The following is a 71,918-nucleotide window of genomic DNA, read 5'->3' on the forward strand; positions in this document are numbered from 1 at the left end:
ACAACATGTGAAATTGATTGTCAGTCAGTGTTGCTACCTAAGTGGACAGTTTGATTTCACATAAGTGCGATTGACTTGGAGTTACATTGTGTTGTTTAAGTGTTCCCTTTATTTTTTTGAGCACTGTGTAATTTTGCTTATGTATTCTGTAAGGTTGTTGTTTTGATTGTGGCAAGGTAGAAGCATGACAACTAATGAAAGAAATACATTTAATGTACCCCCCTTTGGTCAGGCTATAATCATTGTAACCTAAATAAACAAAAGATAGGAAAATACAAACAATAATACAAATGTTTGATGTTGTGAGAAAAGGTTTATCAAAAAAATAGACAACATGGCTGTGAATGACAGTAGGATTCCACCACTTAGTTACATCAAAATGAGAATTGATGTCAGGAGAAATTTTCAAAAAATATGCCAGTCAATGGGGTACTTAAGTATAGAAAAAGGAAAATGGGTGAAGGATGAATAAGGACGAACCAGTAGTTGGATGTGGTGAGAATAAGAATACTGTAGATTGCCAAGATAGAGGTTGCCAACATAAAAAGGTAGAGTGTAATTAATGAAGTTGATATAAAATAGGATTAGTGGACATTGGGCAACAAGGACATGACTTCCTTTTTATCTTGGTATGCAGGCATAGCCTGAAAATGAAACGTTATCAGTCTTTTGTGTATTTCTTTCTGAGCAGCTTTTCTGGAGGTGCTTCCTTAATACAAATTAACAAGCTCCACTCTGTTCATTAGTTGATTTGTATCCTGCAGCCAGTTTGTCCTGATTGTATTCCAGCAACTTGACTTTAAATCAGTTATACCTGAAGGCTTTTGCCTCTTTAACCTGACATAGCACATTCCTGCTCTTGCAAAACCAACAGTCTGTTACAGGAGAAAATATTTTCACATTTAGTTCAAAGTACATTTTTAACAGGTTTTCATTGCAAATTTTGTGGCAGATGTCAAGAAAGTTAAACAGCTAATGTGCCCTATCATTCTCTCTCCCACTCCCCATTTTTCTTCATTTTCAGTTGTCTGGGTTCTTCTTTGTTGCTCATATCTAGTAACCCTAAAGTAAACCAATGTTAGGTATCTCTTATTTTGTGTCTTTAGTTTCACATGCCATTTCTCTGTAGAATGTTGTAGGCCCGCAATGGAATTAGCGATTGCCTATAAACCATTTTATATGCTCCCCCTTTTCACAAGTAGTGACATGGAAAACCAGCGTTTCCCCATTTAAATCCGTTTTCAATTTGCTTTTCTTACACCCGTATTTATCCATTTCATATGGCAGGAAAGGCCTTGTTTTTCAGAAGGAATAAAGGGGGGAGGGGAACCAACGACAGGCCACTTCAATAAGGAGTTTTCTTCACAGAACTTCCTAGTTTCATCTGTGAAAAATGCTGAGGACATGATTTTATACATCACGTGCTGCAGCGCCCACCGGAGTAGATTAAAACACTGCACTTTTCCCAAGTAATCAAGACGCGCTCCGCAAATGCATGCCGGGTGATGTAGTTTTTGGGGCTTTAAAGGGGCAGAACTGCCGCCTGGGTCTCTCACATGACAGCAAGGCGAATGCGGAAAAGAGTTGGCGAAGCGGAGTCAGAAGCCGTGCGAGAGAAGGAAGCGGGCGCGGGAATCCCCTTTAAGTTTTGCCTGCCTTTCCAACAAACGCGCTTTGGTGCTTCATCGGGTGCGGCTGTCTCGCTTTGGTGCACCATCGGGTGCAGAGCCTTTCCTTGTTTCTTTCTCAGAAAGCAAGGTAGGGCGGACGAGTCTTCTCTTGAGTTCTCACCGTCAATGTTCTTATGACTGAGAAAAAGCTTCTGGAAGTGGTATATTTGGTCCCCTCGACCCTAAATTAGAGGTGTGCTTGCACGGAAAGAGGTATTCTTGCAAACGGAAAACCAGGAAGCGACCCTTTCGTGAGTTCCCTGTTTACAGAAACTACAATTGGATGTGCGGAGTTGTTTCTCTCCCCCCCCCCCGTAAATAACTTGAATTGTAGTTTGTTTTTTTCTTCACTTGGTTGACCCCTCAGGAAAGGGAAGAAGAGACAACACCCGCTTCTTTTAATTGGGTTTGGTGACCAGTCATGGTGGGCCATCACGACCACATGTTCAAAGTCTTGATTATTGGTGATGCCACAGTTGGGAAGACCTCGTTAGTCCAGCGATATGCCAATGACAGTTTCAACAAGCACTACAAGTCTACCGTAGGAGGTGAGTTTTCTGGATTTTTCTCAGGGCTGCAGCAAGGAAATTACAGAAACACCTAAAATATTTGGAAAGGAGACTGTGGCCGGGAAAGGGTTTAATAATGTACAGGGTTGTTCTTGTGCACTAAGTTCTTCCCCAGTTGCAAAAATTTGTCTGATGAAAAGACTTGCATTGAAGCTTTACTGCAAGAGAAGTTACTGCTGAAGATATTACCTTATTTCTATAATTCCTGTTTATCTGAATGTTTGTTTTACAATACTTAGTTCCTCTTTGTTGTGGGTTTTCCATCCTTGATATGAAACCCTATTTTTCCTCAATTTGGAAATTACTATGTTGCTAAACTTATCATAGTGAAATGTGACCTTGCTTACTCATAGTCTTAGCAGTCAATTGTTAAATAATTAGTCTGCTTCATAAGCTGTGATTGTGCAGTGTTTTATTGCATAAAAGATAAACTAAACCAAATAGCCATTTTCTATGTTAAAATGGGCTATCTGCTGTGCTCTTCTAATTTCTTTTCTAATTGTCCTGAATTACATGTTTTCTTAAAATCTATAATTCAGATCAAAATATCTATTGCATATATAGAATCTTGGTGTATAATCTCAGTATGTACTTTTGTCAGTTCCACTTAATCCAGCATAAATTCTATTGTGAGGAGCAATATATATGCACACGTGATATATATGTATGTTTGTATTAAAATAGTATATTTTTAGTGAAACTAATAATGAAAAAAAACTACACCTTTAATGCTACATATGTAAATAGGACATCGGAATGTGGGTGCACACATTGAATGAAACAAGGCATTAACTATTTTTAAAGTTTGTTATTCAGGCATTATCAGTATCAGTGATTTGTGTGCAAGCTTTATTGCCAAGAATATGTGATGATTTATACCAAAGTTGCACAAGAGCTAGTTGTGAGATTTCTGAAAGTAGCTACCAAATTAGAATTTTTAATGTGGCTGAGTATTTATTTTTTAAAGTAGATGCAAATGAAATCAAATTTAGTTTGACCAGAATTATGTGCTGGTTAGTAACACACACGGAGCGTATTCCTTGGGAGACTACAGCTCAAAGTGAAATCTTTGCCCTGAAGATACTTTTAACACCCACTCCAATCAATGGTGTAATCATAGCTGCTGACAAACTTTTCTACAGTTACAGCAGCAGGCTAGAGAGGTGAGATCTGGCCTGCCTTAGGTACAAAGCCAGCTGCTGTGATCAGTGAAAAAAACAGTGACAAGCCATTTCTGAAATCTTGCCAAGAAAACTGGAGGGACATCACCACAATATACCAACACATTGTATGACACACATCAGTTTCTTTTCAGCTATTCTGGACTGTCCAGGCAGTCACCAGGAATCCACATTGAATTGAAGGCTAGCTAAATACATACAGTGCATACATATCCTTATATTCTGGCTTCTCTGCCTGTCATCCAACACATTTCACTTATAATTCATCTTTGGCCCAGATTAATATTTAAATCTCCCAAATTCCTTTCTTGAAAGTGATGTTTATGCCACAGAATTGCTGTACAAGAGGAATTGACGGAGATCAGTAAAAAGAGCTCCACTGAAGACATGATAAAGGGCCCAATTTCATTCTTGAAATAGATATTGATCAGTTAAAATGGGTATACTTTGCAAGTTGTGGGGTGGAGTTGTTCCCAAGACTGCCTTGAACTTGAAGTATTACATTTAAATAATAGTCTTTGCTCAGTTAAGTGTTGCTTCCCCTGCATTTTGGGGGGAAATGCAGGATGTTAATAGGCATCCTAAAAGTGTACTTCCTGCAGTTAAATATATTTGTTTTAATCTGAGAGAGGGAAAAGATCACAGAAATTTGTGACTCCAGTAGAGTTGGGTTTGTAGTTGGATTTGGAATTTTGAGAACATGTACCGACCGGTAATAGGTGCTCTTGCAAAACGGCGAATGATCCACTTACAAAATAGTTGCTATAAAATCTTATGAGTTCCAGTGCATTGATTGATTTAGTAAATTTGTGGGATGCACAATCTCATTCATGACTCTGGAAAGCCTACAGTTAAAATTGAATAAAGCCAGTAAAAAAAAAATTTTTTTTAAAAAAATTGCCAGAATACTCCCTCCCTATTCCTACAATATTGTGCTAATGTAAGCTTAAAAGTAGAATTAGTTCATCTGACTGACTGGATTACCTTGCAAGGCTGACATCAATCTTGAAAGTCCAAAAGTATTTCTCCCCTCTTCTTTCTTTTAGGCTCTGGAAAACCAGAGCGGGTCCCTTCCTATGCTTTCCCCTACCTGCTCACAGAGCTGCTTTCAACAATCCATTACCTAGGCTACAGCTCTTCAACCTAAGATCATTCCCACAGACCACTATAGACAGATAAGGATAGTAGAGAGGTGTGATAAAAGAATTCTTTACATTTATATTATGATCAGCACTGCCATGTAATATCAAAGAAGTTAACTGTGTAGCCCTCACACAGTCACAATAACAAAGTGTATACTAGCAGGATGGACATATTCCAGGTATATCCATCTAAGGAGTGTTGACTGATGGACCCCAGAATGAGAGCCTTTTCTCCCATGGCCCCTGCCATCAACCCCCCTGAGTTTGGATTGGTCCCTTCTCTCCGTTGGCCCTCTGTAAGGTCTTAAAAACTTGATTGTGGGCATGTGATAGAGCCGATCTCCTGGCTCTGTGGACAATTGGTTGGACTATGCCTGGCAGCTGTGTGTTTTATTTTAAAATATTGTTTATTTTATGTATCTTATTTTATTGCAACCCACTGAAATGATATGTGGGGATGACTTGGGAGGTGGGACAAAGAAACACAACCAAGGAAATGGTCAGATAAAACACAGCTGAGCCTTTAGAAGGACCGTGAGTGGGGCAAGAGGCTCAGTGGAGACCCTTCCTAATATCTTGAGCTTTAAAGGAGACAGAGTTGGGGAGAGATGTGCAGTACTTTCAGACTTCCAAGTTTCTGTTAATGAAGCTTTATAATAAACTAGAATTAGCTCATCTGATCATGTTCAGGGGTGGGATTCTACTGGTTCTGAACAGTTCTATAGAACCCCTAAGCAATCTCCTTTTGTTTTTTTCCACCCTTAGTACATTCTTGCCAGTATGCCTAGACTTCCTGTTTCTGGAGCTTCTGGGGCTTGATTTTCTTAAAGAAGAAGGGTTGTTTTAAGATTTTTACACTGCTGTTGGGGGGAAATACTTCCCTGGACAATCAGCACTTTGAAGAAATAATTGAATAATGAAGCAGAGCTATCAGAAAGCAGCTTTTAATGACAGGGAACCAAGATGAGTGATATTCAGCAAGGCTTCTTGGCTAGCTAGAAAGATTGACATTCAAACATGAGTTTACATACTCTGTGTATGGTTCTCGAGCTGCACAGTGGCAGAGAAAAAGGCAATTCAGAGGGTGATCAAGACTGCCCAAAACATCATTGGCTGCTCAGTCCCCTCTTTGGAAGAACTGTATAGGAATAGACGTAAGAGGAAGATACTTAATATATTGAATGACTCCTCTCATCCAGGACATCAGCTCTTTGAACTATTACCATTGAGAAGGAGATTTAGGGTATTAAGAACAAGGACGACCAGATTTAAGAACAGTTTTTATCCAAGTACAGTTTTGAGTTTGAATGCAGGGTCATAAGATTTTTGTGGAATTAAATGGCTGAGAGTAATGGGGTATTTACATTTTTAAATTGCATAGAGATGATTGTATGGTTGGTTGTGTTTAGTTTAATTTTTTTCTTTTTAGTGGTGTTTGTCCAGTTTTTACTTTGTGGAAGAGCACCTCATTTCGTTGCACCCGCTTGCGAGTGTAATGACAAATAAATTCTTATGTCTTATGTCTTATGTCTTTCTGAGTTTTGGTCTAAAACTGGTTTTTGGTGAAGGTTAATTCTGTGCTTGGTGATGTTTAATCCTGTGTTTATTGATGGGATAATTTTCCCTATTCAGCTTCAACAAGCAACAGCTACTTGAATTTTTTCCTGCCTCATGGTTTCTTTTTCTATCTGGGGAGGGGTGTCTTCCTTCACTGCTTTAGAGGTATCTGGCACTGTCCTTTTGGGATGTACTTCCAAGAGGCAGGATACAAGCTTGGCACTGATTTTTTTTACTGCCTTTCTGGGGGATGTGTGACCTTTCCTTAAATCTGGATGATTCCTTAGGATATCTTGTGAGATGAGTGAGACCAGCTGGTATCTTTAAGTGGTGCAAATGGATCTAAGGATTGCTTCTCTTGGGTGTGCTCTTTTTGGAGATCTTAAATGACCTCTCTGCTAAAGGGTTTCACTTTATGATCAAGAGTTGGCTGCTGATAGTTATCACTGCAATTTAACTATTTTAATCCTCCAAGATGCTCTGGCACCCTGCCTGATTTGTAACTCTGGCTTGCAGGTATTTTTAATCTAATGATTGATATTTAGGACAGCTTTTTGCAAGCAAAGAAGCTTTTTGTATTTTTGTACAGGTAATCCTTGACTTACAACAGTTCATTTGGTGGCCACTCAAAGTTACAGTTACACTGAAACAAGTGACTTATGACCATTTCTCACACTTATGACTGTTGCAGCATCCCCACTGTCATGAGAGGCCAGGAGAGGAGAAGTGCCCCTTGGCAAGAGTGATGTTGAGTTGGCCACACCCACCCAGTCACATGATCACCAAGCCACACCCACCAACTAAGTCCACAAAACCGGTTGTTAAAAAAATTGAATCCCACCCCTGATCATGTTCCCTATGTGGTCTAACTTGTAAGGCTGGCAGCTAGCTACAGCCACACAAAAGTGAGATGAGTATTTATATAAATCAAACACATAATACATATAAACTTTTACCACTATTTGGGAAAATAGTATAGATTTTCCCTAGGAACATTCAATGCGCTTGCTGAATCCTTCCTACCTACTTATTCATCTGTCTTTCCTTATCTAATTAGAGGTAGCACACTTCTGAAAAAAATGTGGTTCTGCACTAGAATGTTTTTAAATTTTACTTGTCTTATAAGACAAGTCACAAACATAATAAGTCACAGCTGATCTAAGTTTTTCTGGAAAGATTCGTGTGTTAATATTTAAATAGAAGACTTATTTAATCACTCATAGAAACAATGGTGCTTAAAGCAGATAAGATTGCATTGCTACACTTATTGTGTACTGATGGAGGAAGAATGTTGCAATGCCAAATAAGTTGTCTTGAGAAATGTGCAGCTTTTACCTCAAAATAAATCAGAAATATGTGCTGCTGCCAATAATTGGGGTCATTTTCAAATGTATTCCATTTAAAATCAGTGCCATTCAAACTATTTCTATATGGTGAATACATCCCTTTCTGTTAAAATTGCTTACTATACTCCAGCAATTTTAAGAACCAGATGGTTGTGCTGCAGTGAACAGTGCCCATATAGTTTAAAGCTCTCTTTGTGAAGAGGAAATACAGTTAGGGGCTGTTTGTTTTCACTGTTCTTCAGTATAATTTACAAAGGTTTTCCCCATGAACACAGAAGTGCTGTGGCTCATGCAATAGACAATGTATTTTAGAGTGTCTATACACAGAGGGTGATCAGCATTGATGCACAGTGTGAAAGAAAGTACTCTTAAGCAATAAGTGTCATTTGCTTTTTCCTCTCTCATGTTCTGTATTTGCTTTTAGTGGATTTTGCTCTGAAGGTGGTGCAATGGTCAGAGTCTGAGACAGTGAGGTTACAGCTATGGGACATTGCTGGTAAGTTTCAAGGAGTTATCTGCTTTTTGTTGTTGTTGCTTCTCAGCCTTTTTTAGAGTAACTGTACTTACCTTGCTTGTTCAGCTCTCTTAAACAACCTAACAATTAAACTATTCTATAGGAGGAAATCATATAATATTCCACTTAAATGTTTATGTCTTGTACCTCTTTTGAGGTCTCTGTAGGTGGCAGCACCTGACCAATTTTGACTGCTATGGAAGCTAAGTAGGCTTAGGTCGGGTTAGCATTTGGATGGGAGAACTGGATTGAATAGACTGTAGTCTAATTTGGGAGGTCAAATCCCAGAGAGAGAGTTTCATTTTCATTTGCAGGTTGTGTGTGCACATGCGTGCTTTTGAGTCAGTTTTGATTCCTGATGACTACCCACGCAAGTCCCTGAAAGAGTGACTGGTTCAGGGTCACCAGCTGGATTCATGCCTAAAAAGACATTTTTTTTATTGCATTTTATTTCCATGCGCACTTACTTGAAGTTAAATATGAGTAAACTTTTTGAAAAAGGCAAAGTCAAGAAATAGCTACAGTAAGGATTCCAGGAATGTTCTTTACAGCTAATTCTTGACTATTCAATTAACGATGGCTCAAAGTTATGATGGCCTCAGAGAAAGTGACTGACAACCCTTCCTCAAAGTTACAACCATTGCATCACCCCCACAATTGCTTGATTGATTCAGCTCACATTTACAAAGTTTGAAGCAGCTTGCATATAGATTACTGTGATTTCTTACCTTCCCAGGCAGCTTCTGACAAGCAGTCAATTGGGGAAGCCAGATTCGCTTAACAAGTGCTTAATGACCATAATAAAAATGTTCATAAAATCAGGTCCAATCAGGTGATGACTCAACGACTGAATCACTTAGTGACCAAAATTCCGATCCAGATTGTGGTTGTAAACTGTATTATTGTTCAAACAACAAAATCTATCCTTTTCTATCTACCATTGCCCCTGCCCTGTCCAATACTCTTCCCCCAGAAGTGAGGTGGGCCTCCATTCTCTTGGCCTTCTGTAAATATGTAAAACTATGGCTCTTTTCCCATGTTATATGTATGTTTGTTTATTCTACAGATAGTTAGAATTTCCTTTTTCTTGTATTAAAAATGGCCATCAAAGTATAGCTTTTGAGCCTAGAACAGGTGGAAGCAGCTAGAGCAATATGGCTGTTTCAAAAAGGTAAGTATACTTAGATAGTAGACCATCAGAAAATTCCAGAACTCTAGATAAACTCCAAAAATTGGGGGGGGGGGGGGACGACGACAAGCCACTTCTGCACAACTGGTGTGAAAATTTCATGCATGCATACATGTAGTTGTGAAGTGTCAAGCTTGATTTGAGAGTCTCTTCCTTTTGACAAGTTTGGTAGGTCTGTGAGAGGTTTCTAGTGGCCACTTGTGACCTTGAAGTTCAAGCATCTCTGCTTGGTGATCCAATGAGACAGACATATACTTAACATAAAAGTGTATTTTGAAGCAAATGCTTAGCCTAGGAATTGGTTTTGATTCTAGGTTTTGGGGGGAGGGGGGAATTGAAAGTCAAATGCCCTTGCCCAATATAAGAAATCGCAATCTTTTAATTTATTAAAAACCACTGTGATTTCTCAGTAGATCATAATCTGTCATTTCCCCAGCCTGGCAGGCATAATACTTATTCATTTAGCACATTATGCATTATGGGCCAATAAAAGCACATTTAATAGTATGAAAAGCCTCCATTTTTCTTCGGATTATCTCTGATTATATTTGGATTGATTGAGAAAAGTTTAATGTGAAATACTAAAGATAAAACCCTGAAACAGTTGAATCAGAAAATATTTGCTTTAAGATAATGATTCAATGTTTCTCATTTAACATGCAGGTCAGGAACGTTTCACATCAATGACTCGACTGTATTACAAGGAGGCAGCAGCTTGTGTCGTCATGTTTGATGTCACCAATTTTAGCACATTCACCAGTTGCCAGAAATGGAAACAAGATTTGGATAGCAAGGTGAAACTGCAAGATGGAAGTCCTATCCCTTGTCTGCTATTGGCTAATAAGGTAAACAAATACTGACTTACTAGAACTTGTGGATTACTATAAGAGACTGTAGGTATGCACTGTTACTTCATCATAGAATCATATAAGCTTTTGAGGAGATGGCATACAAATGGATGCATACATTTAGAAAGAGAGAGAGAGGTTACCATGTTTTTCTGTATATCACTGTGGTGTGTGTGTCTGTGTGTTTTTACTGTTCAGAGATAAAAAAAGAATATGTGGATCTCTGGAATGGATGAGTCAAGGAAGGGATTCCATCAGAAAAGGATTTCATTAAAAAAAAGCAACCACCTGTGGAGGATGCAGATGTGATGTGATGTTAGACTAAACACTAAAGGCTAAAGGAGTAATGTAAAAATTGTGGATGATTAAGTGACTCAGTGTCAGTTCTTAGCATCCACATAGATAGGTAAATTCTTGTGCAAAGCACTCCTGGGTCTGTAAAACTGGATTGCTCAAAGACTTGGCATTAAGTTGCTGCATGTATTGGGCAAGGGATAGGGCTACATCCTCTCAGTGGGATGCAGTTCCAGGGAAGGAAAGGTGGGGTAGAAATGATCTTCTAAGATGCTTCAGTTGTGACTGGGCAAGTGGACAGTAAGTTACGATTGCCAAGTTGGGAGTCCTGCTGAGTCCTGCTCATTGTGTTGCATGGCAGCATTTTTTTTCTGAACTTTTGAACTTCATCTCAGATCTGGGCTTTGTTGGAAATTCAGGCATTTTGTGTGTTTGAGCATTCCTGAGTTGGAATTTAACTGAGCAAGGGTTAGTGAAATAGATTTTATAACTAACAAAAAGAATGTTATGTACAGGAATACATCATAAGATTAGGCAAAGCTTAGCACTTACTAGCCACATGGTGTCATAATAAAAGCTATAAACAAACTGCTAAGGTAGGTGCTATCAAACAAGTTCAAATGCTATCTGAAAGAGGACTATTTTATGATCTGAAACATCAGAGTAGGCACACACTAAACCTTAAAGGGGAAGCTATTCCAGAAGAAAGGGACTAAAGCTCTAAAAATCAATCTCCAGGTCCCAGACCTCTTTTTTTTTTTTTTTTAAGTTTTCTTCCCTTATGTAGGTCAGGCAGATTCTACGTGAAGAGGTCGGCCCCACAGTTAAAGGCCCAAGTGATAAAGGACTGGATAGATGTTTACCCAGCATCTTGAATTGGCTTAGAAACCTATCAACAGCCAGAATAATTCGCCATAGATGTCATTCTTTTAAACTGGCTAATGCCAATTAGAAAATGAGGTGCTGGGTTCTATGCCAGTTAGTATAACTTGGGCTAAGAGAAGGTACTATAGCCTAATGTCTGGAGGGAGATCTGAATTGGGGATGTTCATGTTATAACCCAACTAAATTTCAGTTTGAATTTTTAAATCAACACAGGCAGAAAAGCATACATTCTATGAATTAAATCTTGAGCATTATATGTTAGAAAGAACTGGTAATATAAGTGTTTTATGTTCAAAATCCTTAAGTCAAAGATGCACACAGAAACATTCTGGTACTGTACAAATTTCCTGCTTAATTTTAGTTAAGTTTAATTTTCTTGCCAAATTAATATGACAGACTGCTTTAAGCAAATGTTTGGCTATTTTTCAAAACTCTAACTTAATTAGAGTTGATTATCCAACACTAAAAAAACCCAAAATACAATAGCTATTTATTGAATTACAGCTAAAAGAGAAATGCTCTCAGGGTTACATGTTTTCTTTATTCAGTTGAAATAATTTAGTACATTAATGGTGTTGTTTAATATGATTCTGGGATCATTGTATACCACGATAGAGCCACATTAGAGTGCTATTTTATATTCACAGAATATAAATTAAATCTGTCCACAACACATTGATTTCAATTTTGGGGGCGCAATTTTCTCTCTCCTTGACAAATTAGATAATTTCCCTTCTGATCACTAAAAAGAGGTAGATTTTCTTTAATTGCAGAATGGACATGAATACTTCACAGCTTACCTTGCTGGTGCAATGTTGAACTAAAGATGTGTTTTATAATTAAATGTATTTAATTAAATGTAATTATATCTTGCAATTTAACAATAGTGAGAGAGAAAAAACTGTGCTCAATAATTGTTTTCACAATGAGTTTTACATTGCTGAATTCTTTTTCAGAGTGATCTTTATCCATGGGCTATGACTAGAGAAGAAATTGACCAATTCAGCAAAGAGAATGGCTTTACTGGTTGGACTGAGACATCTGTCAAGGAAAACAAAAATGTAAATGAGTCAATGAGGTAGGGAAAATTGAATGTATAAATGTTTGTCAAAAGAAGTTGAGCATATTTTTCCTTTATGACTGTGTTAAGTAGTAGTATCAAGTAGTACTGCAGATATGTTTAATTTCTCCAAGTAGGATGTATTTCAGCTAAGATTGGAATGAGAACTAGCACAAAGATCAAGGTTAATTTATACTGAGATGACTGCCATTGCTATAGCCTATAGCTGGAGTGTAATGTCTAATCTCTAACAGTAAGAGGCAATAAATTGAAAAACAGCATAACACAAAAACAATAGTATATGCCTAGTCTTAATATTTATGCACTTGTTTTGAATGATTTTTAACTCTCATTGGTGTTCAGCAATCCTATCATTAGTCAGTGAGTATCCCAGAGTTATGGGATATCTGACCCGTAGTTCTGTTATTAAAGATGTTATATAAACAGTATAGTGCAGATTTCCAAAATTACACTTTTATTATTTACTCATATGGAAGAGATTCAGAATAGAGAGGTTACAAAAATAAATGGAGACTTACTCTTTTTTGAGATGCTATCAAATGATTGCTGCAAGTTTTGTGGGTAACTCAGTTTTCCCTCTTCCTAGGGTCCTTATTGAAAAAATGATGGTCGCAACTTGGCCAGGTGATAAAGACATGTCTGTTTCAGGCCACGGGGACTATATCAATCTGAAAGATGAATCCACATCCAACTGGGGTTGCTGCTAACTATATTTGCCTCTTCATCTGACCAGAAGTCTAAAGTGCCATTCAGACAAATCTATATACTTTTTAAAGCACTCACAAATTCTCTCCTTGCACTGTTGAGAAAATGAAAAGGCAATCCTCATTCTAGCAGGGACAATGGAAAATACTGTCTTAGGTACTTATGAACCACAGTGTACACTTTCCCCATTCCATTCAGCATTGCCTCATCAGCTTCCTCAAGGATGAAGGATCTTCGGCAGATTTCAGCTCCTGACAGTTAAAAGAAGATCTCCACTACTCTTGATCAAAAATACCACTGCAGGGAGTATGGGTATTGGGATCTTTCAAATATCCAAAAGCCTAGCCTGAGGAATCTTGTGTTTGACAGTTTATCCACTAAGTCTTCCTCTACTCACATTTAGCACAGACTTCTTTTCACAAGTCTTTTGTGGAAAGAGGCTTTGGACTGCCTTGTGACGCAGCTGCTGAATCCTCTTACTGCAGCTTTTCTTGAAGTGCCATTTTTGGCCCATGAGAAATCATTTGGTACTTTTGTCTTTTTCGCCAATAATGTTATGTCTAAACCTAGGAAAATTCTATGAACTCTGACCATTTTTGTCTCTGCTTTTATGTTAGGCATGCAGTTGTTAAGCTCTTTCTTGAAGTTATTGTATTAGAGAGCCAGCAGTGAAGAGAGGCTAAAGCCATAAACTTCATTGCACTGATACACCTTAACTTACACTGATACAACTTAATGCACCAGCCATATTTTTAGTCTTTATAACCCTTTCTCTTGCAGGATCTTATCTGCCTCTTTTCAGATTCTGATGAATTACTTGTCTTCAGCCATCCAACTTCTTAGTTAGATAGCCAGCATGGTAGGCTGTTTGAAAGGCCACCTACTGGTTTAGTGATCTGAGGAACAAAACAAAATAAAGAGCATAGCAGGACAAAAGCTAAAGTTAAAATATTTCCGGTGGCTTTTATTTTTATTTTTTTATATAAAAAGTAGTAGGAATTAACCCAATTTTGCTGGGATTATTAGCTGGCAGCCTTCTGTTTTTGGTGAACATACTTAGGTTTTTATAAATTGGTCAGTTCATAGTTCAAAGAGGCTGACATTGCAAAATTGTCATAAATATTGAAGCATTTGAATTTTTAATATTCATTTTTAAAATGGTCAGGGAAGTGCGGTGCTTAAGAGTAAAATATTCTGGGGAGGAAAAAGATCAAAAGTTATTGGGAGGACTGATTGCAAATTGATCTTTTGTTATCTGTAATGTTTCCATCTTGGCTGTGCTAACACAACAGCAAGGCCTGAAAAGCCTTAAAAAAGGTACTTTGTAAGGTTGAACCAGTCCTTCCAGAAGACTCCCAATGACTGTTTCAAGGGCTTTCCCATACTCCCTTTATGTGTGCATCCATCGGCATTTTATTTGCGGTCAATCTGAGCAAAGTTATGCACTAACAAATTGGGAAAGCTCTTGCACTTAAGAACTTAAATTCAGTTCTTTTAAACGGTTCTAAGCTGTGTAGTGGGTGGGTTCTATATCAGCTTCTCTATGTATCAGTGTGCATTTTCTAGAGATGATATCAATTCCAGGGGCCTTCTGTTACAACTGCAATGACATGATTTTTACATTTATATCCCTTTCTTAATAACAACCTCTTTACCTCTATCTTTTTAAAGCAATTTTGTACTGTATCAGAAACATGCTGTAGTGATCAGCAAATCAAATTGAACCACTTTTGAGAGTGGCTGAGTAGGTGAACTGCGCTCCCAAAATTTGCTTATTTTTGGGAATAGCATTACTCGGCCCTGTTTTGAACAGGGAAGGGCAAAAGAGCATAATATTCTTCCTACAACATACAAACAATACAAATGTTCTGCCTATTTGCGTTAACATATTGGGAAAAATTCAGCAAACAATTGTGTAGAAAATTTCTCTTCAACATCCATTGGAGAGAATCCTTATGAGACAATCATACTGTTTGTCTGAAAGACAGAAGTAGTTCTTATACCATTTTTGGGAAACAATATATGATGCAAAACTGAATGTATATCCAAATGTAATTGCTGTTAACTAATTGGTCTGAAGATATTCTAGCAGGTTGCACATGTTTTTTTCAAATAGGGTTTCTGGCACAGCATCATTTCCTTTTGATGACAGTAAAACATGGGAATTTAATGGATTACATCTTATGAATTAAACTCAGTTGCAGCTACTTTGACTGACCACAATGGGGAACTTTGTGGAAATGATATAAGATTGATTGATGCTGTGTTATAGTGAGAGGAACATGTATAGAGTTTTTTGTCTGGACTTTTGCACTGTGCTTTTTTTAATCACATGATTTTTCAATTTGCCCTTTTAGACAATAAATAAGCTTTTTAAAAATAAACAAAAATCTCAGATTGTTATTTGCACATATTTATTGGCTCATATATGTTATCTGAAAGCCTCAGTGGTTAGGGAACCAGCAAATTTGCTTTGAGCAATCATGAAAGGATCAACAGGAATGCAAGGTGCATAATTAAAAACAAAGCTACAAGATTTTAAAATAAAGCTTTGCAAAATAACTGATAGTTTGATTATTAATTCTGGTTTGGTCTGATCATAAATCATTTGCAACCCTCTTTTGTGCTAGTCTTATAGATAACATGTTACTTGTTTAAATGTTTTATGCTATATACTTAAAGCAATTGTTCAAAAACAGCACATACACTGCTTACACTTTGTTTAAAGAGCTTCTGTACAAGCTCTTTTGTTCGTTGCAAGTGAAGAGGAAAGCCTTCAAGAGATTAACTTCAATGATAATAACTCTTTTAATTTCTCTAAAGAAAAAATTAATTTTTGCATCAATGGGTAAAGCTTTAAGTGCACAAAAAGGCCTTTGAGTTGATAATGAAATCATTTTGTTCTTATACACTCATTGTGCCTTTTGTAGATTTATCTTCTATCTTTCAAGATTGCTTATACTATAAGCACTTTCTGTACATCTGATATTGCAGAATTAAAAGAAAATGAAATAAAACATTATATACTATCCTATGCCTTCTCTAAAAATGAAACTTTATTTCCCTTGATGATAATTTATCTATGGATAGATTCCATTGCCCATTAGTAAGACACAGTTGCTTTTTATATAAGGAGGTTACTTTCTATATAACGTGGAGGCAACAAGCTTCTGAGCTGGTATTGCAGTTGATTTGAGAGTGAGGAACAGTATCAGTTACAAAATCAGTTTTAGAATAACATCCATACTTCCACAGTTAATGAATATTTGGAAATATCCAAATGTTATTTGCTCACTTTTCCTGATTTATCTACATGATGTCACATGGAAAATAAATTTAGATATAGTAAAATTATGATCTAATCATTGTTTTCTCATTCCTTCTTACAAAATATATAGCATCCACTTGTGGGGACAGACAGACCAGGGGTTTATATACATGCTGCACAAAACATGTAATGGCTATTCTACATGTAACCTCTGAGAAAAATTGAGAAACTATCTTCCAGTAATTAAATTACCATAATCAAATACTTACAAGAAGACAGGTTCCGTGTGTGTGTTAAATAAAATTCTGCCCATACCTTAATGGCTCATGAAGGCAGTTAAAATATCCATATCCTGTCAAGCCCAAAATTGACATATGTGTAGCCATTTTATTTATTATATATTCCTTTTCTTTCTTTCTCTTTGCTGGTTATGGGGAGAAGGGTTTCGGGCTTCTCAACATTCTTAAGGTGGAAGGAGTGGAGATAAGAGTTGTTTAGGCTAGGTGTTGTTTCTTCCCATAGGAATGAAAGCTGACCCTGCTGAGACCTGGAGGTGGAGATGATGACACCAGATAACGTTGATTTACTTCTATTGGAGAATGTGACTTTTAGGGGTTGTTTCTAACTTCCAATATTATGTGGTGTAATTCCAGGTTGTGTCAGATCCGGAATTACAACAGACTGGGCGTTGGTTCTTACCTGATACGCCCTTTCTCGACGAGCCGCGAGGAGCATCCAGAGAGTGGGAGGTGCTGCAGAGACTTCTCCCACAGGCTGAGCTTTAATTGAGGAACGCTCCACCTCCTCCACGTGACTCCGTGCAGCGTTCCCCAGTTTTTGCGAGGACGAGAAGAAAAAAGCTATGTACTCATCCTAACTAACTAGTGGATCCTTGGCTGAAACAAGATTCCCCACCAGACGGAGAAATTAGGGTGGGGCTGGATGCTCCTCACGGCTCGTCGAGAAAGGGCGTATCAGGTAAGAACCAACGCCCATTCTCCCTCGAGCCGCTCGGAGCATCCAGAGAGTGGGACATACCAAAGCTTGGCAGTCCTACGGGAGGGACTCCGTCTGGGTTGGAAGCCCCTCCGGGTCGTCGATGACCCTCTGTAGGACTTGTCTGCCAAACGAGGCCTCCGCTGAGGCATATACGTCTATCTTGTAATGCCTAATGAAGGGAGACGGGGAAGCCCAGGTAGCTGCCCGGCATATGTCAGTGATTGGAGCCTGGGTGGCCCAAGCTGCCGAAGTAGCTGCACTCCTGGTGGAATGTGCTGTTATTCCACTGGGTGCAGGCAGGGATTGTGACAGGTAGCATCTGGAGATAGTTGCTCTGATCCAGCGACCGATGGTTGAAGGGGATACTTTGTGACCTAATGTCTTGGGCTGAAAGGAAAGGAATAGGGATTCCGACCTCCTCAAGGGTTGTGTGCGCTTAATGTAGATGCGCAGGGCCCGTCTCACATCTAGGGTGTGCCAAAGGATTTCCCTGTCCCTCGAGGGTCTGGGGCAAAAGTTGGGAAGAACTAGTTCCTGCGCCCTGTGGAAGGTTGAGTTGACCTTGGGTAGGAAGGTAGGGTCGGGTCGAAGGACCACCCGGTCGGCGTGAAAAACGCAGATGTCCTTTCTGACTGATAAGGCTGCGATTTCCGATTCTCGCCAGGCCGATGTAATGGCCACCAGAAACACCACCTTAAATGTTAAAAACTGAAGAGTGGACTCCCTTAGAGGTTCAAAAGGGTGCCTTGTGAGTGAAACAAGGACCTTATTGAGGTCCTGTGGTGGTCTCCCATGGAAAGAATGAGACACAAACGTGTGTACTCGGGATGGAAGCCCAGAATAATTTCTAATGCTTCCTTTTATTGAGAATTTTGTACATAGTAAGCATTCACATTGTGGATTACAATAATTAGATATAGTACATAGAATTGTTTATACTTGTCTGAGCTGCTTAATTGTTTCTGGTGTTTGCTTTTAATTTCCTTGTTTTATCTCAGTGACCTTTAGGCAGACATGTATGTATAAGGTCTTAGATTAATCATTACCCAATACTCAAGTCAAAGTTTTATTCCCACATCTCCCATTTTAGTTTTTTGATGATCGCGGATGCCTCGGTAGCTTTTCGCCATCTGCAACAGCAATTCTCCTTCCGTAGGCTTCACCTGACACATTCCTAAAAGTCCAGGGAGACATTGGATACAACAGCATACACAAAGAGAAAGTATAAAAAGCAATATCACTCCAGCGATTAGGTGACGAATCCATGAACCATCTGGCAACCAGGACCAAAGTGCAGACCACACGTCCAGTCCCTCGTCCTCCGATTGTAATGGATTCTCATTCAGGGTTTGTTCCATATGCTGTATAGTAGCTGTAATGTTTGGAGAATAATCAGAGATATACATGCAACAATGCGTATGAATCACAGCGCAAACTCCCCTTGCGCAGCCAAAATAGTGTCCACCGCATATCTGGTTTGCAGGACAAAGTCAAGGATTTTTCCTTGCTCTTTTTCAAGCAGCTTTAGCATTTTAATGGTGTCTTTAAACATAGTAACTGTCCAATTGTTTAAACGATGTAAATCTCTATAGTTCATCATGACTCCTAAAGGAGGAATAACTCCCCTTGATATCTGTGTCCAGTAGTCATGAGTCAAAACAGAGTTTACTTCCGTTGCGGAACGCGCATTGCGGATATGAGCAGTCCCCAAAGATTTTTGAATGAAATGAGATGGGATTACTTTCCCAAAGGTGCAGACCCCTTTCCATCGTGCTGGCATGCGATCATAGGCCATCCGTCCACACAGCAACCATAGATTTGCTTCCAAGAGATGACCAACCGTATTTGGTTCAGCATAGATTAATTGTGCAAAGGATTCCATTAACATAGCCAAATAAGTGGATGATGGTGCGTATTTCCCATTCGCACATTTGTACAACTGGTTTTCTCTCGTGGTGGGACAACATGTGGCAGGAATATATGGACACCTATTTTCATTGATCAAAGATGTGATATCATATCGAGAAATGTTATGTACAAAGTAAGTGAGATTTTTAGTTTTCATGTCATTCAAATAAACCCGACTTCCATTGCTAATAACAATTGTTTTGTTGCAAAATGGATATGTCCCCAAGTAAGTCATATTTTCTACTGTCTCATTGTGGGTCCAGCAGATACCCGCCACCTCTTGGATCCGGCTTCCAAGGTGTAAGGTATTTATGTTACTTTTAGTCCAACTGCTAGACCACGTCCCTGAACAACCATAACATTGTCCTTATACCAGTCAGCTTCGGCCAGAGGTACTGCAGCCATTGGAAGCCCTGATGTTTTGTGAGTTGGCATGTGCATACATATCCAACAATCAGTTTTATTATGAAGGTTTGCTAGCTTCCCCATGTCCTGGATCAACATGTTTTTTTTTTTCATTCCCCCAAATCCATCCCCTTGCCCCTTTGGCTGATGATAAGGACGCACACAGCGAGCAGGAACCCAAACAACTGTCCCCTCATCTTCAACAGCAGCGTATCCTCTGCCCCAAGTTATCAGTGGGACAGGTCCTCTCCACGTTGGATCTGGTAGTCTCCTATACCGAACTTTCGGTCTTGGCGTACCTGCAGAAGGGGAGCAAGCAAAATGCCTACTGGCTGCCGTAGCAGCTGTCATGTTTAGAAAATTTAAAGTATATAAAGTAATATTAAGAATGTTTTGTATGTAAGGCAAACCATATCCATCCACTTCCCCCGTTTTTGTTTTTATATGAGGGAGTGTTATACGGACTAGAAGTTGGCTCAATGTGTCCTAATTGTAGCTGCTCAGCTACCAATTGATGTAAAGCTGTAAGCTTTTCTTTTGGAAGTGGCCATTGGTCAATCCAGACTGGCTGAGAGGTTAACAATTGCAATTTTTCCATTATCCAATAACAATTTTTGTGCGAAATTGTGACAGCAAATCTCTACCCCACAAGTTTATATGCAAGGGCAACACAAGAGGTTGAATCCTTGCAGTCTCACCAGTTTCTCTATGCAATGCCTTCAACCAATGTACACTACTTCTTGCAAACTGCATACCACCCACTCCACGAACAGCCGGAGAGTCCTCAAGTGCTCATTCATTTGGCCATTCCTTTTGGCGTATCACAGAGACATCTGCTCCGGAATCTATAAGGCCAGAAAATGATTTTTCTTGAATTTCAATTGTCATTTTTGGTTGGTCTGTAGTCAAATTTTTTGTCAGCGCTACCAATTCTGCAGCAACTGGAGAACTGGCCATTTCAGTGGACCCAAAACCGCCAGTTCGTGGGATCCCAATTAAAGGATTCATAGGAATGTATGGAAGCAATAATAACTGGGCAATAGATTCACCGGCCATTAATGATGTAGGAGTATCAGTGTACAATTGTATCTTAATAACCCCTTTATAATCTTGATCAATAACCCCTGGAATAACAAAAAACCCTTTTTCTGATGCAGAAGACCTGGGAAGTACCAATCCCACTGTTTTTTCTGGCAGTGGCCCATGCAAATGAGTGTCCTCAATGTACACTTGATTAGGAAAGGTCACATTAATTGAGTTCAACATTTTTAAACTCAAACCTGCACTCCTAGTAATTGCAGGCAATGCTTTTGTGACAGCCTTGGGAGCGGGGCTTGCTGCACGCCCCAAATTTAGTTTCCCGAATTTTGGTTCTGATCAGAGCGACATTGATTTGCCCAATGAAACCCTTTTTTGCATTTTGGACAGACTGGTTTCGGGCAGATGTCCCTATTTTTATTTTTGTTAAATGCCATTCCCCCCCCCCCCCCAGGGGCATGGCACTGAGCTTTAAAATGGCCAGGTTTCCCACAATTAAAACATTTCCCTGTAGGTTTCATCCCTTTTTGTAATGCCATAGCCAAAGTCTCCATGTTGTAAGCCTGAGAACCCACCACTGCACATGCCTTTAACAGATCAGCCAGAGTAACCTCACCTCTAGCCACCAAAGGCTGTAAAATACGCTTGCAGTCAGCGTTTGCATTTTCAACTGCCAATTTCAGCAAAAGTTCTTTTGCATCTTCCTCATTAGAGATTTGCCTGGTAATAGCCAATTGTAGCCTTTCCACAAAATCTTTGTAAGACTCAGATGCTGTTTGCTTAATTTGAGAAAAAGACTGTGCTGGGGTTCCCACATCCTGGATGCGGGACAATGCCCCAAGGACAGCTGCCATAACCACTGGAAATACGTGATCAAGCAAATTAGCAGCTTGATCAGCAGTGGATTCAAACAAGCCTGCCCCATAGATTTGGTCTGGCTTATACAGCCCCCCTGAATTCCTTCCCCTAGTGATAGCTTCCCTTTGGTATTCTGAGTCAAAGACCACATACTGAGTAGAACTCAATATCATTCTCATTAAATCTTTCCAGTCATTAGGAATCATGCGTGAGGTAGCCAAACTTGTCAGGAGCCCCTTTGTAAAAGGACTTTGAATACCATAATCTTTAACTGCTTTTTTAATTTCCCTAAGAACAGCTAAAGGAATCGGAACCCATTCAGTTTGCAGATTACCTTGAGCATTTATTTGCCTATTAACTGGAAACAAATTCATCTGGGGAATCTCGTCAGGCTCTAATTTCCCTTCATTGAAAGCCTGATGCATCATTGCTTGAACTTTCCCCATTTGTGATTGGATTTTCTCCTCTACAGGCGTAAGCGCTGTTGGGGTTGAGAAGGCATATTCCAATTTAGAAATTGGGGGGTGCAACGCAACTCCTTCATAAGGAGGAGGTTCTACTAAAGTTTTTAAAAGAGGTTGTTGCTGGGTTTCTAAAGCAGTCATAACAACCTTCCAATATATCAAAATTTCAGCTGTTGCCCGTGGCTCTTCATGAAGGATAGTTCCAATTCTCCTCCACGTGTCTAACTTAAAGATCCCTTCTCAGAGTACCAGGGACATTGTCGCCAGATCTCTTGCAGCAGCTCTCTCACATTACCTTTTGAAAGAACTATTTGCTCCCCCCCAGAGGGTTTAAAGATAAAGAAGTTTGTCCTGACTAACTTCAGCAGCTCACTAACATGCCGTTCCTGTGGCTGAGAAAGTTTTCCCCCCATGTTCCCTGAAAAAAATTCTATTGTCCAGCAATAGTTAAGTACGTACTTTACCTATTCCAGGCAAGGAAACACGGAGGTCCCGACACATACCACCTGCAGTGGATCACATCGGGGTCACCACTTGTGGTGGTCTCCCATGGAAAGAATGAGACACAAACATGTGTACTCAGGATGGAAGCCCAGAATAATTTCTAGTGCTTCCTTTTATTGAGAATTTTGTACATAGTAAGCATTCACATTGTGGATTACAATAATTAGATATAGTATGTAGAATTGTTTATACTTGTCTGAGCTGCTTAATTGTTTCTGGTGTTTGCTTTTAATTTCCTTGTTTTATCTCGGTGACCTTTAGGCAGACATGTATGTATAAGGTCTTAGACTAATCATTACCCAATACTCAAGTCAAAGTTTTATTCCCACAAGGTCCCAGTAGGATACCTGTGAACAGTCGGAGGGCAGAAGTTGGTGGCTCCTCTGAGGAAAGCCTTAACCCGAGGGTGGTGGGAGAGGGAACCAAAGTTGTCGCAAGAGACAACAGGGGTTCAACAACTAACGAACTATAAAGCAAAAAAGGTCTCTTCGGATGGTAGTGTGGCGGTGGTTGAGGAGTTGAACAACTTTTTTGCTCGATTTGAGATCCATCAAACTGAAACTGTCCCTTTGCCATCATTTACTCAGCAGACCCTCCCCTTCATTGTGAATGAGCAGGATGTGAGGCAGACAATGAAGGTGGTTAATTCCAGAAAGTCAGCTGGGCCCGACTCAATTCCTGGTCGGGTGGTAAAAGATTGTGCTGATCAGTTAGCTGGGGTATGGACCGAAATTTTTAATCGATCCTTGACACAATGTGTGGTTCCTGTGTGTCTCAAGGCTTCCAACATCGTTCCACTGCCTAAAAAGTTGCCTACAAATGGTCCGAGCGACTATAGGCGGTGGCACTAACTTCCATCTTAATGAAGTGCTTTGAGCAGCTAGTTCGAAATTATATTATCTCCTGCCTTCCCGATTCCTTTGATGGGCTTCAGTTTGCTTACAAAGAAAATAGATCAACCGAGGATGCAATTATTACTGTGTTTCACATGGTCTTATCCCATTTGGAAACACCGGGGAATTATGTAAGAATGTTGTTCGCAGATTTTAGTTCTGCTTTCAGTACCATCATACCGCACAGATTAATAGCCAAGCTCAAAAATCTAGATTTTCCAGATTCTATTTGTTTATGGATATTGGATTTTTTAACAAATCGTCCACAAAGAGTTAAACTGAATGATTATACTTCTACTGTCAAGACACTTAGCATTGGCACTCCACAAGGTTGTGTCCTTAGTCCACTACTGTTCTCCATCTATTCATCTGATTGCACAAATAAACATCCCAACAATAGGATAATGAAATTTGCAGACGATACTACGCTTGTAGGACTTATTTCTGGAGATGATGAGTCTGCATATCGGGATGAGGTATTACAGCTATCCCGCTGGTGCAAAAATAATAATCTTCTATTTAATATTAAGAAGACTAAGGAGGTTATAGTGGACTATAGGAAAAAAAGAGCAGACATTCAGCCACTGTATATAGAGGGAGTTTGTGTGGAACAGGTGATTGAATGTAAGTTTCTCGGGACCATCATTACAAATGACCTGACCTGGAGTGCAAACACCGCTGCTTTAATTAAGAAGGCACAACAACGGTTGTATTTACTAAGGATTCTTAGGAAACAACAACTGGCTGAGAGTCTATTGACTACTTCTATCGGAGTTCAATTGAGAGTATATTATCCTACTGTCTCTGTGTATGGTTCTCGAGCTGCACAGTGGCAGAGAAAAAGGCAATTCAGAGGGTGATCAAGACGGCCCAAAACATCATTGGCTGCTCACTCCCCTCTTTGGAAGAACTGTATAGGAATAGATGTAAGAGGAAGATACTTAACATATTGAATGACTCCTCTCATCCGGGACATCAGCTCTTTGAACTATTACCATCAAGAAGGAGATTTAGGGTATTAAGAACAAGGACGACCAGATTTAAGAACAGTTTTTATCCAAGTGCAGTTTTTAGTCTGAATGCAGGGTCATAAGATTTTTGTGGAGTCTAATGGCTGAGAGTAGTGGGGTATTTACATTTTTAAATTGTATAGAGATTATTGTATGGTTGGTTGTGTTTAGTTTAATTTTTTTTTCTTTTTTAGTGGTGTTTGTCCAGTTTTACTTGTGGAAGAGCACCTCATTTCGTTGCACCCGCTTGCGAGTGTAATGACAAATAAATTCTTATGTCTTATGTCTATGTCTTGTCAGGGCTGTGACTTGCCGCCTCAGGGTGTTAGTGGAAAGCCCTTTGCGCAGGCCTTCTTGGAGGAATTCCAGGACCTGAGCAATAGAGGGGGAGAGAGGGTTAACTTGGGATTTATGACACCACCTGCAGAAGCTATTCCAAGTGGCATCGTAGATCCGTGTGGTTGAGGGCCGCCTGGCGGCTAGAATGGTGTCAATCACTTGACTGGAGAATTTCTCTTTCCTCAGGCGGTTCCATTCAACCTCCAGACGGCTAACTGGAGCCATTGGGGGTCCGGATGTAGAAGGGGCCCCTGAGAGAGGGAGATCCTGTCTGGGGGGATTCTCCAGGGGGGCGCTATGGATAGGTTGCGGAAGTCCGCAAACCACGGGCACCTGAGCCAGTAAGGGGCCACCAGAAGCAGATCCGCCTTCTGATGGATCAGTTTCTGTATCACTCTGGGAACTAGGGCTAGTGGGGGGAAGGCGTATAGGAGCCCTGGAGGCCAGGGGCAGCGTAGCGCGTTGTGGCTCTCCGACCCGTGGGACGGGTATCTCGAGAGGAATCTTGGAAGTTGTGCGTTGGTCGGGGATGCAAAAAGGTCCACCACCGGTAGGCCGAAGATTCTGGATGCCTCCTTGAACAGGGATGGGTAGAAGCACCATTCTGACTGGTCCACCGTGGCCCTGCTCAGCCAGTCCACCTGGATGTTGGAAACTCCGGAGATATGTTCTGCTTTTAGCGAGAGGAGATTGGACTCTGCCCAACGACAGAGACGTTCGGCCTCCCTCATCAACTGAATGGACTGGGTGCCCCCTTGCCTGTTGATGTGTGCTTTGGCCGTGACATTGTCCGTGAGAATGAGGACATGACGTCCGCATACCTGAGGGAGGAAGTTGCGCAGGGCCAGGTGGACGGCGTGAAGTTCTAGCCAGTTGATGCTGCATCTTTGTTCTATCTTCGACCATCTGCCCTGTGCCGTGAGCGAGTTGACGTGAGCGCCCCATCCGGATAGGCTGGTGTCCGTGGTGAGGGTGAGCCTCTGGGGCTCCTTGAAGTGATGACCTTTGTTGATGGCGGGGTTGGTCCACCAGAGGAGGGACGTGAGGACCTTTGGAGGTACCTTGACCTTGGATTTCAAATTGCTTCTGCTGGATCTTTGAAATGGGAGCAGGAACCATTGTAGGGATCTGCTGTGTAAACGGGCCCAGGGAACAGTGGAAATGCATGACCATTTTACCTAGTAATTTGATGAGGAACCCATGGGCTTGGAGGGCGGAAAGAGTAGCCCTGGTGTCCCTCTCTGCTTGGCGTCTGGAGGGAGATAAGATGAGGATATCATCCAGGTAGCAGTGGAGGCGTACGGGAAGGTTCCTGAGGTGAGCCGCTAGCACCGCGAGAACCTTGGTAAAGGTCCTTGGGGCTGATGCCAGACCAAAGGGGAGGGCCACATATTGAAAGTGGAGGTTGTTGTAACAAAACCTGAGGAATTTGTGGTGGGAGGGCCGGATTGGGATATGTAGGTATGCTGCCAAAAGGTCTATAGAGGAAAGCCAGTCCCCCTGCCTGGTACCCAGGAGGATAGACTGCAAGGTATGCATTTTAAACTTGCGATGGATCAAGTGACGATTAAGTCGCTTTAAGTCTAAGATAGCTCTCCATCCCCCAGAATGCTTGGGAACCACGAAGAGGTGGGAATAAAATCCCCGTCCTTGTTGGGTGGATGGGACGGGTTGGATGGCCTGAATGTCGAGGAGATATCGGATATCAGAATTCATCAATTCGCGTTTGGTGGGGTCCCTTGAGGGGGGGATGTCATAAAAAAGTCAGAGGGGGCGGACCGAAACTCAAGGGCGAGACCAAACCTGATGGTGTCTCTGACCCAGGCATCGGAGGTAGAGGCATCCCATTGGTCGGCGAAATGTTTGAGGCGGCCGCCAATGGGGAGCGAGGAACGGGGTCTATCTGGGATGACGGAAGGGTCTTCCCCCTGATCCCCTAAAGGGTCTCTTATAGCTGCCGCCCCTTCTACTCCTGTCGCCCGAGTTGGCTCGATCCTGGGGTTGGGATGGTCGGAAAGAGGGGGGTCTCGGGTACCTAGGCGGGAAGGGAGGCTGATAGAAGGATCGGAAGGAACCTCTCTGAAAGGGCTGAGGGACTCTTGGCTCGGACCTCCGAAAAAGAGAGGGGAGAAATTTTTTCTTGCTGCGGCCCTCGACTAGTAGGGGTTCCAGAGCTGGGCCAAATAACTTGTCTCCCTTGATGGGAACTGTTGTGTCCCTGACTAGCTAAGTCTTCAACCAGGTCCGCATTTTGAGCGGGACCATCTGACTGTTCCCATTGGTTGGTGCCGTTTGACAGCAGACTATATAAGGAGCTGTCAAACGGCATCAACCGGGCTTTTGGGGCTCCGGCTCCAGCCAGCCGGCTGCCAGCCCAGCTGGGCAGCCACGTTAATCTGTTACTACTTCAAATAAAGAAACGTTATTCTTCAGCTCCTGTGTCTGCCTGGTGTGTCCGTCCGACCAATACAACACTGGCGACGAGGATGGGATGTCAGAAGAGACACCCAGGCAAGAAGCTAAGTCACTGAAGAAAGAGCTGAAGCCACAGAATGTCTGGAGCCAGACAGTCTCTGCGCGCGCCAAATTTAAAGAGCCTCCTCAGCTGAGGAAAAGAAAGTCTCCCTGAGCTGAGGAGAAAGTCACTGCCTGACAGGCACTCTAGCCTCCCGTGCGAAAGGCACCCCGTTGGCGCTACCAAGAGCGCAGAAGTCTGAAAAAGCCTCCCCAGCCGAGGAACAGACGTCGCCATCAAGGCCCGTGAAGGCCGGCGAAACCCCCCTGTAGAGCTGGCATAGAGCCGCCTCCTGTGCCAAGGGCACTCCCCGTTGGCGCTACAAGAGCGCAAAAAGCCTACAGCCTCTAGCAGAGGTCCAGACTTCGCCTCAAGGCCGTGAAGGCCGGCGAGACCACGCCCACCCCCACCGACCCGGCCGCCGTTACCGTCGCTGCCGCCGCCGCATGCTTTCCGAGCTGTCGCCTCTGCCTCCTCGCTTCGCCGCCGCCGACAGCCGCTCCCGCCAAGGACGCCGAGCGCTTCCGCTGCAGCCGCTCCCGCCGAGGACGCCGAGCGCCTCTTCTGCCGCCACCGCGGCCTTCGCTGCCACCGCCGCGGCCTCCGTCTCTTCAGCCGCTGCGGCCTCCGCTTCTTCTGCCGCCGCGGCGCTCCGCTGCCGCCGCTGCGGCCTCCGCTCTTCTGCCGCCGCTGCGGCCTCCGCTGCCGCCGCTGCAGCCTCCGCTCTTCAGCCGCCGCGGTCTCCAATCTGCCGCCGCGGCCTCCGCTGCCGCGGCCTCCGCTCTTGCCGCCGCTGCGGCCTCCGCTGTCGCCGCTGCGGCCTCCGCTTCTTCAGCCGCCGCGCCTCCGTTCTGCCGCCGCCTGCCTCTGCTTCTGCCGCCGCGCGCCGCTGCCGCCACCGCTGCCTCCGCTCCTTCTGCCGCCGCCGCGCGCCGCCTCCGCAGCCGTCACACTCGCCCGCCGCGCTGCCTCCGTTACCGCCGCCGCGCCTCCGCTCTTTCCGCCGCCACGGCCTTCGCTGCCACCGCCGCGGCCTCCGCTTTCTTCTGCCGCCACGCGCCACGGCTCTCCGCAGCCACCGCTCTCCGCCGCTGCCGCGCGGCCTCCGCAGCCGCCGCTCTCTCCGCCACCGCCGCGCGCTCCGTTGCCGCCGCCGCCGGCTGCCTCCGCTCTTCTGCCCCTCGCCGCCGCTGCCGCGCCGCGCCTCCGCTTCTTCTGCCGCCGCCGCACGGCCTCCGCAGCCGCCGCTCTCTCCGCCGCCGCCTGCGCGGCCTCCGCCGCCGCGGCCTCCACTGCTGCGCGGCCTCTTTGGCCTCTGCCACCGCCGCGCGACCTCCGCTGCAGTCGCTCCCGCCCCAGCCGCCGCCACGCTGCTGCCTCCGCCGTGGCCGCCGACAGCCCGAGCGCCCTCGACTCCCACCGGCTGCCGAGCGATGGGCCACTGCCGGTGCAGCTTTTCACCATTGTGGACTGGGTGCAGCCATTGGCTCTGCAGAGATGCAGCCCCTCCGGGGTTGAGCATGGCTGGTGTGGCGTTTCCATGATTCACTGAGTTGTTTGAGACTTTTCTTCATTCTCTCACTTATGTTAACTAAAAATTCTCTCTGCACCCCCTCCTTCCCAGTGACTCTGGGGGATGGATCCGGTATTTAGGGGGTGGTGGGTGTCAGGCGTTGAACAAGGAGGTGCGCACCCACCATTAGAGTCCTTCCATGCACCCACCTCCAGGGTCTCTCCCACCTGGGCTTGTCTCCCTTGACATTAGCACTACACTCCCCAGGGGGGGCGAAGCTAGGTAGGTGGGAGGTTGAAGGTTTGTGTCCCAAGGGGGGCCAGGAGAGCACAACGAGCCTCCAGCCTTAGGGTTCAGGCACCTCTGCCCTACCCCATGCAGGCAGTCACCAGACATGTTTATTCACCATCTTATCTGGTTCCCCTTCTCAGACTCCTGCCTTGTGACAGGTGGGATGCCATTTTTTTGTAAGCCTAGTGGATTGGTGTGCAAAGCAGCTACTAGTTCAATTTCCTTGTTATACCATGGTATTCCCAAAAGGCTGGGCAGCGCATGCCCTTAGCTAGGGAAAGGTGGTGTGTCCTGACTAGCTAAGTCTTCAACCAGGTCCGCATTTTGAGCGGGACCATCTGACTGTTCCCATTGGTTGGTGCCGTTTGACAGCAGACTATATAAGGAGCTGTCAAACGGCATCAACCGGCTTTTGGGGCTCCGGCCCAGCCAGCCGGCTGCCAGCCCAGCTGGGCAGCCACGTTAATCTGTTACTACTTCAAATAAAGAAACGTTATTCTTCAGCTCCTGTGTCTGCCTGGTGTGTCCGTCCGACCAATACAACAGGAACGGTGGCCAATTTGACTTTATTTTTAACGTCCACCTGCCAGTGTTTGAGCCAGAGCAGGCGGCGGGCTGTGACGTGTGAAGTTATGGCTCTAGTGGAGAACTTCACCGATTGGTAGGTGGCGTCGGCTGAGAATTCTTCTGCAGCCACCAGCTTAGCTATATCCTGGTGCGCTCTTACGTTAGAGGTGGGGACGTGTTGTCTTAATTGCCGAAGCCACCGGATTGAGGACCTGGTGAAAAAGGAGGCGGCCGTGGCCGATCTAATGGCCCAAGCGTCGGATTGGTGGGCCCGGCGCAACGCCAGTTCCGCCCACTTGTCCTCGGGTTTCAGAGCCTCCAAAGCCTCACTGGGGGTGGAGGAGGATGCTAGACCAACAATGGGCTCATCAACCTCGGGGATATTTAGAAGACTAGTAAAGTCGGAGTCGAGGTTGAAGAACCTCTTATCCTGGCTGGATGGGGCGGGAGGTGCCCCTGTGGAAGCCAGCTGCTTTGCCACCAGGTCGGAAAAAATAGGCAGGGCCGGGATGACCTCGGCCTCTACCACCGGCTGCTTAAAGATGGAATCCTCTGGGCCTTCCGATGAGGAGTGGGGGCAGAGGGGGACTGGGTGAAAAGCCAGAGATGTTTTTTGTCTTAAAGAGGAGGGATTTGTACAGGTGTGGCTTAAACAGGCCCACGAATGCGGGTTGGTCGGGGGTAAGACCCTCATCCTCAGACATCTCCCTCCATCAACTCCGCTTCTGATAGGGGCTCACTGTAATGGGATGGTCCCAATTCGAATTCCTCTTCCTCCTCCCTGAAATGACCAAAGCCCCTTCCTCCTCCTCCTGCTCCCTTTCTGAAAGAGGGCTAGCCCTCTGTGAGAGTACCTGACCGATCGGAGGATCCGATCTTGGAAGGGATCTGACGGAGAGAGACTCGTGTTCGGGGGCCCTCAGGGAGAAGCCGGGTCTGGACATTTGTTGGAGACCCTCCGCAATTCCCTGGCGGTTAGCCAGTTCCATCCATGCTCTCATTTGTGCTGGAACCTCTACTGTAGAAGGTTCCTCTTGGCGCAGACCAGAGGCCGTAGGAGTAAAGGTGGCTTCGGGTGTCCATCTGGTCGTTGATCCCGGGGCCTGATGACCCTGGGGTGAGCTGCGCCTGGATCGGGAAGAGAGGTCTGGAGGAGGGGGGGTTGATTAGAGGTGGAGGGAGTGAAGGTGGGAGGGCTGGAGGCACCGAACGTGACTCCCTGGATCGCCTATCGAATTCCTTCTCCAACGCCTTATGGCGCCTTAAGGCATCCCTCTGGGAGGCCTTGGAAGGTTCCTAGCCTGCCCATGCAAATGGTGAGACTTCGATTTAGCCTTCAGAGAAGGACGTTTGGAAGAATTGTCATCTGCCATTTTAAGAAGTAATAAGCGTATATAATTCACTAGAGGCGGTTGGCTCGCCTAGGGTTCGGCCTACAACAAAGGCTGGGTGTTCTTTAAGCTGGCCCGCGCCCCCTTTTGGAATTTTAATACGTGCTGTAATAACAATTATAGAGATATCTCTATAGAGATATCTGATTTCCGTTTGTCGGCTTTGCGTGCGGTAGGGATCGCGAAGCTGCGCGATCCTGCCGCGCTAGCCGCTTTTGGGGCTCCGATCCGAAAGGGTGCGGACAAGGCTGCCCTGCAGGGGCAGCTGAAGGTAGGGGGGATCCGGAAAGGGTTTGGGGTGTTGCAGACCCCCTCCTGGCCGGCAGAACCTCCTTTTACCAAGACGGCGTAGCGGCGGTCGTAATGGCCGCCACAAAGAAGCCGGCAGCTGGGCAAGTATGCGCAGGAGGAAGAGGAGAAAGTTTTTAAAAGTGAAAGTCTTCTTGGTCGATCCAGGACTCTGAGATATATTTAATTTAATTCCTGGAAGTGATGGCTTTTGGATGATTCTTTCCACAAGAGAAAGTAAGCGGCAATTCTGAGGTGCTGAAAGGAAAGTTTACTCTCCCTCCGACGGAATTAACAAACGGATATTGAGAAACCTGTTTTTTTTTTCCAGGTAAAACTAGCTTTATGGGATAAGTCGGAAGGGAGAGGACAAAAAATATATTTATCTGGTTAGATTTTGTTGGAGGAGATGCCTTAAGGATTTGGAGACAGAAATAAAATTTTAATAAGGCTTTAAAACACAGATTTGGATTTTCTTTTTTCCTTTGTCTGATACTACCCCTGGAAGAGAAAGTGGAAATTTTGGCTTGGCTTGGATTGATTGAGGATTGTGGACTTTGGGATTGTCTTACTTTTCTTTTGGAATATTTTGGTTGGAGTAAGAAGAAAGAGGGAAAAAAAGACAAGAAAAGATTCATAATGGCTTTCTCCCTTGAGGAACTGAGGGATGAATATGAGCAAACAAAAGCAGCCTGTAAAGATGGTATGGAAAAACCTTTTCTATTTTTAGAAATGGCGCTGGTTAACTATGAACAGACAATGCGACAGATGGAACAGCAAGAAGAAGACGAAGACACCATCTTTAATGAATCCCAAAATTTATCTAAGGAAGAAGGAAGGAAGAAAGCGAGGAAAATGAAGGACTTAAGATCTAAAAAAACATTTAAGAAAGAGAAAAATATGATGCAAAATAAATACAATGATAGCAAAACAAGAGAAAAAGGGAATACAACAGAGAAGGGATGCCAGCAAGACAAAGGTTAGAAGAAGGGGGTAGGAAGATCTGGTGGGGAAGAAAGAAAGGGAAAGGCGGAGAAAAGCCACAAAGTTTTAAAATTGGATGGGAAAAGAGGAATCTTTTCAGGGATAAAGGGTAAAGTATAAATTTTCTTAAAAAAGATTTTGCAAGGTACATAAGACGGTATTGTAATATTTGTATTAGAAATAGAAAATTAGAATGGCTTAAGAGTTAATAAGAAATTAAAATGTTGAAATGTTTAATAATGATTGATTTTTAAAATGTAATAAAATATTGAAGGGAAAGGCAATGAGAATGCTATAAGATTTATTATTTAGATTTATTATTTAACTACGTATTTAGGAGGATACTATGTATTTAAACCAGGGGTGTCCAACCTTTCACCTTCCCTGGGCCACATTAGAAGATGAAAATTTGGTTTGGGCCGCACATAATTAAATTAAATAATAAATTAAATTAAAAATTAAATTAAATTAAATTAAATTAAATTAAATTAAATTAAATTAAATTTAAAAAAATAATAAAATAAAATTATTATTTATTATTTATTATTAATTATTTATTAAAAATTATTTATTATTTATTTTATAATTTTCCGCCAAATTTTGCGGGGGAGGGGGAAGAAAGCTCGCCTCGCTGCGCTCTACCTCTCCTCCTGCAAATTATTTATTTTTATTAATTTTCCGGCCAAATTTTGCGGGGTGGGGGAGGGGGGAAGAGCTCGCCGCCTCACGCTACCTCTCCTCCTGCAAATGCAGCAGCGGCGGCAGCGGTGGCGGGGGCAGAAGCAGCAGCGGTGGCGGCGGCGGGGGCAGAAGCAGCAGCGGCGGCGGGGGCAGAAGCAGCAGCGGCGGCAGCGGTGACGGGGCAGAAGCAGCAGCGGTGGCGGCAGCGGCGGCAACAGCAGGAGGTGGCGGGCGGGACTTTGGGCTGCGGCTGCCCGCTTTTCAGTTGCTCGCCTCGCCCCGCCTCGCGCCTACCTCTCCTGCAAATGCAGCAGCGGTGGCGCGGCGGTGGCGGCAACAGCAGGAGGTGGCGGGCGGGACTTTGGGCTGCGACTGCCCGCCTTTTCTGTTGCTCGCCTCGCCCCGCCTCGCGCCGCCAACAGCAGGAGGTGGCGGGGCGGGACTTTTGGGCTGCGGCTGCCCGCCTTTTCTGTTGCTCGCTTCGCCCCGCCTCGCGCCTGCCTCTCCTCCCCTCCTCCTCGCTGGATATTTCATGAAGGTTGGGGTGGGTGTTGGGTCAGCATTACGAGGCGCACCAGCCGCATGCGCACGTGGGTCATGGGTTGGACAAGCCTGATTTAAACATTTCTGATTTATTACTCTGTTTTTATTGTTATTAAAAGTAAAAATTAATAGATAGAAGCAGAATCAGATTGGATATTAGGTGTCATTTTAAATGTTAATCTAATATTTAGGGAGAGGATAGAAAGGCATCATACTCTGATTAGAGATTTCAGGAGAAATTCTTTTTTTTTTTTTTCATTATAAGGAATGAGATAGAGGGATAATAAAGGATGGGCAAAAGATACAAATATAATGATTTAAATTAAGATGGATTGAATAAGATAGAATTATGAAGAGTGAAATGTGTGGAGAAAGTATATATAGAAGATACAGAATGGTAAACAAAATAGGTAATGATTTCTAAGATGAGTTACATGAATATAATTAAAGCCCATATAAAGAGAGGTACCGGGGCCAAGTTACTTTACTAAAAGATTTTTTATATGTTTGTTTGTGTCTGTTTATGTTTTGAGAAGTATTGGTGAAACCTTTTAGAAGCACAGAAAGAGAATAGACGATAATCAAGTCAGAAAGAAATAGAGGACAAGAGATGTTTTTATGCTTATTTAGAAATGGTTTAAAAAATAGAATTGTATTGTATAAGATAAGGTTTTATCTGACTTGTAAAATTTATAATGGAAAAAGGTTCAAATATGTAATGGTTGATGATGATTTGTTTGTTTTTGAAATTAATAAAACTTGTTTAAAAAAAAAACAATTATAGAGATATCTACTGAAATGAGTAATAAAGTATATAATATATGTATATAAATGTATTTATCTTTTTTTTTTATATATAAGTTTTTATTTGATATTTTTTATACTTTTAAATATTATTATTATTATTATTATTATTATTATTATTATTATTATTATTATTATTATTATTATTTTTAACAGAACTAAATAAGTTGAACTGGATTAACTGAAGCAAAAGAGAAACGAAAGCTGAACAAGGATTAAGGAATGTCCAAATTAGCCAAATGAATGCCTGAGGCCAGGGGTAGAGAGGCCTCTGCAGTTGTCCTCCAGGCAACAACTGGAGGGGGGGGTACTGCTGAACTTCGCCCCAAGAAGGCTGCGGGAAGGCCAACAGAGAGCTAAACCAGGGCAGGTATTAGCAGTTGACTGTGCTCGTGACCCAAAGGGTCCAGATGAGGCTAGGTCGACCGCAGCTTCTTCAACGACACAAGATGGTGCCCGACCACCAGGCGGCGCCCAAAATGGTACGTGCTTCGCAAGCTGAGCAAGCCGGGGCCTCCTGCGCAAGGAAATAAGCTCCTCCGGCGAGCTCAGCGCGCCGAGAGGGGCCGCGCAGGAGAGGTTTCGCTTCTCCTGAGCGATCGACGTTCAGGTGGGGGGAAAACCAGCGGCGCTCGTAGGCGCAAGAGAACGAGCCACAAGGGCAGCGTGGAAAGAGGCAGAGAGGCAATTTGAATCGGGATGGGGAAGATTAGGCGAAGATGCTGCGAGCCCGCCCGCTCATATGCTCCTTAGGGGCGAGAGAAATGCTCCTCTAGATCCCAATCACTTGCGCAGGGGCTAAGGAAGAAATTCAAACCTGTTTGCAGACACTTTTTGCGATCGAATAGGAAGAAATCCTGAAACGGCCAAGGAGCCTATACTACGAACAGCCTGTCTCTCCGAGGCTGAGCAAAAACTGGGGAATGCTGCACGGAGTCACGTGGAGGAGGTGGAGCGTTCCTCAATTAAAGCTCAGCCTGTGAGAGAGGACTCTGAAGCACCTCCCACTCTCTGGATGCTCCGAGCGGCTCAAGGGAGAATTTGCCAATTTGATGCTTTTCTAAATAAAAGAAATTATTATGGAAGGTGGACTTTGCTTTTTTCTTTTTAAATGGATTTCATCACTTGGAAACCTGACATTGATAAACATCCTTTGCAGCAACCAGAATTTAAAGTGGGAGATAAAGTTTTATTTATCAACTAAATATTTGAAGTTACATTAATCTTCTAGGAAATTGAATCCAAAATGTATAGGGCCTTTTCAGATAATTAAAGTAATAAACTCAGTAACTGTGAAGCTTAATCTCCCTAGGTTATTGGGAAAAGTACATCTGGTTTTTCATAGTAGTTTGTTAAAACCGTTTGTTGCTTCCCCATTGAGGGCAGCACGTGTAGCTCAGAAGCCTTTGCTCATTGTGTGACATGAACATTATGAAGTTAAGAAAATTTTGGAGTCTTGAATTTTCAGGGGAAAGTTACAATATCTGATTTATTGGAAAGGCTATTCTATTTCACAAGCGACTTGGGTAAACTGCTGAAAAGTTAATGCTGATAGACTGGTGGAAACATTCCATGAAAAATATCCACACAAGCCCAAGGTGAATCCCATGGGTAGCAGAGGAAATTGCATATTGTATTATTGTGTTTAACCTAATTTCAATCTTTGTGTATTCTATGTCGTTGCAGGAGTTTCTTTTCAAATGAGAGGGGGCAGCCTGTCAAGCCCGAAATTGACATATGTATAGCCATTTTATGTTTTATATATTCCTTGTCTTTCTCTTTGCTGGTTATGGGGGGGAAGGGTTTCAGGCTTGCCACATTCCTAAGGTGGGAGGAGTGGAGATAGAGTTGTTTAGGCTTAGGTGGTGTTTCTTCCCATGGGAATGAAAGCTGACCCTGCTGAGACGTGGAGGTGGAGATGATGACACCAGACAACGTTGATTTACTTCTATTGGAAAATGTGACTTTTAGGGGTTGTTTCTAACTTCCAATATTATGTGGTGTAATTCCAGGTTGTGACAGATCCGGAATTACAACAGACTTTGCCAATTTGATGCTTTTCTAAATAAATTATTATGGAAGATGGACTTCGCTTTTTTCTTTTTAAATGGATTTCATCACTTGGAAACTTGTCATATCAGGAGAGCACCAGAACTTCTGCTGTGAATTATAAAAGCATACAAATAATGAAGAACCCATTATAATTACAAAAAGCATTATGACTGGTGTCTGTGGAGATTCTCAAGTCTACCAGATCATGGTTGTCCCAAATATGCTTTTTTCAAAAGGCAACTGGATTTTGTTTTTTCCGTGAAGTCATTTTGCTTCTCATCCAGGAAGCTCCTTTAGTTCAGACTGAATGGTAAAAGGACTGAAGAATTTATATTCCTCTCAGTCATTATCATTCTTTCTGAGAGTCACTAAGGCCATTTGGAGGTTTATCTGGGCCCTCAGGGTCACCTGAATAGTGCAAATGGGTGCGGATCCTTCTTGGAACTGCTGAAAGGATTGTGACATTGGAGTTAAAAATGGTGAGAGAAATATTGACAATTTCAGATATGCTGAAGATACCTGAAACACAGCTATTTCATATTTCATGCCAATCGGTATTTCATATTTCATGCCAATCATCTGTCATGTGGGCAAGTTAAAACAACAATGCTAGAATCAGATTTCTTCCACTAATTTCTTCCACTGGCCCTATTCTATGGATTAGAAAATGGATAAGAGCCCCAGGGTGTCGAGCTTTCTTCCAAGAAGTATAGGTGGTTATACTTCTATATGCATAAGAACACAGTTCAGTATAAAAATAATCAAAATCCATACACGATTTACTATTATTATCAAAACCATGGACAAACATCACACTTTGCTATCACAAATAACACAGAGATATATCCTGTATATTTCTAATATATTCAACATGAAAAGCTTCCTTGAAGCTGAACATGATTCCCAATTTCTTGGACATGTGTGCATTGCAAACAACAAGACGTTTACTATCGCTTTCTTCCAGAATGCTTTTCAAATTTCAAGTCTAGCCTTCAGCTGTGCTATTTTCTGGTAGTCTTCCATCCAGTTACTCACCAAGCCTGTAATTTAGCTTCCAATTCAGTCCATCTATTCTAAGATGGTTACTGTGGGGAAAAATAAGAGGAAGCATTATATATACTACCTTGCCTCTTGCATAAGACAGAATATAAAAACTCAATGAAATAAGAGCTCATTCATGAAGTTATATTCTAGAGTGGCTATTTCTGTATAAAATGTTCTGCCTGATGCAGCATAATTGGAATTGATCATCAATTGCAACCTCATTAATAGAAATAATGTTTCATTCAATGGAATAAACAATTGAAAGGCCTCTAAGCAGGTAGAGGAATTTCACTACAGTGTCATTCTGAATCCCTTCTTCGAAAAAACACATAAGATTGTGCTGTTAGTTTCAACAGTTAGGGAGAAAATAGGAAGAATGGCATGTGTAAAATGAATATAGTAAACATGTATCACCCAACTTTGCATAAAAGCTCTGTTTCTACACATGTGGTTTACATCTGGGTAGATATGGATGAAATTTTTTATTGTCTCCAACTACTCCATATTTATGCAAATGTCATTCAATATTTTAATGAAACTTTCTTAAAAGGCCTACAAATAATACAAATGTAAGACAAATTTAATGTGCATTTTATGAATGTTCATTTTGGGGAAGATACTTAACATATAGCACTATTATAATTCCTTTGTCATATAAATGTACTTACTTAATAAGGGGTTACAAACCAAATCTTTGCATTTTTTTTTCAAATAATTGTATTAGATATTACAGTTGAACAAAAACTACACTAACTGAAAAATTATAAAAAGAAAAAAAGTTAATATGAAAAAGAAAAAAAGTAACCTCTCCTTTCATCCCAACAAGCACACACAATTTAAATAAATGTGTTGCCATTTCTTAAGTTATAACATATTCTCTGTTCACCTCATAACTCATCTCTTAACTAAAAAAAATACCAAATCCTTTTCATTTATTCCTTATTAGCTAAAGTCCAATAAGTGTTGTCAGATATAACTAATCTATCTTAACCATAATCAAATATGCCAACCTTGTATTCTTTTCCCATACTTTTAATGATGTTAATTCTAAACCATTCAAATAGAGTCCTCCAACTTGATTTTTGTCATCTGTTTTTATACTTTCCCAAAAAATATTTCAGGATTTTAGCAAGACTTCTTTGTACATCTAGTAAAAAGAATTCTTCAAATTCTTTAACAGATCTTTTTGTACATCCAATTAAAAAAAATCCATCTCTTTTTTTGTTTGATAGTTGTGCATCTCTTTTAGACACTGAAGCATTATCCAGTTTCACTTGGAAGTCCAGTACACCCTTTTCTGCATCCTTCTCATTACTTGCCACATTTATAGCCACATTCAAATTAATTCCAAACATATCTAGAGGATCTTGTTCTTCTTTCATTGCAATTTTAACTGCCTATGTATCTATCATTTCCCAGGGTATTTGTCATAAATTTTCATAGTTTTTTTCATAGTTACCCATGAAAAAGATCATTGTTAGAACAGTTCCTTCCATTCTTTTGTTATCCTCTAGTTCCCTCTGGTGTCCATCGTTTAAAGCAGGGGTGTCCAACCTTGGCAACTTTAAGACTTGTGGACTTCGACTCCCAGAATTCCTCAGCCAGCTTTAAAGTCTCATTATCTTGTTTTGACTGTTGAGAGGATAAACAATGACATGTTCTCATGGGAAGAATTCTTCCAAAAGTTTAAAATTATAATTCCAGGACCGTTTGAGCCCTTAATCTATTGTTAAACTTTCCAAAATCCAAATTCTAAGCATCCTTTTGCTGCTTAATCCAGAAAATATTTTTCAAAAATCTTTTAAAATAGTATTTAATTTTCTCTAAGAAAACTCACCTAGTGAATGAATATTAACTTGCTATTCCAAACGGTCTTTATCTTTCTAAAGCAGGGGTGTCAAACTCAAGGCCCAGGAGCTGGAGCCGGCCTGCGGAGTGCTAAAGTCTGGCCCGTGGGGCTGCCTGGGAAACAGCGAAGGATCAGCCCTCAGTGCCTCTGCCAGTGAAAATGGAGTTTGTGAGGGTTGTGCATGGCTCTCCTTAGCTGTTTTTGCTGGCAGACGGTTGCAGGAGGCGGTCCCAGATGATGGGAGCCCGGGAACTTGTTTTCTCTGGCAGAGCGCTTGGGCCACCATAGGCGCCACCTGACATGAGTGACATCATGCTGGCCATGCCCCCAAGCTACACCCAGCCCCTCCCCCCCGAGGTCAAACACAACCCTGATGTGGCCCTCAATCAAATTGATGCAACCTCTGTTCTAAATCAACAACAAAACACAAATCCAAAGCAATTAAGTATTGAAGTTCAGTCAAATGCAATATCTTTTTAAAAGACTGCACTGATGACTCTGAGCAAAGGCGGTCCCTCCCTCAACTTCCAGCCACTTAACCCATAAGCAAACTGTGAAACAGAATTTCCTGTAGTTTACTCACAAGGAGCAGCTGTGCAAAGCCATGTGGATTCAAGATCCCTTTTACTCAAAGGAGATATCGGTAGATTTCTTTCCCATCTTCAAAAAAAGGGGGGAAAACAGACCCAGGAAACTACAGACCAATCAGCCTAACATCAATACCTGGGAAGATACTGGAAAAGATAATTTAAAAAAAACAGATCTGCCAACATCTAGAAACAAGTAAAGTAATAACTAGCAGTCAGCACGGGTTTGTTAAAAACAGATCATGCCAAACCAATCTTATTTCACTTTTCAACATAGTGACTAAATTAGTAGACCAGTGAAATACTGTGGACATAATATACTTAGACTTCAGCAAGGCAATTGACAAAGTAGAACACAACCTACTTCTTGGTAAGCTAGAAAAAAGTGGGATAAATAGCACCACCACCAGATGGATTCGCAACTGGCTGGCAAACTGTACTCAACAAGTAGTCCTTAATGGATCTAAGTCTACATGGAGTGGAGTGCCACAAGGTTCCGTCTTAGGCTCAGTACTCTTCAATATCTTCATTAACGACTTAGATGAGGGAATAAAAGGGGAACTCACCAAAGTTGCAGATGATACTAAGCTGGCAGGAATAGCTAACACCCTAGATCAGGGGTCCCCAACCACCGGGCCCCGGACCGATACCGGTCCGTGGATCATTTTCTACCGGGCCACCAGTTTGCTGGGCGCCGCCATCTTGTTTCAACGAGAAAGTGCTTCTGGGTGAGCTTTTCCGGTTGGAAAGCGGCGTTTGGGTCCTGAAGGAATCCTTGTGCCTTAGTTTCATCGAAGGGGGGGGGCGGCTTCGAACAAAGAGCCGTCCCGATGGCGGAGGAGATTAAGAAAGCACAAAAAAACACAAAAAAGGTACAAAGGAGGAGTTGAAGGTGGCGGGGAGAAGCGGGGGACGGCTGGCTGGCCAGTCGCTCGGCTCGCCTTGCCTTGTCATGCGTGCTGATGCCGGTACCGGGCTGCAGATCATTTTGTGATGCCGGTACCGGGCCGTGGCACAAAAAAGGTTGGGGGCCACTGCCCTAGATGACAGGCTCAAGTTCCAGATAGACATTGACAGACTAGAACACTGGGCCATATCTAACAAAATGAAATTCAATGTAGAGAAAAGTAAAGTCCTACATTTAGGCAAGAAAAACCAAAAGTACACATATAGACTGGGTGGAACCAGACTTAATAGCAGTAACTCTGAGAGGGATCTTGGAGTCTTAGTGGACCATCAGCTAAATATGAGTCATCAGTGTGCAGCGACAGCCAAAAAAGCCAATGCAATCCTAAGTTGCATTAACAGAGGGATACAGTCAAGATCAAGTGAGGTACTAATACCACTCTATAAAGCCTTAGTAAGACCACACTTATAGTACTGCATCCAGTTTTGGTCACCACACTACAAAAAAAATATTGAGGCTCTAGAAAAGGTGTAGAGAAGAACAACCAGGATGACTGGGGGACTGAAGACTAAAACATATGAAGAACGGTTACAGGAACTGGGCCTGGCTAGTCCAGTGAAGAGAAGAACCAAAGAGACATGAAAGCAGTGTTCCAATATTTGAGGGGCTGCCACAGACAGGAAGGGGTCAAGCTTCTTTTCCAAAACATCTGTAGGCCAGACAAGGAATAATAGATAGAAACCTAACAAGGAGAGATTTAACCTGAAAATAAGAAGAAATTTTCTGACAGTGAGAACAATCAACGAATGGAACAGCTTGCCTTTGGAAGTTGTGGGCATTTCATCACTTGAGACTTTCAATAAGAGATTGGACTGTCATGTGTCAGAAATGGTGTAGGGTCTCCTGCTTGGGCAGGGAATTGGACTAGATGACCTACAAGGTCCCTTCCAGCTCTGTTAAACTGATTTGCAATAGTGGCAAATATCTGTAACTCGAGTGTAGGATGAAGGTGAAGGTTCGTTCTCCGAGCTTGTGGGTTGGTTTACGAACGTTTCGTTACCAGTGTGGGTAACTTATCTGTAGTATCGGTAGTCCAGATCCTGCATCCAGTCATACTTTGGGGAAGGAAAGGTAAATATCATTCTTAAATAGAATTGTTTCTAAGGATACTAGCAATCTGTGTGTTTTTAACTTTAAATGAACGTTCTGTAATGGTTAGAATGATTTTTGAACTATGTAGGAGTGGGCTGAATATATTTTAAGTTATGATTGATTATGATCAAGGCTTCAATTTACTAGATATGAATCTCATAAGATTGTATGATTTGGAGATGTTGCAAGGGTTAACAACCCAGTAGTTAGGTTTCTACAATTAAAGGCAGTCTGAGAAGCTTTGTAGGGAAAGCTTTGTTGGGCAATTTTGCTTTGCAATCCTAAGATTTGCTTAATGATTTCCAGGTGGTTACTCAAGAATGTGGGAAAAGTTTCTACGCATAGTCAAGGTGTGAGACTGGATCGTATTTTTCATATGTTTAATATTTTTAAATCATACATTCCTGGGCTACTCACAATTAAATGACAATGTGTTTCTTGATAACAAATATACAAAACTCAAATAATCAATAGAAGCACAATGCAATGGACTTAGTATGGTATGTTCTTCATTTTCTTACAGATGACAAACTAAAATTGTGTGTATGTGTGTTTCTGTTATCTTCTCACATTGCATGTATATTTGTGCATACACACTAGGAAGCACTGAGTGGGATGCATAAGGTCTATGCTGCATTTATAACCAGGAGGGAAGCTTAGAAAAGAGGAATCAACAGCAATTCAAGCTGCTACCCAACTGCATCTCCCATAGAGATGGATTGTGACATTTTTCTCCCTGGAGTGTTTTTCCTATAACTCATGGCTAGATCTGACTAATTTTAACTTGCTTTTTATTTTGCTGGTTTACCTCCCCATACCATATTTTTTGATCTGATTGTGTAGAGTTATCCCTCTAATTAGCAGGTGGACAGAATCCAACATTCTGTTGAACTGGAAGGAATAACAGAAAGGCACTGAAAGCTTAGTTTATGAACTCTTTGCAACCTCTTTGCAACTTGACTCAGAAGAGAAAAAAGGGCTTAGAATGGTGAGTCAGTACTCTTCTAAGCTGCTGGTCAATTGCCTCTCCTTTAGGCTCCTATGAAGCTCCAGACAAATCTGGCCCATTTTGAAATATACTATTTCTTTTGCTGACCTTTCTCAGTCCATCAAATTTGTTCTTTGCCATTTTCAGAGAATTAGACTGTTGCCATCCGGATGAACAAAGTTACAGGTCCCTTTACATATTTTTTCCCATCATCTAGTTCAGGGTCGAGGCCAGGGTGGGTGTGGCTAGCTCAACATCACTCATGGTGGCCCAAGGGCTCTGTCAGTGAAAATGGGCTCCCAAACTGTTTTCGGCTGTGATGGCCTCCTGCAACCCGCTGTCAATGAAAACAGAGCTCAGGAGGGCTGCATGCAGTCCTCCCAAGCTCCATTTTTGATGGCAGAGGCACAGCCGGCTGGTCCTTCATTGTTTCCAGGTTGGTCCCACAAGCCAAATCTAAGCATTCGGCCTGCGGGTCTTGAGTTTCACACCCCTGATCTAGTTGGATTTGAAAGAATACATTTCATCTACAGCAGCGGTCGCCAACCGATGGTCCACGAGAAAATTTTGGTGGGCCACAGAGAACTCTCACCCCTAGAGCACTCCCCCCAAAGCAATTAATCCAAGCTGCGCAGAAACACAAGGCTGCACAGCCCACATGGCCCTGGGAACCCTCCCCACCCACTCACTCCTTACCCGGCAAACTTGCCTGCTAAATTGCTATTTTTCCTTTTTCCTACCATCATCTGTTCTGCTGTGCCAGGAGATTTAGATTAGCTAGGAAGCAGGAAATGGTTGGATTTCTTGCTTTCTAGCTAGTCTTCAGATCTTCGGCTCTGCTTTTAAGCACAGCCGAACCTCCCTTAGGACTGAAGTTTCTACTATTCAGTGCAAACTCACGGCAAGCACATTTGAGAGCCTGAGCTAGCCAATGGCAGATAGATCACTGAATGATTCTGTGAGCAACTCAATCTGCCTGCCTGCTTGCTGATTTTGGGTAAGTTGTTCTTTTAAAATTCAACATTTATCATGGGTTGAGTTAATTTTTGAGTTTTTGCGATTTTGGACAGACTGATAGCTGGCAGATAGATTTCGAATAATCGTGATTCTGAAACTCAATGCCTGCCTGCTTCTGATTTTGGGTAACAGTTGTTTTTATAAAAAATTCAATATTTATATAAATATTTATAATATTTACATACAAGCCATGCCCAGCCAGTCACATGACTACCAAGCCACACCCACTAATTAGGCCACACCCACAGAACTGGTTAGTGGTCCCTGGGATTTAAAATTATGAGTTTGGTGGTCCCTGAGGTGCAAAAGGTTGGCGACCCCGATCTACAGTACATATATTTGCAGCCTGAGAAACGTACCACTCGATATTTCTATCTTGGATGCCATACTAACTTGGCTGGCTTTGGGCAATTGGCTTGTGGGGGGATAATTTGTTGCTTTACCATAGGCCAGGGGTCAGCAACCCATGGCTCTGGAGCCACATGTGGCTCTTTCATCTGTCTGCTGCAGCTGCCTGTTGCCGGTCAGCTCCACAATTGATAGGGCTTTCAGTTAGTACAGGTAGAGGAAAAAGGATGCCATGCTAGGAGACTCTATGGTGGGGGAACTGGACTTCTGGTCGGCTACAGAATTGAACAGGGGACTGCCTTAGGCAATGAATCGATCTATTGATAATCTGGTCAGAAAAGGTAAAAGTGTATGGGCAAAGTTGGAGGCTGCTCCTTCTTGGAGCAGCTGTCTTGCTGTCATGCCTCAGGTGGAGACCGACTCTGAGCAGTCAGTGGAGGACCCAGGCCCATCCCTTATCCATCCTAGGGCACGCAGGGACGAGAGGATCAGGGTAAAATGTGGTCTACTTGGGAGGAGAGGATCAGGGTAAAATGTGGTCTACTCAGGAGAGGGCCATGATCCTCTTCATGGGTTGCAGGTGTGAGATCTGCATAAGAGTTTGGACCCGCATGCTAACAGACGCTGGAGACGGTGTTTTATTTCTAAAGAAGGTTTATCTTGGTTGGCGTTCTTCCAACGGACTGTCCCTGGTTATCTTCCTGAAGTTGGCAATTATCTATCCTGGTCTGTTGAGGAACTTTATTCAATGTGGTTTGTTTTTGGTTTTTGCTTCGTTATTGGCTCTTTGAATGTGAACTGTGTTTATTGCCTTTGAAATGTTATTTTGAAAATAGTTTACTCCTCCACTGTGAACAATTAAACAGTGAAGCCAAGTTGAAGGCATTAAAGGACTTTTATTTACGTTTTGGTTTTTGTTATATTTCTGAGATACTCTGGGTCATCTGCATAGCTAAACCTGCATTGCCCAGATAGAACATGTAAGCAAGTATATGCCTGCGAAGAGAATCTAGGTGAGAATTTGGAAGAGGCCATCTAATTCTTACTACCAAGAAAATAAAAGACAACTAACATTTCCATTTCACCTGAATTCATCTTGATTTGTAACTTGTACAGTTCAACTCTATTTTTGTGGCTTCCTCTTGGTTTTTTCTATATCTCAGGAAAGTATAATTCCAATAGTAAGACAAGAAACATTGAAAAGAGAAAAGATAATTCTCTTTCAGTGAAGCAGCACAGTGGATTAGGCACATGGACCTGAGTATTATAAAATTACCAACAAGCACCTCATTCACTTACTTGTTCACTTGAATTCTGATGGTATATATGCTCGGTGAACCAAATACTTTATTTATGCAACCCAGAGGGAGAAAGAAGGTGCTTTGTCAGCACTGTATATTTTGGTCTATAACTGTGGTTACTAATTTGTTTTCTCCTTCCACAACACTCAATTTTCTGATTCTGATTAGGATCAAAAATTAAGCCAAGTTTTGTATAATAAAAATTGAAGCAAATATTACATTGGTGCCAAATACATCATACTGTGGCTTCAGCATGATACAGTAATCCATTTCCTCTTTTTGCTTAGCTGACCTACTCAAAAGACAAAAAGGCCTGTTCTTGTTCATTTGGTGATGGAATGGAGGGCTGTTCCCTGGGAAAAAATAGGTTACTTATTCTGCCTATTTTCTCAGCCACTATTACTCTGGCTTACAAGTAGGAAAAAGAATGAGGTGATTGCTCCGTTAGGAATGCTGTTATTACTCAAAGAAGCTGAAAGAATTATTTCTTTCTAAGAGCCAGCCAGCCAGCGTCACTTTAAAGTACCATCCATCAGTCCTTGAGCCAATGTAATGTTTGCTACCCAGACTCTAAACCCAGCAGAGCAGTACTGAACTTACAATTTTAGCACAGGCCAAACTGAGGATTTTACTTATTTTTAGAGTTTGCCTACTAGAAAAAGAGCCATCAATTGCCCTCCTCAGTACGTGGTTGGGCTGATGCTCAAAACAGAGGACAAGAATCTATCGTTGTATATATCAGAGAGCTGATTGGATTTCACTTTCCTTTCCCTCCAAAATCCTTGCCCAGTTTTGCTGTCGAATCTGCCGATCGAGCTCCGAGATTAAGATCTCGTTTAATAAATACCTATTAAAACAAATTATCTCGCCTGCAAAGGGCGCTAGGCCTTCTGAACTCTCAGAGGGCAATTCAAGAGGGCTCTTGGCGAATCTGCCAACGTCGTAGCCCGCCAGTTTTTTTTTTTGTTTTTTTTTTGTAGCTGTTGTTGGCTTCTCAGAGATACTCAAGCTCTCATATTAGCTTTAGCGAGGGGGTTACTCTCCAGGTTCTTCACTCCTCCCGCTCGCAAAAAAGGGGCGGGCCGTCGCTGCCATGATCGTTCGAATGAGCCAATAGGCCCCGGCGAGTCCGTGAAGCGACCAATGAAACAATTAGGGAGGAGATACCAGTGGCGTAGGTTGCGCTGTCCTCTCAGCTCGGCGCATCCCCTCCACTGGACGAAGTGCGACCATTTTGCAGGGGGGGAGCTGCAAGCGGTGGCCATTGACGGTGCAAGAGAGGCAGGTTTGGGGCGCGGGACGGCGGCCTGAGTCGCTGGATCCCCGGGGATTAACGCCCCTCCCCCGGGAAGGCGAGCCAGAACAAGTGCCAACGCTCCTCGGTTATTTTGTCGTCTTCGTCGCCAGTGCCCGCCTCCCTTCCTTGCTTCGATTTAACCAGCCAAGATGTCTAGGCCTGTCAGGTGAGTCCTTCTCAAAGGGAGACAGGGCCCTCGAGGTTGTTTCGCTTTTCCCTCTCGGAGGCCATCCGAGGCACAAGCAATATGCTGGCCAGGAAGTCCCACGCGAGGGAGGGAAGGCGGCCCGGACCGAGGAGGTATGGCGGGAGAGCAGAGGGGAGGGGCGTGTGCAGGCATGCAGCGTGCTGCTGCTGCTGCTCCTCGTTAGAGTTGGGGGACTACAGTACAGTATGGCACACGCCGCCGCTGCTGCTGCTGCCGCCGCCCTGCAGGTCCCTCCTTACCGGATGCAATGCTGCCCCTTAAGGTTAGCGCAAGCAAAGTCCATCGTGCTCCGACTTGGGAAGAAGCGGCGGCGTCTCCTCGAGTTCTTTCAGTGCGCATCGCCAGCGAGGAGCGAACGCAGGCCAAATCCGGCATAGCTCGGAGGTCTCGAAGGTTTGTATGCGGTTTCACCCCGGAAAAAAAGCCAGGCGCCTTGATAGTGACGAAGTACGCCAGAGTCGACGTGTGCGTCTCTCTTAAGCCTTTTTGTACAGCTTTGCTGGTACATGTGTGTTGGGACGCAGCTTCTTGGCAAGAGTGACCAGCAGCTCGTAGGGAAAAGGATTTCCCGATAGGGAGGGAGGGAGAGTGGATTATTTTAACGGGACTGATCGAGAAGCAAGGTAATTTTTCTTCCTATCAATTCAAAGGGTGCAGTTTCTTCAGACGAGGCAAAATCGGATCAATCTTACATTTTGTTGTGCATTGTGTTTAAATCTTGCTATTTTCCCAAGGAATTGACGTGTGTGGCGGCTCTGTTTAAAATTAGATTTTCGAACAATCCTATGGACTGAAGATGAGCTTTCTAGTCAGCATTGTGGCTGATTGAAAGTTTGAATCTACATTTTCCTGCATGGTGAAAGAAGTATGGAATTTTTGTCTGCCTTTGATTACAAACCCTTTGTATATAGTTCATTAACTTGTTTTCTTGTCAGTTTTGCCAGAATACTTTGGTCATCCTTTTCACTGCTATTCTAGGCTAATTGAGCATGTCAGGATACTCTCTTATTTTCAGAGGATTTTCGGACAGCTTTTCAGCTCAATCAGGCAGGGCAGAATGCTTCCCACCTTTATTTCCTGAAGGATATATATGAAAGACTGTCTAGTAAAAAGAGGAAGAAATTTTTTATATTTCTAATTTGGCTCTTAAAGCCAGCCAAGAAATGGAAACCTGAGATTCTATTTTTGACTGTCATTTGTTGTGGTAGGACTAAAAAAAGTGACTTGTCTCAAATTCTGCTAAATCTGTGACTTAAAAGTTAAATACAAATTGTTACAATCAAAATTTACTCCTTAGTACACACCATGGTAGCTTTTATGTAAGCTTTAAAACAGATACATTGGCTTACAGCTTACTCTGTAATGTAATTCTTATCAAACTGTACCATAGCTGTGATGCGTGAGAATTATGGAATATATAATTAGATAAAGCTGGTATATGAAATTGCTATAAGTCAACAGTTTCTCTGTTTTTAGTTTTGTGTCCTGTTCCTCTACAGAAATGTATTCCGTGTTTAATTTCTTCTCGTGCTGGTTGTTACCTCTGCAGATTCTAAAACATGGGATTACTTAATATTAGCAAGTATTTAGTTAAAAAGTAGGATTACCAAATCTTATAGCTTTTTCTGATTTAAGGATAAGTGAACGTTAAACAAAAAGCTTTTATATTTCAAAGTAACTTCTAAAAACTATGTAATAGGAAGACTTATGTAAGATATTTATATCAGATTTGGCACATTATCTTGTATAATGATGTCCATGGGACATCCCTAACTTAAACCTTAAGTGAAAGTGTCAAATCTCAGTGTTAGATGTTCATTGTCCTGCAAGACTTCATAAATGAGAATGCTGGAATCTCAAAATGTGGCATTCTTGTGATGTTTCCCTTTTCTAACATATATATCAGTTCTTATGGAAAAAAATACTATCTGTACTACCGTGCCAAATTGCTTGATGATGCATAATATCTTTAAAGGGATATTGACCCCCGTCTTGTGCTGTACAACTTTTAAATATGTTAAATGTCTTTTTTTCCTGCAGAGGGCACTGTCATTAATTTCACAAGAGAAGAATTCTGTTCTTTGTTCATGGGCTTGCTTACTCTTCCTGAGTATTAATTTGGTGATCATCTGTTTTCCTTTCAATTAAAATTCAAAGCATTGAGAATGATTAAAACTGATAACAGTCACATGTAGATATAATGCTAAAAAGTAGTGCAGAGGTTTTCTTTTTGTTTGAAACAAAACTTGGAAAATCCTTCATTGCTTCAGTATTTCCAGAATCTTTAAATTTCAATCACACAACATATTATCCTAGAGTAAATTCTAAAAATTTGAGCCAAAGCCAAAATGAGATTTTAGGTCCACTTTGGTAATGTAATGATGGGATCTGTCGGTAATGACGTATCTGTTGGCAGCTGAAAGAAATGAACTCCAGATTCCTTTACTTTCTTTTACTTGTGAAATGAATTCTAGTGAAAATTCATACAATTAAAAACAAGCAAGCAGAAGGGTAAACTAGTTTATGGCAGTAGGATCAAACATGGGATTTTTCAAATACTTGTTTACTTAGAAAAATAAATTATATGGCTAGTACTGTGTATAGATTTCCAGTAAATGTAATCCATTTCAAATCCATTTTATGAACATTTACTAAATCATTCATTTTCAGTTCTTCCATGTTTTTCCTACCTACAGAACAAAGATACAAATATGTAACTTTAACTGTACTGTTTTTAAAATTTGTAACCATAAGGTATTTACATTTTTAAATGTCATAGCATTACCAAATAGGGCAGTTAGTGTTAAGATAGATACAATGTACTATTATTGTTAGAAGAAATACGTTTATTCATTTCTCCAAATTGCTGTAAAAATCTTCAAATGGGATTCTTTTTTCCTCCTAATCCATAATTTCTGGATATGATATACCTCTCAAATGAATTTGGAGGGCACTTTGAATGAATTCTTTGGGAATTAAAATTTAATAAAGAAAAAAAGATTAAAGAACGTTCACTAAGCTTCTTTATGTCCATCCTCAGTAGAATATCTGTATGTAGGTTAGGAAGAAAAAAATACGGCTGTAAATAGTTTGTCAGATGTTTTCTAAAATGAAAATAAGAAACCTGGAAAATGCAAGCCTTTTATTAAGAAGATGGTGATTATTTACACGCTTGAAAAAAGATATAAAGTATGCTGGTAAGCATTATATTTTCATATTCTAATTCACCTAGAATTAAGTGTGATTAATATTGTGATTTGTCAACATAAAGTATATCTTACTGTGTTTTGGTTAATCAAATACAAAGCAAAGTTTAGAATGGAAAGAGCAATGCCAAAATGTTTTTAACTTCTATAAAGATTCCTTGTAGAAAAAAATAGGTGTAAAAGAGGGATCAAAAATCTGGCCATAAGTTGTTGAGGTCATAAGTCCAGGTAGCCACATAACCAGACTCATTTTTCTGTCATTTTTCACAATAGTTGGTAAAAATGTTGTTAAGCAAACACATTTCTTCCAAATGGGTGTCTTCTTGCTCAAAATGGGCAAAAAACATTGCAAATTGTGATAATCCACAATCAGTTATTTTCTTTTCAGTGTTTATTTTACTTGACCGAAATCAAGTATAACACACATGAAATGCTTGTGATTGAAAAATGAAAATAAAATATAGAATAGTCTCCTCTAAGTCAGTGTGTTTGGTAGGTAAGTTAGTTCATTTAATTTCTTCTCCAGAGCAAATGCTAGTTTTAGAAGAAAGATATCCCTTTATATCTTTGTGAAAAATAAATTATTTTAATTCCCTGCATTTTTATTAGCAGCTTTGTGCAACTTGTTTTCTCAAACAATACTTCATGTTAAATGCAAAAATGTGTACAGGTAGTCCTTGATAGTAATTGGGACTGGAATCTCTGTTACTAGATACTGGGTCATCGTGTCACATGAGTGCATTGCTTAGCAACACCAATCCCAGCACTTCCCATTGCTGTTGTTAACCAAATCCCACCAGTTGTTAGGCAAGAACACACATTCCTGGGTTCAACCCTCCCAATCCCAAGCCTTAGTAACCATCCCAAGCCTTTGCCTCTTTGTAACTTCTCGCAACTATCTGCTTCCACCCTGTACTGTAGCATTCAGTCACAGCACCTCTGGGCCTTTACTTGAGCCCCACACCACTGAGGAGTGCCCCTATCATATGTGTGGGTGGTGTACCTAGCGCTCAAATTTTGATCATGTGATCACGAGGGTGCTGCAACAAACATCAGGGACTGGGCATAAAATGCCATTCATTCAGTGCCATTTAACTTCTGTTGCTGAACAAATGCTTGTTAAGCATCAACTACTGTAAAGGCATCTCATGAGAATGGTATTTCATGAAAAGGATTTTTTGTTTTCCAGAATTATAATCAATACTCTTTCTAAAGCAGATGGGACACTACCATGCTCACAAGTTTGAGAAAGTATTGTGTAGGATGTTGCTAGAGAACCTGCAAAAAAATCCAAAATAGATGGGGAAAATATAAAGTACATTTTACTCTTAAGTTATGGAGTAAAAGGATTGAATGCATTTTTCTACCTAGATAGGTTGCAACAAAGAATTGGTCTAACTTATGATACAAGCATATTTCACAAATAGCCAATTTCAACAGATGTCACAAGATGCAATGTTAAATGAGTTGGAACTGTAACAGCAATGATAATAAAAGTTTCCAAGGAAGAACAAGGTGGAAGAACCTTCTAAGGTTTGTTTACACTTTACAGGAGGTAAGCTTCGACCAAGGCCAGAAAAAAGAGATATATTTGTTATTGTTCAGTCACTAAATTGTGTCCAACTCTTTGCGACCCCATGGACCATAGCACACCAGGCTCACCCGTCCTCCACTGTCTCTCAGTTTGCTCAAATTCATGTTTATTGCATCAGTGACATCTCATCTAGCCTTTAACCATCTCATCCTCTGCTGTCCCCTTTTCCTTTGCCTTCAGTCTTTCCCAGCATCTGGGTCTTTTCCAGTGACTCTTCTCAATAGGTGACCTAAGTATTTGAGTTTCAGCTGTAGTATCTCTTCTCCCAAAGAACAATTAGGGTTGATTTCCTTTAGAATTGACTGATTTGATTTCGTTGCAGTCCAAGGAACTCTCAAGAGTCTTCTCCAGCACCATAATGTGAAAGCATCAATTCTTTGGCACTCCACCTTCCTTAATGGTCCAACACTCCCAGTTGCACATTACTACTGGGAAAATATAGCTTTTGACTATATAGACCTTTGTTGGCAAGGTTATAGCACTGCTTTTTTTTAATGCTGTCTAGGTTTGCCATAGCTTTTCCCCTTCAAGGAGCAAGCGCCTTTTAATTTTATGGCTGCAGTCACCATCTGCAGTGATCTTGGAGCCAAAGAAAATAAAATCTGTCACTGCTTCCATTTAATGTTGAGTTTCAAGCCAACTTTTGTACTCTCCTCTTTCACCCCCCATCAAGAGACTCTTCACTTTCTGCCATTTTCAATATCATTGTATACATGTTGTACATTGACAATAAACGTTTGATTTTATTAGAGTAGTATCTGCATATATGAGATTGTTGATATTTCTCCCAGCAGTCTTAATTTCAGCTTCTGATTAATCCAGTCTGGCATTTCACATGATATACTCTGCATATAAGTTAAATAAGCAAGAGGACAATATGCAACCTTGTTGTACTCTTTTTCCCTATTTTGAACCCATCACTTTTTCCATGTCGGGTTATGTTGCTTCTTGACCCCCACAGAGGTTTCTTAGGAGACAGGTAAGGTGGTCTGGTACTCACATCTCTTTGAGAGCTTGTCATTGTTGTGATCCACACAACAAAGGCTTTAGCATAGTCAGTGAAGGAGAAGTAGATGTTTTTGGAACTCCCTTGCTTTCTCCATAATCCAGTAAATGTTGGCAATCTCTAGTTCCTCTATCTCTTTGAAAACCAGCTTGTACTTCCAGTAGTACCAGTTCACATATTGCTGCAGCCTATTTTGTAGGATTTTGAGCATGGCCTTGCTAGAATGTGAAATGAGTGCAGTTGTACCATAGTTTGAATATTCTTTGGCATTGCCCTTTGGGATGGGAACATAAACTGACCTTTTCCAATCCTATAGCCACTTTTGAATTTTCAACTTTGCTGGCATATTGAATGCAGCACTTTAACATCATCATCCTTTAGGGTTTTAAATAGTTCAGCTGGAATACGGTCACCTCCACTAGCTTTGCTGTTGGTAAATGTTTCTTAAAACCCACTTGACTTCACATTCCAGGATATCTGGCTTGAGATCAGTGATCACACCATTATGGTTATCAGAGACATTAAGATATTGTATAATTTTTCTGTGTATTCTTGCCACTTAATTTCTTCTGCTTCTGGTAGGTTTCTACCATTTTTATCCTTTATCATGCCCATCTTTGAACCAAACGTTCACTTGATATCTCCAATTTTCTTGGAAGAGGCATCATCAAGTCTAGTCCATTTTATTTATTCTCTATTTCTTGCTTTGTTCATTTAAGAAGGCTTTCTTATCTCTCCTTGCTGTTGTCTGGAAATCTGCATCCAGTCAGTGAGGGAAGATATATAGAACTTTGGAAACTACAATTTTGGGATGCCTGTTAATTTTGTCTAGTGCCCTTCTTTCAAATACAGAACAGGTTTATAAATCATGGAGGGCAACAAATGTGATTCCTCTTGACACTGGTTGGCAATGTGCAATTCAGATGTGGGGAAATTCCACATCAAGAGGTTCAGAAACTTGAAAGGACTAAAGAAAAATTACTTGACTTGATCTAAGATAGAGAAGCCTTAGAAATTGAAGTATTTAGGAGGGCTAGAGATTTTCCCCACCAAGTGGGCTTTTAAAAGGTGGGGGGCAGTTTCCATTTTTTACTTTGTCTTTGTGGATTTATATTTCATCTTCCATAACCGGCTGAAGAAAATGTAAAGCCCTTAGCCAGCAACAGTCAAGCTTAAATCTATGAATTTGAATAGCAGGATAGAATTGACAGCTGCGATATAAATTATCTCATGTTATGGACTGAAATCTAGGTTGTATGAATTTGTTCCGGGGTGTGAGATTGGGGACTGAGGGAACACCTAGTCTCCATGGTGACAATTTTTTGTTTCCGAAAGCAGTTGTTCACTCTTTTTTCTTCTGTATCATTAAATTGATATTTAAAATGAATCAGTTTAGGAAAGATAACTTTCACCATATATTTCTTGCCAGATGAGGCTGCTGAAGAAATGAAACTTGCCCCTCGTCCCTAGTATAGGTAGTTCTTGACTTACAACCACAATTTACCCAAAATTCCTGTTGCTAAGTGAGACAGTTAAGTGAGTTTTGCCCCATTTTACGACCTTTCTTGCCACAGTTAAGTGACTTTGGCTTTCCCTAGACCTTGCTTGTCGAAAAGTTGTAAAAGTGAGAGTGTGTGGTACATATATTAAAACCTGTTTTTAATTTGCTAGGTTTTTGATGCTGGAGAAGACATGATCATTAAATTACAATGTTCTGTCATTTTATAGTAAGCTTATATAAAAAACCTTACCAAATGATTATGATTTTTATATAATTCTTAATACATTTTAAGCACACCAAACTCATAAAGATAGTCTGAATTAGAAGATGCAAATATCAATGTAAATAATTATAAGAAAAATATTTAGGAGAGTCAACTACAAACTATTCTGCATTTGAAAATTATTTTTATCTTTAAAATTGAGCTGCTTTACTATCAGAAAACAAATTGTTCTTGTATTTTCCAGGTCCTTTTCTCAAAATTTCACCTAGTCTATAAATTAACAGAAATTTAGAAAGAATTGAACATTCTGACACTAAAAAACTGGTGTGAAGAAGACAAATAATATTTAGACTGAAAATCCTCTATACACACAACTATTTAACACCTAGAGCAATTCTATAAGTTTTGACTCTAATAAGCTTAATGCAGTTTAACAAAGCAAGATCATACACAACCCCAAAAGAAAGTCATGGCTGTGAACATTTGGGTGAGATGACTCTGACCTAATTGTCCATTCACTGTATCCAAACACTACCCTTTGAAAAATAATTCCTATCCCTAGTTTGTACCATTGTGTATAGGCAGTCCTTGAATTAAAGTCATTTGTTTAGCAGCCATTCAAAATTATAACAGTATTGAAAAAAAGGATTTATAGCTTGTGCACAAAGTTACAGTTGTTGCTGCACCCGTGACCATGTGATCGAAATTCAAATGGCAGCCAGCCTGCACTTATGACTGCAGGGGCGCTACAACTCCCCCCACCCCTAATCATTCTCCTACCCTCAGCTATGTTCTTGAAGAGTGCCCCTTGGTGACCATACCAAGGCTGGGACTGAAAGAGGCTCAGGGCCTTCAGCAGTCCTACTTAGTTGCCTTCCTTATAGCCAACCATGTCAATTCCATTGTCCAAAGCTTATTCTCCAAATAACCTGGGAAAGACCAGAAGGTTTCTGAAAGATTGTGAGAATGGGGTTGTGCAATTTGGACAAAGAAGAAGTCCTGGTAGGGCCAGCAGCTCCCTCAAATACAGCTGTATACCTCATGATGACAAGAAAAACTGGTAAACGTCATCCAGGTGCAGGAGAATTTGGGGAGCACAAAGGTGTGCAGCAATCGTGATTATGCACAGAGGTGCTGGTGTGGCTTGCCACAATGTGGGGCTTAAAGCAGTATTTCTCAGTAGTAGTGCTGGGGCTGAACTTTGGCAGCTGCCAGAGACTACTGAAAGACCAGGCCTCTATTCTAGCCCTGGCATTGCTGCCAAGTGCCACTGGAGGGAAGTCAAAAGGGCATTGATTCCCTCAACCCTCTGCACATTCCACATTCCTATTTAGGACTTCCTTCACTCAGTGATTGTTAGTTAACCAGGACAGTCAGGAGTGCTGAGATTATAATTGCTAAGTGATGTGGTCATGTGACTTCTTACTTTACAACTGCATTGTTTATTAACAGAAATTCCAGTCACAATTGTGGTTGTAAATTGAAAACTACCTTTATGTATCGAAAATATAAATCTGGATGGACAAATGATGTTGAACCTTAAGTAGAAAGTAGACAAAGGCATTAATTTGTGATTAGAAGGTATATTCAGGAACTAATGAAAATATTTCTGATGATAGATGAATTCTATATTAATCCAGAATCTAGTCTTTTGTGGGAAATTGCATGTTCTTTCATTAAAGATGCATTCATATAACTTGTACCAAAATATATTCCAGTGTTTTGCCTAAAATTGGATTGTAATTTCATTATACTTACTTGTTTTTAATGAGAATGCACTTTATGTACATAATAAGAGTGAAATAAAGTCACTGGATAAATTGTCAGGTTTGTTTTTTGTAATGTCTTTGGAATTAAGAATGTTACCTGAATTTTAAATACCTGAACTTTTGCTATAGTTAGGGAATATCTATAAAGCATATGAAATTATTTTTTGCCACCTATTACAAATTATAACCCCTTTTACAACAGATGCATTTATACCTCAGAGTAAGTCATTTTGTTTTGTTTTAGAATGGTCACATTTCTAGAAAGAATATTCAAGTGTTTAATATGTAATTTTCACTTTCAACCATGTTTGCTTTGAAGATTTAATTATGATATGAAGCTTGTTGGAATTTTGATACACTATCGTTCATTTCCTAGCTACATGAAATTAAAAATATGTACAACAGTATTTCTGCTCTCTTCAGTTGTTATTGATTGTCATATTGTTAAGACTAAATATTTTCAAATCTAATCCAGGAATCCTGATTATTCAAATTAGTGTTGCTAATTAGACCTACAGCATCAGTCAGAGGCAAACTTTAGCTGCATTATAATAAACTGTTTCTGTTGATCAACTATTGGTAATTCAGGCATTTCTGAATATGGAGAGTAATGACAAATGTCACTAAGGTACTATATCGTGTATTTACATCCTGCAGGAACTAGGGAAAATGCTCCCTTTACATCATCTAAATTCCCCGCAAGTCTTCTATTTGGGTGAATTTATGGAGGAAAAAAAGCTATTGAAATATTCCAAAATATATGTTTACCTTTAATGACCAAATCTTTTAGTCAAAATCTCAGATGATGGAATTACTGAATCATAGCAACTGTAATTAATATTTATGTGTTTTCTTTCTATTAAAAATCAAATCTATATAGTTTAATTTTTCAGTATCTCCAAGTTAATACTTTTTTCTTCTTTTCCAGGAACAGAAAAGTAGTAGACTACTCACAGTTTCAGGAATCAGATGACGCAGGTAAGTATCAATTCCGAAGCAAAAATTTTCTACAATTATGAAAAGCAATGAGCAACAAATGTTTGAAAACTAGTTGTATATTTTACTCAGGGGCTGTGCTTAAGTGATTCTTTCTTTGCCCAAAGAATCTTTATCTTTTTAGATAAAGTTTCTTAGTTTCTATGATTCTAGAAAGTTTATTCTATTTCCTCAGAAATGACAATCCATTAACATTTCTGGAACCAATACAGTTTACTTCCTTTCTTGGCTAGAAAGATGGCATGCTCCTGTAACTTCATAGTGACCAGAATTGTTACTGTATTTATTAGTAAGGGCAAAACATGGTAAAATTCCGTATTATTGTTACCTTTTCAATTTAATTATAAATCATATTTTGTCGCTCAGTGGTGAACTATGGAATGAATCCTTGATGCTCTTTGAGTTTAGTTCTTCAGTTCATTGTCAGGGTAATCAGAACAGATTTGCATGCAAGTATTATAAGTTTGGCATATATTTTTAATCATTTTCCTAATGATGTCCAACATGGGATTTTTTTTTCACATTTGCCCATATTGGGTCAATATTTTTATCTAGCTGTCATAATTTTAATACACTTTTTCATTCATTCAGTGCTCAATCTCAAACTGCCAATTTAAGTATGTTTAAGGTTTTGTTTGTTTTGTAGGCTTTTGCTTGTTTTGTTTTATTTGGTGTTCATTGTTTTGTGTGTATGTGTTTTTTTCTTTGGTTTTTTGCCTTAGCATTCTTCACCTCTGCTTGCATATGTTATTTTTATCCTTATTTACTTAAACTTCTGAATATCTTTGTTTTATTTGAATTTTTCTTTAAATAATATAATCTCATCAAAAAGCTTGGTCTTATTGATACTACTGAGTTAAATTTGTGAGATAGAATATCTGCATTCTTGAAGGCTGCTGTGAGGTTTTATCTATCAATGTGACTGGTTGAGTTTTACTTTATTGAAGATTTAAGAATGTTGTTTGCCATTCTCAGTATTCTTTCCAACTCACACTCTCACTCACTTACAAATGCAAGAAAATATAGCAAACTTAAAACTACACAAAATAAATAATAGCAGAGACTACAAAATGCTATTTTAAAAAATAGCAACCCTGGATTTTCAGTACTTCTGATCAAAATTTAATCATTTGTTTTTAATAGAATATTATATTTAATGGTGATTTTTAAGTTAAACTGACAGGTTTGTAAATCACTTGTTTAATAATTCTGCTTAATATTGTTTACTGTGTAGATGAAGAATATGGTAGGGATTCAGCCCCTCCAGCAAAGAAAATACGTTCATCACCAAGAGATGCAAAAAATAAGAGGAGGTCTGGAAAAAATTCTCAGGAGGACAGGTAAGCTGGAGATAGATTTCTAGTAGTTAGATTTTGTGTGTGTTATTTGTCTGTGTGCTTGTGTATCTATCTAGAGGTTGTATAATCTATTAACTTACCTTAAAGACAGTAATTAGAAAGTATGAATTATATAACAATGTTCACTAACCTACAAATTGTGTCCAATTAGAACATTTTGAATTTTAAAGTTTTGTAACATTGAACGTGGAAGGATAGCACATTCTATTTGTTGTTAAACTACAGCTCCTAGTTTTCTTTACTATTAATGTTTATAACAGGTTGCTGTGTGCAACAATTCATCACATCTATAAGGCATATCTTTCCAATTCATGCTTTGTTTTCATGATATCAAAGACCTGCAAAATCATAACACTTTGAGCATACTTTGAGCTTTAGGATATTTATTTCTGCATGATTGCATTATTTACATTTTTTTTAGAATTGGGGTGTGCGTGTGTGTACCCATGTAGAAATAAAGAAAACTGACAATAGAAAAAGACCTAGTGGTCGGTTGCATCTGTCTTTTGAGGTATTCTTTGGTTTTTTTTATTTTTTTATTATTTTTGTTGGATGTACATGACTTCATCGTAAGCATGTTTAAACTCAGTTACTGATAATTGATTATCTCTGCTGGAAGTTGATTCCAAGCTTCTACTGTTCTTTCTGTGAAGTAATACTTTCAAACATTACTTTTTGACTTCCCTCCTGTCAGTTTCTTGATGTTTGTTTATGTAGAAAATTAGAAGCTTATTCAGATCCGTAATATATATTTAGGATATCAGTTATTTCTCCCCTTCTGACCTCCAGACAGTACATATTCAGTTCCTCCAATCTCTCCTGATATATCTGTCCCTCAGACCTTGTACCATTTTGTTATTCATCTCTGGACTTACTCAGCCATATCAATATCTTTTTTAAGTGAGATTTCCATAATTGGACACAGCATTCCAAATGGAGTCTGACTAAAGCCCTATATAGTGTAATTAGAACCTAATATACTATACATATAATATGATTCTACTTTTTAATTATTTGAGTTAATTGTGAAAATTCAATAGAAGAAATGAGTGTTTGCCAAATGTACATTTAGAAAATAAACATTAAGAGGAGAAAGTATAGGAGACAATAATTTCCTATGTTATGAAGGAAGAAAATAGCATTCACTTATTGAGTTTTAGTACCACCCAAAGCAATCATGATGTTTCCATCTCATGGTTTTATCATTCACAACATTTTAAGGAGTATTAAAGATAATAAACATTGTCCCTAGAGACATCCAAAGTGTATTTTATAGTGAATACTTCCGAGGTGGGCAAAATGAGAACCCAGATTGTTGGGGGCAATATGCTGACTCTGTAAACTGCTTAGAGAGGGCTGTAAAGCACTATAAAGCGGTATATAAGTCTAAGTGCTATTGCTATTAAAATGGATTATATAGGTAGTCCTCAACTTAAAACCACAATTGGGAATGTAACTTCCATTGGTAAGCAAGGTGTTCATTAAGTGAGTTGTGTCCAAATTTATGATCTTTTTAACTGCCAACGTTAAGTGAATCTATCTTCCCTTGTTGGAAGCCATCTATCTTTGCTTGTTGGAAGCCAGTTGAGAAAGTTGTAAATGGAGATGACATGGCCCAGGATGCTATAACCATGGTAAATACATGCCAGTTGCCAAGCACCAGAATTTTGATCAATTGGCCATGGGTAGCTACAACAGTTGCATGTGCAAAGACCAGTTGTAAATTGCTTTTTCAGCAGATCATTGAATGAGCACTAAACAAATGGTTATAGTCAAGGACTACCTGTACTGCTAATACAAAATAAGGCTAGGGAATGGTATTTAAAGCATAATAGACATGGGGGTTGTGTGTGGAGATTTAGAAAAAGTATTAATTCTGTTCTGTTTTTCTTATTGTAAGCAGAAGTGCTGGCAATCCAAAATCATTTGGAACTACTTAATCCAAAAGAAAATCAATAAATAAGTGAACAGCCAAAATACCATTTTTGTTTTATATACTGTAACTTTATATATCTTAACCTTTTCCATTTCACATCACATTATATCAATTCAAGATTTAAGAACCATATTTCACCCATTATCTCTGTGTCTTCTAAATGGGCTTAATTTAATTGAAAGGGGGATTCTGCAAGGTTACATAAGATAGTATTGTTATATTAGAAATAGAAATGAACTTTGAAAATATGAAACAAGTGTGATTAAAATGATAGATAAAATACTCATTGTAATGGAATGTTTAATAAATAAATGAAATAAAGAGAATGAGAGAATGGAATGAGAAAAGGAGGGGAACATTTTAATTATTAAAATGCTAATAATGTTAATTAAATGTGTTAAGTAAAGTAAATAATGTGTTAAGTGAAGAAGAATATGAAAGAAATATGAAAAAAATTATGGAAATATTGTAAGTGTTCTTAGAAGTATGGTATCCTATTGAAGAGAAATGTTAAAGACGTGAAAGATTGTAACTAACATTAATGATAGAGCTGAATTGGAATAGAATGGGCGTTGGTAGAAGTTACCGTGAATGCCCTTTCTGCGAGAGAGCCCAGGATGGGTTAACTCCTTCCTATGACGTCATAGCTGAGTCTGTATTAAGATATAAAAGCCAGCCCCCAGGAGAGACCCCAGCTTTGGCGAAGATACTTGACAGACTGAAAGGTGTCTCTGAAAGTCCAAAATAAATGCAGAAATATGTCTTACCCTCTCCGGACGAATCAAGGGAGGGGTTGGGCTCTCTCACAGCATAGATAGAAAGGGCGTTCACGGTAACTTCTACCAACGCCCATTCTCCTCCATGCTGCATCGAGAGCCCAGAATGGGACATACCAAAGCTTGCATGTCCACGGACGGGTCCTCGTCTGGCTCATCACACCGACTGTGGAACCACTCGTTGAAGCACCCATCTGCTGAAGGCTGCAGTCGCCGAGGCAAAAGCATCCAGACGGTAGTGTCTGATGAAAGGAGACGGGGATGTCCACGTGGCCACATGACAAATCTCCAAGGATGCTTGGGTCGCCCAGGCAGCAGAAGTGGCCGCGCTTCTGGTAGAGTGCGCCGTCAGACCTCGGGGAACCGGAAGGGCCCAGCTTTGTAGGCCTGCTCAATGCAAGACCTGAGCCACTTGCTAATAGTAGAAGAGGCCTTGTGCCCCAAGTGAGAAGGGAAAAAGGAAACAAACATGGCTTCCGACTTCCTGAAGGAGGAAGCGCACTTAATGTATATTCTAAGAGCCCTTCTTACGTCTAGCGTGTGCTACTGCCACTCTAAGTCATGGTGCGGGAGAGGACAGAAGTCAGGCAAAACAATGTACTGGGACCTGTGAAACCAGGTGTTAACCTTTGGAATAAATGAGGGGTCCAGACGAAGAACAACCCTATCATCGTGAAAGGAACAAAGGTCCTGTCTGATGGAAAGAACAGCAAGCTCGGAAACCCTCCTGGCAGAAGTGATGGCAACAAGGAACACTACCTTCAGAGTCAGGAAACAGAGAGACACTGTTCTAAGGGGTTCGAAGGGGGGCTTTGTAAGGGCATTAAGGACCAAAGGAAGGTCCCAGGAAGGATACCTGTGAACCACCGGAGGGTGCAGGTTGGAAGCCCCTTTCAAAAACCTCCTGACTGAAGTGTGATGGGACAAGGAAGGAAGCGAACCCCATGAAAGGACTGAGAAGAGGGCCGCAACCTGCCTGCGTAAGGTGTTGGGGGGCCAAACCTTTCTCCAGCCCATGCTGAAGGAAGCTAAGAACTTCTGCCAATTGGGCTGAAGCAGGAGAAAGACCCGCCCTGAGGCACCATGGGGAAAAAGCCTTCCAGGTGGCATCATAGTTGCGCCTTGTAGAAGGTTTGCGAGAAGCCAGGATAGTGAGGATGACCCCTTCTGGAAGATCAGCCTCCTCTAGCCGCTGCCACTCAAGTGCCACACGGTCAGCTTGAACCACTGGGGCTCTGGGTGGAGCAGGGCCCCCTGGTGAATGGAGATTAGATGGGCACGGATCCTCCAAGGAGAAGCCACCGATAGGTTGACCAGGTCCGCAAACCAGGGCCTCCTTGGCCAATAGGGTGCCAGGAGGAGGAGCTCCGCACGTTCCTCCAACATCTTCCGAATTACTGCCGGAATGATGGGAAGCGATGGAAAGGCATAGAGGAGACCCTTGGGCCATCTGCACCAAAGAGTATTGGTCCCCTCCGCTCCCTGGCAAGGAAACCTGGTGAAGAATCTGGTGACTTGGGTGTTTTGAGGAGTGGAGAAAAGATCCACCTCCGGTGTTCCGAATCTGAGGGAAAGATCTCTGAATAGAAACGGAGGAATGGACCATTCTGCCTGGTTGACGAGGCTCCTGCTGAGCCAGTCGGCCTGGGAGTTGTCGACCCCGGAGATGTGGTCCACCGAGATCTATAACAGGTGTTTCTCTGCCCATAACCCCAGCCGTAGAGCCTCTCTCATGAGGGCTTTGGACCTCCTCCCCACTTGCCAGTTGACATGAGCCTTTGCGGCCATGTTGTCCGTAAGGACAAGAACATGAGAGCCGGTCACTGATTGCCTGAAATGCTTGAGAGCCAGAAAAATAGCTCTGAGCTCTAGCCAATTTATGGGAAGGGTCTGTTCCAATCTGGACCAAACGCCCTGAGCTATCTGGCCCTGCATATGGGAACCCCAACCCAGGAGGCTGGCATCAGTGGTTATCATTAGCCTGTCTGGGTCCCTGAACAAGAGTCCCCTCCAGATAGATGGGGAATGCCACCAATTGAGAGATCTCCGGATTTGTGGTGGGAGTGGGACCTTGATGGATGAGTGGCTGGTTCCTGCTCGTTGGTAGGCAAGCAGGAATCATTGGAGGGCTCGGGAGTGGAGCCGAGCCCACGGGACGATGCCAGTACAGGAAACCTTCTTCCCCAGAAGTTTGGACAGCAGCGACAGGGGGACAGTTTGATGTTGCTGGATCTGGCTGATGATCTCTGCAAGGTTCTTTCCACGAGCTGGGGACAGGAAAACCTGGCACGACATGGTATCGATGACTGCTCCCAAGTGTTGCAATTTGGTTGTAGGAGAGAGCTGGCTCTTTTTGGTGTTGATCGAAAATCCGTGTCTCTGGAGACATGATAGGGTAATTTGCAGATCACGATGGGCCACAAGGATGGAAGAGGAAAGAATCAAAATGTCGTCCAAGTAGCATTGGATCCTCACTGGAATAGAACGCAGAGATGCCACCAATGCTGCCAGAACCTTTGTGAAGACCCCTGGAGCCGATGAGAGGCCAAAGGGAAGTGCTCGATACTGGTAATGGGTATTCTGATAACAGAAACGGAGAAACTGGCGATGATGAGGCCAAATTGGGGTGTAGAGGTAAGCCTCAGTGAGATCAATGGAAGGGAGGAGGTCGCCCTCCCGAACGCTCTCTAAAATAGAATGCAGAGTCTGCATTTTAAATCGCCTGTATTTTACAAATTGGTTGAGAAATTTTAGATCAAGGATGGCTCGCCACCCCGCCCGAGGCTTTGGGAACAATGAAAAGGTGAGAGTAAAGCCCACGTCCCCGTTGAGACGGGGGAACAGGTTGAATAGCCCTGATTTCAAGAAGGTGCTGAATGGCCTGATTCATGAGGGCTTGCCTGGAAATCTCCCGAGACACAGGACAGATCAAAAAAAATTTGGGGGGTGGGGTTAGGAAGTCCAATTGTAACCCTGACCTAATAGTGCTGAGCACCCAGGCATCTGTCGTTGACTCCTCCCATTTGGAGGCAAAGAAGGCTAGGCGACCTCCGATGGGTGGGGAGAACGAGGGATTACTTAGAGCGACGGAAGGAACGACCCCCTCCCCCCCAAAAGGGCCGTTTACCAGCAGAAGGTTGTTGCCTGCCAGATGTTTCCGCCCGTTGGTCTTGGCGTTCAGAGTATGGCCTGTGAGAGTGGGGGAAGCGAGATGAGGTCTCCGCTCGGAAGGCAGGAGGGCGATTAGGAACAGGGCGATAGTGGGCTTTCTTCCCAGAGGAAGAGAGAATTTTACGTTTATCTCTGGTTTCGATGAGATATGGTTCCAGAGCATCGCCAAAAAGCTTATTGCCTGCGAATGGAACTGAAGCCAGCTTCCATTTTTGGCATGACTCCGCCTGCCAATTTCGCAGCCATAAAAGTCTTCTTGCTGCTACAGAAGATGCCATGGCCTTGGATGCAAATTTGGCGGAATTGAGAGTGGCATCCGCAGTGAATTCTGCCGCTGCAATAATCTTATTAAGGTCTTGGTGAGACCGAAGGTCAGAAGCAGGCAATCTATTCTGGAGTTGGCACAGCCACCGTATGGATGCCCTGGTGAAGAAGGATGCTGCTGGTGAAGCCCGAACAGCCCAAGCAGCAGCCTGGTGATTGCGCTTGAGGGTCTGTTTGGAACGTTTATCATCCGGTTTCAGGATATCTTCTGGCTCCGTTGGAGTGCCAGAAGATGAGAACGAGGCCAGAACCGGAATGTCAACAGAAGGCACTGCCAGGGCATTGTCCAGAGCTGTGCTGACATTGTAGAAACACTTATCTAGAGCAGATGGGCGAAGGCCTGCCGAAGGAGAAGTGCACTGTTCCTTGACCATGTCCAGGAACAAAATGGGAGAAGGCAAAACCTCTGCATGCACTACAGGCTTGGAGAAGAGCGAATCCCCTTGGCTAGAGGGATTTCCTTGTGGCTCGGGAGCCACTTCTTCTGGCGACAGCTTGGCAGTGACCAAGGCCTTGCTGAGTAATGGTCTGAAGAGAGTAGGTTTGAAGACCAATGCAGAGGATGTCTGCTCTGGGCAAGAAGCCTCTTCCTCTGAAAGATTTTGGTCAAAAATCTCACCCTCTTCACACTCTGAATGAGAGGAGTAACTGTGTTCAGATGGTGAAGGCCTTCCTCATCAACCTCCTCCCATTCTGGTAGAGAAGAATGGACCCTGAGGTCCTGGGGCCTGTGTAAATCAGGATGATGAGGCAAGGAACTTATAGATTGAGAAGGGAGAAGGGCCTGAACCCTTTCCAGAGGTTGAAGAATTTGCTTGAAGCCTTCAGCCAATCCCTGCCTAATGGCTGATGAGACTACATCTTGGATATCCCTTGGTCTATGCTCAAAGGTAGAGGCAGAAGGCCCGCTGCTGTGGGAGTGAAGGTGGCTTCAGGCCTAGATTGAGGAGAGGTTCGAGGCCTGGAGGGAGGGGAGGAGCATAGGGCACAGAAGCCTGTTGGAAATAAGGCCCAGATCTGTTTAAATCCTGAGGATCTGACTGGACAGCAAGAGCCTCAGGAGACCAGGATGGAGGATGGATATCATAGATAACTTCTCCTCCCCTGGGAGGGCTTGGTTGGGGCCCACGAGTATCACCTGAAACATGCTGTAGTTGCACTCCCTTCTGTTGAATAGTTCTATTGAAGTGCCTCTCTAGAGCTGCATGTCTGCGCTTCTCTGCCCTCAATTCAGCCTGAGTTGCCTTCTTAGGGGCTAGAGCCTTAGCTTTGATTTTAGCAGCTACCTTCCTCTGGACTGATTGGGTATGTTGCCTACGTCTTTTTCTCCTATTGGGCTTAAGAGACTGTTCCACTGGGGAGGAAAGCTCTGCCAGAGCCTTATCTTGCTCCATTTGTAAAATAAAGGCTCTTGCGTTGGAAAGAAGCTGTTTAGAAATGTTTCTATTAAGCCCCTTAGGGTATAAATGGCCCCCGGACTTACAAAATGGCCGCACACCTCGTGGTGGAAGGCTTGAATCCAAGACTACAGGAAAACAGGCTCCAAGATTGAAGAATTGCTCCTTAGGCTATGCAGAGCCCCGAGTGAAGTCAGCAAGGGAAAAACACAGCAACCAGCTACATGATCAGCTGTCTTGAGCTCTTATCAGTTTGCCGATCGTATTTACCATCCCTCCAAGCTGCAGGCGTGAGGGAGGTCTGCAGTCGCTGTCCAGCTTGCCTGCACAGAGCTCTGTGACGCTGCTCCCAACGTTGCAGGGCTCTCCTGAAAGAGCAGCTGCCCAGATCCCTGGGAGCTGCTTGAAGAGAGGAAAAAGGTACTGAAGATCGCTGGTGATTGCTATCTAACAGAACGCTTTCAGAGACACAGCTACTGACTGAAAGGAGCTCAGTCAAAAGCCGGGGTCTCTCCCGGGGGCTGGCTTTTATATCTTAGTACAGACTCGGCTATGACATCATAGGAAGGAGTCAACCCATCCTGGGCTCTCGATGCAGCATGGAGGAGAACAAGTATTTTATTTATTATTATATATTTACTTTTTCTTTAAGAACTTAGTACGTATTTTAAGAATGTACCAAGCAGAATTCGACTGGAAGTTATGTGTTATATTGAATGTTATATGTAAAGGTGTCATACTCCAATCAGTAACTACAGGGGAAAATTTTGTTTAATGAGAAAAGAAAATATGAAATTGAAACAGGACAGACAAAAGTATAAATATAATGATTAGAAAGATATTGAAACTTAGAAAAAGATATAATTGAATTTAGAAAGGAATGAGATAATTAAAAGTAAGATTGAGAAACTAAGGGAAGGGAAAAATTATATAGAAAATGTTAAAATAGTAATAAGATATGGAATAGAACACAAAGATGAATATGAAATTGAATTTGTGTCTGTATGGAGAAGTGATAACTCAGGACCATGCTATTCTCAAAAAAAGAAATTTTACTTGTATTATGTTTTGTGAAAACCCAAATAAATTTTTAATTAAAAAAAAGATTTAAGAAACATAAAGGGATATGACAGTTTTGTATAAAGTGTATGTTTGCCCAAATTATTAAAATTGTATTAAAGTATGTTCCTTCCACTTACATCAGGAAAGATGAAGGAAGAAGCACTTATAATCTTCAAATGTGTAAAATAGTAGAGGCAGCAGAGAAGCCATGGTGAAATAAAATTGACTGAAACAACCTAGGATGAATTGCAGACAGCTCAGATCATGGATTGACAATTGTTTAGTTTTGGTGTAATCATGAAAGGGATGTGAAGAGTCATTGGCATGTTGGCATGGCATTTTACTTAACCATCTTAACAGAATAGCTTATACCAAGATCATGTGTTCTTTTTCTGATTTTAAGTCATGGAAAAAGTGAATATTAAGAAGCACTTCCTTTTCTTGTCCTAAATAAGAAAAATGTAAAACTGGTAGTACGTGTAAGATACACACTTGGAATTTCTTGAATAGGATATGAATAGTTGTAGTTTAATTTTCAACTGGTATTATTAAATTGCATTTTTTCAGAAATATTTTTGTCAAGTTATTAAAACTTTTGCTTTCTCTGTAAATCAGACTATTTAGAAAGCTATTACATTGATGAGCTTCAATAAACCCTTAGAACTGAGATTTCACAGTTAAGTTGCAAATTTCCTTCATCATCCCATTTTTCATCTTAAAGGAGAGATAGAATTGAAAACTAGCTTACTATTGATTGATTGATTGATTGATTAATCAAAGTAATAAAACTAATACAATTCTGTATTATGGCCATTATCCAATTTAATTGTATCTCTGGGAATGTAATAACATCACAGCAATCTTTCTGGAAATAATGTCTTTTTTTTCCTTTTTATAGTGAAGACTCAGAAAAGGACATGAAGACAAAAAGAGACGATTCACACTCGGCAGGTAAATTACACCATTTTTTTTAAATTGATGCCAGTTTGATCAGAATATGTAATCAATAATTTCACTGTTATTGCTGCCTGAAACCTTAAAGATCTCTGATTTAAATCATCTACTTATTCTTAATTTGAATAGTTAGTGCCATGTGATTTGTTTCTATGTAGCATGCCTGTTGCTGAATTAAACTCACTGCATTCTTTAACACTGAACAGAACCCTCCTATTGGGGGTATTTGGGAGTAAGCACAGCCTTCCCATGGCTGCTATCTGTAGCCAATTTCTCAGAATATTTCTATCATTATTATTATTCCATCATCTTTTCTCAGATGAAGATTTTGGCAGTGACGATGATATAGGAGCAGATGATGGTAAAGCTGACAGTGACTATGAAAGTTCTCAAAAGAACAAAAAAGGAAAAAAAGTGAAGCCTGACAAGAACAAAAAAGCTGCTTCCAGATCTAGAAAAAGGGCTGCAGGTAATGTCTTCCAATAATGTGTTTAACAATAACATCATTTAATATCTATGTGATGCATGATTGATTGACAGACAATTTCAGGTAATGTTTCATGAAATCTTAATTCATTGGAATTTAAATAACTAATTTGACGTACAGTATATAAGTAACTATTTATACAGGTGAAACTCGAAAAATTAGAATATCGTGCAAAAGTTTATTTATTTTAGTAATGCAACTTAAAAGGTGAAACTAATATATGAAATAGACTCATTACATGCAAAGCAAGATCATTCAAGCCGTGATGTGTCATAATTGTGATATGGCTTACAGCTCATGAAAACCCCAAATCCACAATCTCAGAAAATTAGAATATTACATGCAATCAATAAAACAAGGATTGTACATAGAACAATATCGGACCTCTGAAAAGTATAAGCATGCATATGTACTCAGTACTTGGTTTGGGCCCCTTTTGCAGCAATTACTGCCTCAATGCGGCATGGCATGGAAGCTATCAGCCTGTGGCACTGCTGAGGTGTTATGAAAGACCAGGATGCTTCAATAGCGGCCTTCAGCTCTTTTGTTTTGTTCGGTCTCATGTCCCTCATCTTTCTCTTGGCAATGCCCCATAGATTCTCTATGGGGTACAGGTCAGGCGAGTTTGCTGGCCAATCAAGCACAGTAATCCCATGGTCATTGAACCAGGTTTTGGTGCTTTTGGCAGTGTGGGCAGGTGCCAAGTCCTGCTGGAAAATGAAGTCAGCATCCCCATAAAGCTCGTCTACAGAAGGAAGCATGAAGTGCTCCAAAATCTCCTGGTAGGTGGCTACGTTGACCCTGGACTTAATGAAGTACAGTGGACCAACACCAGCAGATGACATGGCTCCCCAAATCAACACAGACTGTGGAAACTTCATACTGGACTTCAAGCATCTTGCAGTGTATGCCTCTCCATTCTTCCTCCAGGCTCTGGGTCCTTGGTTTCCAAATGAGATGCAAAAGTTGCTCTCATCAGAAAAGAGGATTTTGGACCACTGAGCAACAGACCAGTTCTGTTTTTCTTTAGCCCAGGTAAGATGCTTCTGATGTTGTTTGTTGTTCAGGAGCAGCTTGCAAGAGGAATACGACATTTGAAGCCCATGTCCAGGATCCGTCTGTGTGTGGTGGCTCTTGATGCACTGACTCCAGCCTCAGTCCACTTCTTGTGAAAGTCCCCAAAAGGCCATTTTTGAATGGCCTTTTCCTGACAATCCTCTCCAGGCTACGATCATCCCTGCTGCTTGTGCACCTTTTTCTTCCACACTTTCCCCTTCCACATAACTTTCTATTAATGTGCTTTGATACAGCACTTTGGGAACATCCAACTTCTTTTGCGATTACCTTTTGAGGCTTTCCCTCCTTATTATGGAGGGTGTCAATGATGGTTTTCTGCACAACTGTCAGGTCAGCAGTCTTTCCCATGATTGTGATTCCTACTGAACCTGACTGAGAGACCATTTAAAGGCTCAGGAACCCTTTGCAGGTGTTATGGCTTAATTAGCTGATTAGAGTGGGACACTTTGAGCCTAGAATATTGAACCTTTTCACAATATTCTAATTTTCTCAGATTGTGGATTTGGGGTTTTCATGAGCTGTAAGCCATAATCATCGCAATTATGACAAATCATGGCTTGAACGTTCTTGCTTTGCATGTAATGAGTATCTCATATTAGTTTCACCTTTTAAATTGCATTACTGAAATAAATGAACTTTTGCACAATATCCTAATTTATCGAGTTTCACCTGTATGTATGAAAACTGGTAAAATCAGAACTAAGTCAAATTCTTGATCTGAGGCATATTGAAGGTAACCAAAAAATATGTCATAACATACAGATGAATAAAATAGAATTTAAACTGTATGTTGCCTTTTTGTTTATTATGATCTCTCTACCCATTGTTCTGATTCTGGTTTACTTAGTATAGTATCTTAATTCTTACTTGTTCATATTTTCCCATAAAACTTTGCTGAGTTCAAAAAGCCAAATGAAGGAAATAAAAATGGATCAAGAGTAATAATTATATCTGTTTTTGATTTATTGTATAATGTAGATGACAGTTAATGCTGAATGTTGCATTACTAGGAATATTTTGCATCAAAACATATTCAGAATAATTAGAAATTGCAAGCTATTAGATCCAGATAGATCCAAGTTGGAACTATATATGGAACAATCCATATTTAGTGATCTTTCTGATTTTATAACAGAGGATAGTGAGGATGAGAAAGAAGATCACAAAAATGTGCGTCAGCAGCGGCAAGCAGCATCCAAGGCTGCTTCCAAGCAAAGAGAAATGCTAATGGATGATGTGGGCAGTGAGGAGGAAGATCAGGAAGAGGAAGAGACATCATTTCAGGAAAGTAAGTGACATTCAGAGGCACATGTTACAGATACATGGAAAGTAAGAATGAATTGTCAGTCTGCAGCCATGTCTGATGTGGCATCCACATTAATTGTGCAGACAACCAACGTGATATTTCATCATCTTAATTATGACATTCATTGCATTCTTGATATAATCATGTCATATTGGCAGCAAGGAGGATTTTAAAAATATGCTGTCCCTAAAATTCAGGACATAAAAACTTTTCAGACCATGGCAATTTTTTAGGTAATATTCTGCTAGAAAAATGCAGAGAATATAAAAATGCCACTCACCACTGTTTTACCTTCAGCACTGGGCAATAGTCTGAACAGTCTAATTTTATTACAAATACCATCTTATCTGGCTTCATGATACAGTGAAGGGCTTCAAATCTTTATCTTCATAGTTAGAATAAACCATAAGTTTTAAAACAAATTTGTGTTAAATATCTGCAGTACAGCTTTCTAACTTGCCTGTTGTACAGATTGATAGGCGTTTGCTCTAAATGGTGAAAGGTGGGGAGCCAGGAGAAATTTGCAGTGAATGTATCAAATAAACAGAAACCCAGTGAATCTGTGAACTGATGAACTAGAATCATGGAAACTTGGATTCAAAACCTGGAAGTCTGTTTTAGGAAAAGTAAGATACTCTTTCTATATAATAAGTTACTGATATTGACTGCAAAGGGCACTTCTACAACTTGCTACAAGATGGAAGACCATATTGAACAAGAAAGGAATCATGACAGGCTGGGAAGGGCTTTGATGTAGAACTACAACAGCTGGTGTAAAAAT

The 71,918-nt window shown here is 41.4% G+C and overlaps 2 protein-coding genes across 7 annotated transcripts in view; both read left to right on the forward strand.

The window, feature by feature from the left end:
* The first annotated feature begins 1,554 nt into the window (after nucleotides 1-1,554).
* Nucleotides 1,555-16,014, forward strand: RAB29 (RAB29, member RAS oncogene family). 4 transcript variants are annotated; one of them, XM_026676794.2, is made up of 6 exons: nucleotides 1,576-1,921; nucleotides 2,038-2,218; nucleotides 7,890-7,961; nucleotides 9,832-10,013; nucleotides 12,152-12,273; nucleotides 12,863-16,014. In XM_026676794.2, the coding sequence occupies exons 2-6, from the start codon at nucleotides 2,092-2,094 to the stop codon at nucleotides 12,981-12,983; spliced, it is 624 nt and encodes a 207-aa protein (XP_026532579.1). In that variant the 5' UTR covers nucleotides 1,576-1,921; nucleotides 2,038-2,091; the 3' UTR covers nucleotides 12,984-16,014. The 4 variants fall into 4 exon arrangements, with proteins under 4 accessions (XP_087815781.1, XP_026532579.1, XP_026532581.1 ...); XM_026676796.2 differs by having other exon boundaries at nucleotides 1,576-1,758; XM_087959656.1 differs by having other exon boundaries at nucleotides 1,590-1,921; nucleotides 2,005-2,218; nucleotides 12,863-15,356.
* A 30,689-nt stretch (nucleotides 16,015-46,703) lies between these two features.
* NUCKS1 (nuclear casein kinase and cyclin dependent kinase substrate 1) overlaps nucleotides 46,704-71,918 on the forward strand; it is a 31,364-nt gene continuing 6,149 nt past the window's right edge. For all 3 annotated transcript variants that reach the window (XM_026676797.2, XM_087959658.1, XM_026676798.2), the window contains exons 1-6: nucleotides 46,704-46,952; nucleotides 57,222-57,271; nucleotides 58,524-58,629; nucleotides 68,212-68,264; nucleotides 68,587-68,736; nucleotides 70,967-71,119. In XM_026676797.2, coding sequence (XP_026532582.1) covers nucleotides 46,936-46,952; nucleotides 57,222-57,271; nucleotides 58,524-58,629; nucleotides 68,212-68,264; nucleotides 68,587-68,736; nucleotides 70,967-71,119 — 529 coding nt within the window. In that variant the 5' untranslated portion in view covers nucleotides 46,704-46,935. The remainder of the gene's footprint in view (nucleotides 46,953-57,221; nucleotides 57,272-58,523; nucleotides 58,630-68,211; nucleotides 68,265-68,586; nucleotides 68,737-70,966; nucleotides 71,120-71,918) is intronic.

This window comes from Notechis scutatus, chromosome 3, assembly GCF_049901735.1.
Source record: "Notechis scutatus isolate UNSWTSFEM ecotype Mainland chromosome 3, rNotScu1.2, whole genome shotgun sequence".
In the NCBI taxonomy this organism is placed as follows: domain Eukaryota; kingdom Metazoa; phylum Chordata; class Lepidosauria; order Squamata; family Elapidae; genus Notechis; species Notechis scutatus.

What these genes read in the sequence shown, in the direction of transcription:
- RAB29 (XM_087959655.1), top strand. Translation starts at nt 2,092, where the DNA reads ATGGTGGGCCATCACGACCACATGTTCAAAGTCTTGATTATTGGTGAT. An exon ending in CTACAAGTCTACCGTAGGAG is followed by an intron (nt 2,219 to 7,889) that starts GTGAGTTTTCTG and finishes ATTTGCTTTTAG; the next exon opens with TGGATTTTGCTCTGAAGGTG. An exon ending in AATGTAAATGAGTCAATGAG is followed by an intron (nt 12,274 to 12,862) that starts GTAGGGAAAATT and finishes CCCTCTTCCTAG; the next exon opens with GGTCCTTATTGAAAAAATGA.